At 46.9% G+C, this 67,130-nt stretch overlaps 1 protein-coding gene across 1 annotated transcript; it reads right to left on the reverse strand.

The window, feature by feature from the left end:
- Nucleotides 1–25,536: 25,536 nt before the first annotated feature.
- Nucleotides 25,537–51,155, reverse strand: LOC130484770 (albumin-like). The gene is made up of 14 exons (XM_056857855.1): nt 51,071–51,155; nt 50,071–50,131; nt 48,678–48,813; nt 47,571–47,782; nt 45,178–45,310; nt 41,883–41,980; nt 40,711–40,840; nt 36,498–36,712; nt 35,259–35,391; nt 32,584–32,678; nt 32,123–32,261; nt 30,574–30,794; nt 27,229–27,361; nt 25,537–25,578 (listed from the first exon to the last, which is right to left on the reverse strand). Exons 1-14 carry the CDS (start codon nt 51,153–51,155, stop codon nt 25,537–25,539), a joined length of 1,833 nt encoding a protein of 610 aa, XP_056713833.1.
- Nucleotides 51,156–67,130: the final 15,975 nt, after the last annotated feature.

Below are 67,130 nucleotides of genomic sequence, written 5' to 3' on the forward strand. Positions count from 1 at the left end.
CTGAAGTATCGTCTGGATTGTGTCAGAGGAAATTCCCAGAGCAGACAAAAACACTCACAAAATGAGTCATACAGATGTCGTGTGAGTAAAATCCCTCTCTGTGTAATGTGGTTCCTATGTGGGGCAGAGTTCAAATCAAAATCTTCAAAATCATGAATATTAAAGTTTAATAATAAAGGCAGTTTTAAACTTTTGCAGGGGTAGTGTCTAAGGTCTTAAGCTGATCATAAATAATGTGTCGAAAGATTACAACTAGGATTGTCAACCTCTAGGTGAGGCCTGGAGATCTCCTGGAATTAGAACAGTTCCCCAGATTAGAGCAATCAGTTCTGCTGGAGAAATGGCTGCTTTGGAGGCAGGTTACCCCACTGAGGTCATTCTTCATTCAAAAACTCCTCCACCCCCAAATCTCCAGGAATTTCCCAACTCAGAGTTGGCAACCCTCACTGCATATTTGGTGGCTTGTCTGTTTTATTACTAGCATGTTTTCCCTAATGTTTATCCTTCACAAGAACACACATGAAGCTGCCTTAACCTGAATCAGACCATTGGTCCATCAAGGTCTGTATTGTCCACTCAAACTGGCAGTGGCTCTCCACAGTCTCAGGCAGAGGTCTTTCACATCACCTACGGCATGGTCCATTGAACTGGAGATGCCAGGGATAGAACCTGGGACCTCCTGCATGTAAAAGGAGGTTCTATTGTTGGGGAGTCAGTTCCAACCCAGAAAATGGGCAATATCCTGCTCTGGATGGGGTTGCACTCCCCCTAAAGCAGCAGGTCCATCGCTTGGGGATGCTTTTGGACCCGGGCCTCCTGTTGGATAAACCTGTGGCCGCTGTGGCCATGGGTGCCTTTCACCAGCTTCGGCTAGTGAGCCAGATGCAGCCCTTCCTGAGTGGGAAGGATCTTGCCACTGTGGTACATGGCCGAATTATATCTAGATTAAATTACTGCAGTGGGCTGTACCCAGAGCTGCCCTTGAAGACTGTTTGAAAGCTACAATTGGTATAGAATGCTGAAGCCAGAGTGCTGACTGGAGAGGGTCGTAGTGATCACATCACTCCAGTCTTGTTCCATTTATACTGGCTCCCAGTTTGCTTCTGCATTGGCCATTAAAGCCTCATATGGTTTGGGAGCAACCTAATTTAAGAATTGCCTTCTCCCAAATGAACCTACCCATCCACTCCGATCACCATTGGAGGCTTTGCTTTGGGCTCCCCTGCCATCTGAAGGTGGCAACCCAAGAAAGGCCATCTTGATTGTGGTGCCAAAACTGTGGAACTCCCTCCACAGGGAGATTCATCTGTCTGTCTCTCCCTCTATTAGTGTCTTTGACCAGTGGGTGAAGACTTTTTTGTTTCATTTGGCACATCCCCAATAACGCCCTGTTTTTGGTGTTTTGTATTTATATGTTTTTATTGATATATATGTGTGTGTGTACTGTTTTAATGTTCAAATGTTTTAATGTTATCATGTTTACCTCTTTGAGGACCCTAATTGGGTGAAAAAGCAGCATTAAAAAGTTTTAAATAAATAAAAATAAATAAACAGATGCTCTAGCAGCCCTGGCCCGTCCCCAAAGCCCCCCCCCCTGCTCAGCTGGCAGTGCCCCCCCGATGCAAGAGGGGGCAGCCTCCTAAGGGTCAGGACAGCCCTTTGTGCTGGAGGAAGGCCCCACTGTTAGCTGAGCAGAACCACAAGCTACTAGTTTTAATTTTCTGAAGCTCTGGTGCAAGGTTAGGCAACCTTTTTGGGCCAAGTGCCCAACATTGCAATGTCTTCCTGGGGGGTGGGGGTACTATCATCTAGGCAATAATATATAGAGCATCTTTTTGAAGTCGAAGAGGATATTGACATAATAGAATATATATATTAATAACTTAAAATTAGAACTAAACCCCGACAAACTATTTCCTTCTTAATCAAGATTGACCAGATGTAAAAAGACAGAGAAGCTATGGGAATGGAAACTGGGCTGGTCACACCTTCTCAGCCTAAACTACCTCACAGGGTTGTTGTCACTATAAAATGGAGGAGAGGAAATGATGCAAGCCATTTTGAATCCCTGTAGTGGAGAACGGTGGGGTATAAACGAAATAAGTAATTAAATAAAAATAGGCAAAGCTTGAACGATCAGTTATAAAGTGGCTATAAAGTATGTCAGGATATTATTGCACTGTTCGAAAATACACACACCCGAGATTTGATACTGACAGTAGTTTATGAATGGAAGGGGAAGTTATTCCACTCTGAAAACTGAAGTTGAAATTCCGGTATAACCAGATTTATCCCCTTCAAATAAGGAGAAAAATTCCTGATTGGTAGACTTCCTAATAAACAAGCTATGTAACATGTGGTGCGTGCCAGTTAAACTGATCTCTACATACGACCGTGGGAGAGGGGGCATTAAGGAGAATCGGGCAATAAAACATTCCAGGTACTTTCGATGCTATGAAATTCTTCTCCCTTAACGTAAATTGAATACTTTTTTTAAATAATTTTTTTTATTGTTTTCTCATTTCATACATCATAAATCACTGTTTCATTTTAAAGATTAACAAATGTAAAATAAAGTCTAATAAGTTTCTAATTCAAAAAAATAAAAAAGAGAAAGTGACTTCCCCTACACTCTCTTCTGTCCAAAATTAAATTGTATATACTTTTGCTAACAGTATAATCCCCCTTTATTTAATTACTTTATACTTATCTTATTTAATCTAGTTAGTATTCATATAATAATATAACCATTATACCAAGTAAATGCAAGGGATTAAATCAAAGAGTATCCTTTAAATTGACCTATTAAAAAATAGTTTTCACAATAAATTCTCCACACCTCCCATTCCCCCAGAAATTGTGCATTATCAGTCTGATTAATATAAGCAGTAAGTTTAGCCATCTCCATCAGTTCCATCATCTTATTTATCCAGTCCTTTTTCCCCGGTATCTCACCAGTCTTCCATTTTGCTGCATATATCAACCGTGCAGCTGGTGACATATATCAAAAACGTTCTATGAGTCAGAATGGTGTCCGGTATCATACTTAATAGCATCATTTCAGGTGTTTAAAGTATATTTTGTTGTAAAATCAACCTTATTTCCTCGTATATCATTTCCCAAGATTTCTTGGCTTTTTCACAAGTCCACCAAATATGATGAAAGGAACCAATTTCTTTATTACATTTCCAGCAATTTGGTGAAATTGAGGGAAATGACTTTGCCAGTTTCTTTGGTGTTAAATACCATTTATACATCATTTTATATACATTTTCTCTTAATAATTGCGAGGATATTAACTTCAAGTCTTTTGTCCACAGTCTTTCCCATTTCTGCAACATTATATCATGTCCCAACATTTGTGCCCAACTAGTCATGGTTGGTTTTATTCGGTCTTGTTCACAATAAAATTCTAATAAGAGTTTGTACATCTTAGATATTAAATGGTCACTAGTATCCAGCAAAAGCTTCTGAAAAGTTGATTTAGTTTTTGAAAATCCTGTTTTTAAATCTTGCAAATAAACCGAGTTAATTTGATGATACTGGAACCAAGTTAATAACTCTTTAACTTCTTCATATTCTTTAAGTGAACATTTTGTACCTTCCCATTTCAAAAGGTCTTGGTAGGTTAGAAATTGAGCAGGTCTAAGTGGGCGCAGGGTTAACATTTCTTGTGATGAGATCCACAGTGGAGTCTTTGGTTCTAACAAATGTTTGTATCTAATCCATATTCTATAAAGAGAAGATTTAACCATATGTTGCTGAAATGATGCATGAGTTTTATTATACCACAAATAACCGTGCCATCCACTTCTATTATCATAGCCCTCCAAATCCAATAATCGAATATTTTTTAAATCCATCCAGTCTCTTAGCCATACTAAAGCAGCTGCTTCAGCATATAGTTTAAAATTTGGAAGTGCAAGTCCATCTCTTTCTTTAAGATCTGTCAAATATTTATATGCAATCCTCAGTTTTTTACCTTGCCAAATAAAGTTCAATAAGTCTTTTCTCCAGGTATCAAAATATTTTACTTGAGATATAATAGGCAACTTTTGAAACAGGAATAGTAATCTTGGAAGTACATTCATTTGTATTGTTGAAATGCGACCTAAAAGGGATAAATTCTTATTTGTCCAGATCATCATATCATATAGAGTCCACCCTCCAAAACAGCCATTTTTTTCCAGGGCAACTGATCTCCGTCGTCTGGAGATGAGCTGTAATTCCTGGAGATCTCCAGGCCCCACCTGGAAGCTGGCAACCCTAAGCTTTAGATTTTGCCTGTCTAATAGCACCCATGTTGCGTGAATTGATTATGCTTTGGTGGAATAAATTTTGTGAGTCTCTAAGGTGCCACTGGACTCTTGTTTATTTAGCTGCTACAAACTGTTCATAACATACAATACAATTAAATGACTCGGAAATGGGGATTTGTATGGATTGAATCGGTCCTGGTTTATATTAGATTATTCATGAATTTAAAATACAAGCTATAGAGTTCTGTCCGTTTGTTGCATATGTGACACAGTAAGGAGCCCTGTCCATGGAAGGCAATAAATACACCCCTCCCCGTTGTACCTGACATAGTGAGCTTTGACTCATGAGTTTATACCCGGGGGGGGGGGCATTTTGTTGCTGGGCTCGAGTATCGCTCTGCTGCTCCTGACTAAAAGGGCTCCTGCCCTGAAACTGTTGGGCCCTGCGGCCCTTCTTTGTGCTGCTTTGCCCTGTGCTAAATCATCCAGTTTCTCTCCTGCAGAGAGACCCTCCTTTCCCCGTTGGCATCATTAAGGCATCGGAAACCTCTGTGATCTCCAACCGAGACAAGATAAGGGGAAAGAGCAGCCCCACCCTGCACCCGGGCGAGGCGTGTCCCGAAAAGCAGGCTTGGAGCCAGACAGGCCTATCTTTGGAACGTGGGTGTGCCCTTTGATGCCATCATCTTGCCCAGCAGCTGTTTCCAGGCATCGGCCAAAAAGAGAGGAAACCCATCCTAATCCTGCAATCTCATGTCGGTGTGTGGTCCCTTTGTGTCCAAACAAAGAAACGGGGCAGTAATCACAGCAAACATCAGGTCCACAAAATTACCTTTATGGATGCTTAAAATGATTACACCTCGTGAGGTGCAAACCATCTCCCAATAGAAGAGCTTCCATCTTGAAAGCTTAAACCATGGTCCAAAAAACCCAAACCTTTCCTAATGACACCATCTACGTAGCCAGTCATTTATTTGCAGCATTCTTCTTTCCCTTCCTAAGCCACAGCCTTCAACAAGAAGAACTGAGGAGAACACAACCTGTGCTCCCAGGTCCTTCAACTTTTAACCTGGAGCTGCATAGACTGTTTTAATATGTTCTGAGCTGTTCCGGGCAATATCATTTGTTCCCATATGGATTTGTACCCTACAACCCACTCCAGTCAACATCCTGGCTGCTGCATTCTGTACCAGTTGAAGTTTCTGAACACTTTTCAAGGGCAGCCCCACATAGAGCGCATTGCAGTAATCTAATCTAGATGTAACCAGGGCATGTACCACAATGGCCAGGTCTTTTCTGCCCAGGAAAGGCCACCGCTGGCTAACTTGTCGAAGTTGGTCAGAGGTGCTCTTGGCCACAGCTGTTGCCTGCTTATCCAGCAGTGGGACTGTGCTGAGCAGCACCCCTGGGCTATGGACCTGTTCCTTCCATCGGAGTGCGACCCCATCCAGGGTGGGTGATGTCAGGCCTTGCTCTCAGTCTGTAGTAAGGCTCTTGACCTGAGTTAGGCCAGCGTTTGGCTGGATGTCAAGACCTTGGTTCTCATGCCTGTTAACTCTGTGTACAAGCCTAATGTCAGGATCAGGCGTCTGTCCCTAGTATCTCATAAGCAAACTCATTCAGGCAGGTAGCTCTGAAGCAGTAATACTTTATTAGGAGCAACAGGATAGATTAAAGAACTGACTGTCTACAAACAAGTAAGGCTTGTAATGAGGAATCCTTGGCAGGTTACATGTTTAAAAGCAAAAGGGTCTGGAAGTAAACATGGTGAAGCAGCTCCGAGATAAGGAGTTCCCAGGAGGAAAGACTAAACAGCAGCTTGGCTTCTGCACTGCCAGCGAAAACGGGACAGGCGAAACTGTAGACAGAGTTAACAGGCATGACAACCAAGGTCTTGACATCCAGCCAAATGCTGGCCTAACTCAGGTCAAGAGCCTTACTACAGACTGAGAGAGCAAGGCCTGACAGGTGATGCCTTAAATTCTAGCTCAGAGCTTCCACTCGCCACTAGCACTTCTGTCTTGTTTGGATTAAGCTTCAGTTTCTTGATGTAAGTGTCAGGGCATATGGTGGGTAGTGGAGTGTTCTGAATGAAGCAAGCAGTCCTTCCCCCATCAGAGGTGTCAGGACTAGCTACATTAAAAAGAGTAAAGGAGTGAAAAGGAGCCATTTGTGATGGTTTGCCACAGCTTTTAAAAGAAAAGCAGCAGAAAGCAGAGTGGCGAGAAGAAGAGAGAGCAGAGGAGACAGCCACACTCTCCAAGTCCCTACTGAACACGCTTCTCCATGGGGCACCGGTCCCAGGCGGCATGCCATACCTGGAAGGTCCTGGGGGTGGGGGCCCAGCAGACAGCAATGACATGCAGAACACAACCAGAGCCCAGCACAGAAGCTCTCTTGGTTGGCGCTCTAAGAGGAGAGGGGAAGGGGAGCCATTTCCCACCTGACTGCAGCACAGCCTTTGGGGAGAAGAGAACCTCTTCCTCTGCCTCACTTGGCTCTGTGTGCTAACACTCAAACCGATGTAAAGTTTTCGGGCCGGGTGAAATGGCACCTGCAAGACAATGAAGGCTGTAAAATGGTACCGATTGAGCAGGGAGGTTTGAAAATCCAAACATACCCATCCATGTGGCGAGCAAACATGCTTAGACTGCAGTCTTTCAGGAAAGGAAGCAGGTTTGAGAAAGAATAGGTGGAACATGGAGAGCCTGCAGAAAGTAGATGATTGAAGGTCAACACCATCTAGATCCTCCAGAAAAAACCTGCTCCAGCTCAAAAGCCAAGATGGAACAAAATGGCTCTGTGGAAACAGCCAATAACTCTCCAGTGAGGGTTGCCAGTTGGGAGAATCCCCTGTGGCAATGCTGCCGAGTTTTGTCTCTTCTTAGGGTTGCCTTGAAACATTTGCCATTCCAGGCAGCTGCTCCACACAAGCTAGGAGGTGAGAGTGCATCACTGTGCCTGCTCGGTGGTGATGGTGGTGGTGGTGGCTAAACTCCTCCACCCCAGTTGTGCCCAGGCAGTTTCATCCTGCAGAGATTTCCTGGCTTGTGGTGAGGCTTCTGTCTCAGGCCCCTCACACCTAGACCATGTGCTGGCTCACGGTGACGGTGCAATGTATTTTCTGTATAAAATCACATCTGCTGGCACTGAGATGGTAGGACTGGTTCAGTTGACCCTCAGGATCACTGGAGCACAGTCTGGTCCTAGTTGTATGCACATTATTAATCGAGTTATTGCATGTATACACCACCCTTTCCCCCCAAGGGGGATCTAAAATGGCTTACAGTTGGTGAGGAGGCCTGATGCTGTGGTCAAGTGGCGTTCTTTCATTTGAACTGAACCAAGTGGCCATTTTACAGCCAAAGCCGAGAAAGGTCCAGATAAACACCCCCCCACCCCAACCAATTTGTTTCTGGCTCTCTTAATGCAGGGGTCATAAGAACATACAACCACTTGCATGGTCATTTGTGACCATTTCATCGGCAGTCTTGCATCCGCAAACCAAAATAAATACATAAATAAATAAGGCTTTCATGCCTATAAGAGGACACGAATAAGGGGAGGGCGGCAAATCAGCCTGGCTCTGTCCCATCCAGCCAATAAGTGAAGGGAAGTAAAAAAAAAAACCTCAACCAACCTGATGTTCTTGGCCAAACTGAGAGAGGGAGGAGGTGGGAATGTCACGCCCAGCCCCTGGCTGAGGCACATGGGAGCCCATGTTACCACTGCCTTGGGGGAGAATGGGCAGTGGGAGAGAGACTCCAGTAGCAGCCGTAACTCCTCCCTGCGGGGCGGGCAACTGAGGGGAGTTGAGCTGCATACAGCTGGTCCTGGAGGAAGAAAGGAGGCAGTGGCTAGCTGCTGAAGCACTTCCCTTTGTCTGTCCCGGCTGGAGTAATGGGCTAGAAACTTAGGAGCAAGGCTTTTGTCACAGAGAATGGAGGAAGGGGTTGAGAAGGAAGTGTTCCCTCTTTCAACCACCTCTCAGCACAAAATTGGGCAAAGGGGGTTACAGCTGCCACCTTCATTTGTTGCTGGGGATGTCTGACGGGAGCCAGAGGCGAGCCTGTTCCTCCTGGCATAGCAGTTTCTCCCGACTTTTTAATAGGAGCTCATCCAAGGAGCAAGAGGACTGAAACTGACCCACACTCACTGTGAAACTGACCAAATACGCAGCCTCATGGTATTCCAACATTATTCTCTCCCCTGCACTCCCAAATGGCATCGAGGGGAGGGGTTGGATGAGGGGACAGAAAAGTGGGAGGGAGAAGCAAGAATGGGTGTGGGAAGAAAAACCCGAAGTGTCAAGTATGCACAGGCTTTTGATTTGGGATCGAGGCAGACTTTAAACTTGGGGTAAAACAGCATCCTGAAAACGTGGGGGAAATGTAAGGGGAGAGGGAGGTGACTTCTGAAGGTTGGAAAATACATGCATAATTAAAACAAAGCCCAAAAGTAAACAGGGGTGACTGTGATGGGAACAACGTGTGCATAAATGCCCCAGCTTCAAATCCCCACTCATGCCATGGAAGCTTGCTAGATGACCTTGGCCCAGTCACACTTTCACAACCTAACCTACCACAGAGGATTCTTGTTGTGATGATGAAATGGAGGAGAGGAAAATGTTGTAAGTTGCTTTAGGTCCTCACTGGGGAGAAAGGCAGGGTACAAAGGAAGTTAATAAATAAATACATACAGTCATGGGATGTGTGTGGTAATTATCATATCCTCCAGTCCTTTAACCTTTTACTTTGTCAAATTAATGCCACACCTAATTTTTGGAAGAAACGTGACCGCATGTTCATGCACTGATATGAGTGATACCCCACAAATGATCTGCTCACAGAACAAGTTCAGGACTGTTGTGCAAAAATGGAATTCTTGCATTTTTTTTTTAAATGTCATACCGCAGGAATCGTAGTGAATGAAAAGGAAGAGCATGAACAGACTGGCCAGGGCCCCAGCAAGACAATGAGCAGGGAAACCTTCACTCCCTCATTTCCTCCAAGGATTTTTAGATCACTGAACTGACTAAAGATTAGAGTGGGAATTCTAGACTGTCTTAACTAATGAATCACTAAATGGGAAAGAGGAGTTGGCTTGGTTTCAGTAGCCGCAACATTCTCCACAAGAATGTGTTTATTCATCTTGTTAGTGAATGACACTACTTTGAAAAGAATCCCACTTAAAAATCCACTGTTGGAAGAAAAGGACTGTACAATGTCTCCCGTGCCAAGCCCACCAGGACTGCAGAGGGGTCAGTAGAGCTAGAAGGGTGGACCAGTCAGATCCCTCTGTATTCCTCTCGTCTGTTCTGCTGCTGTCTCTTTGTTCACCCAGATTGCTACTCTTCCGTCCTTATGGTTGTCTTTCTCTGGCAATGTCTGGTTTGATCATTTCAGTGAAGTTTTTGGTTCTTCTCTATCCTCATCCTTGGTGAAATGTAAATGTTTATTGATAAGGTACCAGCCAGACAACCACCTTTGGTGAATTCTTCAGTGTCAAGTAGCCCACCCCCAAAAACCTCAGGTTTACCTGTCTGGCCTCCGGTGACTGTGGTAGAGGCCAAAGGCTTAATTAATTCGTTAGCCCCTGGGAAATCCCCTGGGGATTTGTTTAATGCCTTCTCAAACTGGTGGGCCCCTGTGTTAGCAAGAGCCTTTACACAGATAAATGAAACGGGCAGTACTCCTTCATGGTTGGAAGCTAAGTATTGTCATTCCCATTCATAAGAAATAAGAAATACCTATGAAACCAGAAATAATCTTGTTAAACTGTTTACTGACTATGAATAAGAAGCATCTTGATGTGTTCCTCCATATGTTAACATTTGCTAGGATAAATTTTGCCAGATATTGGAAAGGAACAAACTCTTCAAACTTAAATAGTTGGTTTGACAAAGTAAGGGAGATTTATGTTTTGATTACATTGACTTACTATCAAAATAACAAAAACATAGAAAAATTAGATGGAACTTGGAATCCCACAATATCCAGAATGAAGAACAACCTTTAAAGTTTAGATTCTGTTGGTGGTGGTTTATAAAGAGATTGATTGTTGTACAGGTTTTATAAGTTTTATAAATATTGATCTATGTTTGTTTCGATAGAATTTTGTTTTTAATGCTGTATTATTGTAAGTCTTAATAAATATATTTTTTTTAAAAAGCAGGGGGACAAAATGGACCTACATAATAGACCTATAAGTCTGCTGGAGATATCTGCCAAATTATATAGTAAATATCTGCTGATTAAGCTAGAGGACTGGGTAAATGAAAATAAACCATACACCCTAATCAGGCAGGATTCCAAAAGGGACTCGGCACTATAGACCACTGCCGAACACTTTACCAGTTGGCCTTTTCCGGCATAAATGGCCCCACAAAAGTGCTGTATGTGGTGTTGGTTGATTTAGGTGTGGCTTTTGACTCTACAGATAGGAACTGCCTTTGGACAAAACTAGGGGACATGAATATTGATAGGCTCCACACAGACAATTGTGCTCAAATAACAGTAGGGTCATCAGACTCCTTAACAAATAAAATCCTGATAAGTAAGGGTTAAACAGGGTTGTGTTTTGGCCCCTTTATTATTTAACCTATATATTAACACTATAGTTGAGAGGCTTACTGGTTCACCTTTTCCCCACCATCTATTGAGCAGTAAAAAAATCTCAGTCTTGCTATATGTGGATGACATGGCCCTAGTTTCGCTTACTAAAATAGGACTCAGAAGGTGATTATGCCAACTGGGAGGTTACTGTAAGGAAGAAGCCTTACAAATCAACTTTGAGAAAACAAAGGTACTGGTATTTAGGAAAAGGCTAAAAAAAATCTTCCTGGAGCATTCATGGCAATTTAATCAAACACTGTGGCTCCTTTAAGTATCTGGGTGTTACTTTTAAAGAGACATTAAATTGGGACGTTCACTTAGCTGTCATCAAGTCATCTGCACTACGAATTGTGGGTTCCATCTTGGGGTTCTATTTTTCAAGGGGAGGTTTTCTCATTGATCCGGTCTTAACACTATTCAAAAGCAAATTCGTGCTACACGTATTATACGGTGTGGAGGTGGAAGGATGCCATCGTCTCTAGAAATTACTTTCTCAGACGCATCCTAGTTTTTCCTAAGGGGACACCAGCGGCCCAGATGAGAGCTAAAACCGGCCTCCCGTCTTTCAGGGCTCTCGCTCATCTCGCAATTATAAAATATTGCAAAAAAATAGAACTTCCAGAACAAACTGGTTCAGTGGTAAATCTCTTGAATATTTAATGTCAAAAGACCAGGCACAACAGAGATTTCTTAATAATATCTGTGTCCGTTATTTTATCCCTGAAGACCTTTTAGACGCTTCTTCGGATAATTCTCTCCTTGGAGAATGGGTGTTCAGGATGGATGCATTAATCAACAGTTTGGGTGGAAAACCATGAATGTACAGACCTAAGAAAAGGGGGGATTCTTCCATTGAAATCAGTGGGAAATCATAACAAAATAGAATTATGAAAATGAAGCAACAATAAGAAAAGAAACAGTAACGAAACAAAGCCATACAAGCCAACCCAATAACAAGACAGTCCCTTTTGGAATTACTTACAAAAATGAAAGAAATTAAACAAACTCCCTTGCACAAGTCTAACAGTTTCTATAAAGCAGTGGGGGCCAAGCTTTATTGCCAAACGTGACGGTGTCCGGAGGGGGTGGCATCCTGGGAGTGCTCTCTGCAGTCCGTATGTAGTTCACAGGACCTAAAAGGAGAGCACAGATGAAAAACTCGTGCGGCAGCTGTAAGGGCCCTCCCAAGGGTCACTCTGAAAGTTCCCTTTTCTCTGCAGGGTACAGAAAGAAGCATTTCTGCAGTTTCAGAAGAAGCCAGCTGTGGACATCCCCAAATAGATGATATAGCAAATGAGTACCAATATAGGTCTCTACATTTGCTCAGGTTCCTAAGTCATGAGAATTTGCCGGTGTGCACCTTAAAGGAGAGAGAAAGTTCTAAGAAGCTCTGGAGTGTATATGCTGCAATCCCAGCTTTTAGGGATTGTAGTAAACGAACTGTCAGTTTTCTTCTTCTTGTGCCGGTTATCTGCACATACACTGGAGAAAAGAACCTTCTTTTACAAAAATTGGGCCACTGATTAAAAGTCTACGGATTGGGATTCAAACTGATGAGCAGTCTGAAGACAGAAAGATCCTGATCTGGTTGCAAAATTCATTCTAACCAGAAGTTGCAATCATCCTTATTACATTTAGATGAGGAGATTGATTGACTGATTGATTGATTGACTACATTTATACCCAACCTTTCTCCCTGATGGGGACACAAAACAACATACAGCGTTCTCCTTGCCTCCATTTTATCCTCACACCAACCCTGTGAGATAGGTTAGGTTGAGAGTGTGTGATTCGGCCAAGGTCACCCAGCAAGCTCCCACGGCAGAGCAGGGATTTGAACCTGGGTCTTTCAGACTGAAGACCATGACACCACACCAGGTCCTCTCCTGTATCGCAGTCTGTTGTGTGTAGGTGTGTTTGGGGAGAGGCACGCAGGACAACTAGCCTTGGGCTTATTTTGTGGCTCCCCAAAGCAACATGTTAAAGAAGAGAAGTCCTGCTTCTTCCTGAAGCTGCCAGGTTTGGGGTGGGGGGAGAAGAAAAGGATACCTTTGCCTTCACCCCCACCCCCACCCTGTCTCCTCCAGTTCTTGCAACCAACACATTTGCCCACTCCTGTGATCAGGCTAGTTGTACCCAAGAGCTGAAATAACCCCAACGGAGTGTCTTCCAAAGTAGGGCCTTCCCTGAGGGACGCTGGGCCGGCCTTCACCCCTCTTGCGCTGCTCTTATTTGGCCCAGAGTTCACGTGCATCCCTACAACAGGGTGTGCATCTGTCTAGTTTATGGGATGTTTCTGAAAAGAGAAGCAATGAAAATGGGGCTTTCAGGAGGATCCTGACATTCTCTTAGTGACGCTTGTCAAAATTACACGAACAGCCAGAATGAAATGCAGGAAAAGTGTGTAACTCCAGTCCCCCAGGAAATGATGACCCCAGAAGGAAATTGTTGCACAAAAAACCCCACAGTCCGTATACTTAAGGCTTGCACTAAATGACGGATGTGGTAGAGAAACAAAGTCACGCTCCAAGACTGGTCAGCCGGAAGCCGACGCAGAAACAGGAAAACAAACACGGAGGAAAGCCTTTGGTTTCCTGCCAGGGCAACCAAAAAGATCTTGCTTCAGATGGTTTTGTGGGTTTCCCAATAGTTCTTTGGGACAATCATCCTCACCTTAATCACCATTTGTTCACTCGAGGAGTCATCCCTCCCAAACTGTTGCATTTTGGGGTTTTCCCTGTTTTCTTTCAAGGGTGACTTATGATGACTTTGTTCGCAGAGTTAACCTTTCAGGTGTGAACTGACAGGGCTATTACCACACCTGGTCTGGAGGAGAGGCAGGTGAGCGGGCTTTCCTTCCTGCCCACTTCTACGCGATTGCTTTGACGTACTCTCCCGCTAAACTACAAACACTGAGCAACTGAGGAAGAAACAGGGCTGCCAGACGACGGGAGGGAAAGGGCCCTGTTCCCTTGTGGCAGGTGTTTGCCAGTTGATTTGGCCGTGCGTGTGGAAAGCTTCACCTGCTCACGTCCACACTTTAAGCCTCTCTTAAACACACACCCCAGGTTGCTGGCAACTCTAGCTTTACTAGTCTCATCAACGTCTTTTTTCTTTTGAAAATAAATTAAAGTATTGATTTCCACAGAAGCAATGATGTGCACAGCACTGTCCGGAAGGCAGACCGCTTTCTTGGACAGCAGCAGTGACTGTGGAAGCATCGGGGAGGGATTTCTCCAAGCCCCACCACTAGGGTTGCCAGGTCCCTCTTCGCCACCAGCGGGAGATTTTTGGGGCGGAGCCTGAGGAGGGCAGGGTTTGGGGAGGGGAGGGACTTCAATGCCATAGAGACCAATGGCCAAAGCGGCCATTTTCTCCAGGGGAACTGATCTCTAGTGGCTGGAGATCAGTTGTAATAGCAGGAGATCTCCAGCTAGTACCTGGAGGTTGGCAACCCTACTCACCGCTCTTTTGGGGAGGGGCAGGACAGGACTGGGGAGTCTTCAAAGGGGTCACGTGTGAGGAGGCCGCGGCTTCCCTTCCCTGTTGATTTCTTGGGCTTTGCTTCACACCAGTGGCGGTTTAACTCATCAGGCATGATCCGCTGCTCTGCCATCCTCAGGAATACTCCCTCATGCACACCTGGTTTTACCACAGGTAATGTCCTGGATGGCCCAGGCTAGCCTGATCTCGTCAGATCTCAGAAGCTAAGCAGGGTCAGCCCTGTTTAGTATTTGGATGGGAGACCACCAAGGAATACCAGGGTTGCTGTGTAGAGGAAGGCAATGGCAAACCACCTCTGAACATCTTTTGCCATGAAAACCCCAAAAGGGGTCGCCATAAGTCGGCTACAACTTGACGGCACTTTACACACACAATGTGGAATTTACCCAACTGTCCCAGGTCTCCAGCTGCTAAGCCTAAGTGAGGAGTGCCACTGGCTAGTTCTGTTCCACCTCCCAGCACAATGAGGATTACGCTTTGCTGCCACCAGCAGGCCAACAGGTAGAGAGGTGCCTCCCTCTGATGACCTGCTGCAGCCGGTCTCTTAAGAGACTTCTCTCTGTGCCACCAATCCACTCTGGAAGCAGGGATGTCTTGGGGTTCTCACTCATTAGGGACATTTCAAGCCCTGCTGTGCCATCTTGAAGGGAACAGTCTACCGGCCGTGGAAGTGGAGGCCTGGTTACAGGTGCATATAGGGTTGCCAAACTCCTGGTGGTGGCTGGAGATCTCATGCTATTATGTCTGATCTCTATGGCATTGAAGTCCCTCCCAGCCCTTCCCAGGCTCCATCCCCAAAATCTCCAGGTGTTTCCCAACATGGGTTTGGAAATTCTAGGCACACAGCACAGGTTTCCATTGTGCCCTACAGGCCTGTGTTCTCCGAGGCCCAAACGTAGGTGCAAATGGCTTATTGAAATTTTTGTTTATTAAAACATTTATATCCCGCCTTTCCTCTTGGTTCAGGTTTTTACCCACAAAGCCAAGGCACCCTTGACAAGGCTCAGTAAGTCTCTTCTACACTTAATCTTTGCTTGCAGACAAAGTTAGCACAGAGTTAGCGGAACCCAGAAAATGAATAATAGAAAGATAAATTGCCTGAACGAGGGGTGTGGATGGAGAACAAATTGTGGAGTAGCAGTTTGAGTGCGGGATTCATTTAAACCGTGAGCCAGTGAGCGGCAATAGTTGAATTTTCACCTAGCCAAAACCGGCCCGTGTCCAGTGTGTTCTCAGGTGCGCTCAAATCATCTATGAAGCCTCGGTTTGGGCCGACTGTTCCATTTACACCACCTGTTGAACCCTGCATGATACAATTTCTAACAAGGTCTGCAGGGCCTGATTCAATTTGGGACCTCAGCATTGAGGGGGAGGCAGGAGCCCCCCCACCCCGCAACATGGACCCGGGTTGAACTGGGCTCCACAGACTTTTAAAGCACCGCTTCCCACAGCTGCAAAGCACCCAGGCCCAGCTTGTTTGAAACAATACAGTGTATTGTCGAAGGCTTTCATGGTCAGAGTTCATTGGTTCTTGTGGGTTATCCGGGCTGTGTGACCGTGGTCTCGGTATTTTCTTTCCTGACGTTTCGCCAGCAGCTGTGGCAGGCATCTTCAGAGGAGGAACACTGAAGGACAGGGTCTCTGAGTCTCAGAGACACTGAGAGTGTCTCAGAGACCCTGTCCTTCAGTGTTCCTCCTCTGAAGATGCCTGCCATAGCTGCTGGCGAAACGTCAGGAAAGAAAAAACCAAGACCACGGTCACACAGCCCGGATAACCTACAAGAACCAACATACAGTGTAGTTTGGCCCTGAGACCAGCCCTTCTCACAGGGCGTGTGATTTCACAGGGCCCAGAGCTTACTTGGTGTGCAGACAAGTATGAACCACTGCCATTCCTTCTCGGGCAGTGCACTGTTTACAAAGGAACTGGGAAGCAGGAATCAACTGCCTTTCCTGCCAGGACCAAGGGCCTAGCTCAGTGACACCTGTGTTGTGAGCCAGGTGTGTGTGTGTGTGGGGGGGGGGGTTCCCTTGACCCAGCTCCCAATCAAATGCACCATTGCGGGACTCACCTGCTGTAGTGCCTGTTATCTGTAAGGGAGAAGGGCCTTCAGGCTCCCCGCCCCCGCCCCCTGTCAGGCTGTCTCTGAACTCTGAGCTCAAGGCCGTTCACCAGTGCAGCTGCCAGCTGCTTTGCTTTGCTTTGCTTCTCAGGGTCTGAGACTCGTGGGAGCTTGGCATTTTCAAACTGCCTGTTTTATCATGATACGACTGTGTCTGTAGTTCTCCTTATAACCAACTGCACTCCCGTCCCCCTTCGTTCCTGCTTTTTGATCGATAAGCTCTGCATACCTGTTTTCAATAAACCAACTCTTTTGGACCTTTGTCTCTTGATGTGCCTATTGGATTTTCAGGGGACACAAGTGCTTACATTAAGGCAGGAACCACTCTCTTCTTTTACCTGCCTGGCTGGAGCCCTGGAGGGTTCGCCTGTATCTCAGCTCCAAGTTCCCTGTGTGGAATCCTGGAGGACTTGGACCACTGGGCCCTGCTGCTGGGAACGTCAACCTGCCCTGACGACCCTACTCTGCTTCGGGATGTGCTCCTCGAAGCTGTACGGACTGATGCAGAAATTAACCGCCTAGTGGAACTTATTCGGGTTCAGTGGCATTCTCTTGCCGACGCGCAACCTTGGATGTCCGAGGACTTGGATCGGGACGCCTATCACGAACTCTTGATCCTGGACGGGCTATTGGATGAAGTGCGTGCCGCACAGGAGGACTTGGTAACCTTGACTCGCTTGTTGGCGAGGTTAACTTTGCAAGAGGCTCAACAGACCTTGGCAGCGGCCCCTATCCACCCCGACGTGTCCCGAGCCATGGCGGGAACACCGGCGGAGGGACCCCCGCTGTCACTAGTGCCCGACCCTGCTGCGTGCCAAGCGGAAGCACAACAGGTCGCTATCCAAACGGCGTTATTGTTTGAGGGACTGCCGGCCACAACCACGGTGGCCGATCGAACACAACAGTTAACCCCGACATTTGGGGTTGGTGCAGCCGCACTGGCTGTCCAAGTGCAACCTCTGCTTGGTGGAGAATCTGCCCCACTCCTCTCTCTTCTGGAGCAGGAGGCCCTGCTGATCATCACCACGACAGCCGCCTTGAAGCTCGAAGCTGCCCAGACGCTCGCTGACCAAAAGAAGGCTGAGGAGCAGTTGCGAGCAGCTGATGCAGTGGCGGCCAAGGCTCAGGCCGAAAGGGAGAAGGAGCAACGGTTGGCTGCTGATCGCGCGTGAGCGGCCGCAAATGTACATTCCAAAGACTCTGTAGTGTGAGGGTTCCCAACCTCCCTGTGCAAACTCCATAAAATCACTTGCTCAGACGGTCATGCAGAACCAAGGAACTTTATTGGAAGCTTCAGGTTAGTATAGGCCTTACAATGGTAAAGTTGCAAGTGTTAGCAATTTCACAAAGACAGAATTATAACCCCTACAGGGAAGCAGACGCCAAAAGCATGTTATGAGAATCTACGAGATAATTGTGCATGGTACAGGAACATCAAAGACCTCAGGAAGCTCGTTATTGCTATCTGCACACCAAGGCCACAGCTGGTGAGAGGGAGTCGGAGAGAGCAAGGGAGGTGGACGGTGGGAAGAGACATTCCAACCTGGGGCCTGCTAGACGCAGCGCCTGAACCAAGGAAAGGCAAAAGGCCTGGACTGCTTTTACGAGCCCGGGGGGGGGGGGACACACAAAGCAAAAGCTTACAGACCCTTACATGTAGGAGTCGGACTCTCGTTAGGGTCCACATTTTCCTGGGTCTTTGCCCCGTCTCGCACCACACAACGCGCACGGCGCCTTGCAGAACGTCTACCAGACTCAGACTACTCCGACGAGGAAGACCTGTATGGGGAAGGATCTCACTGGGCCACTGATCTTCGAGTTAGCCAAGCACGGCGTATGGGGGGACCTGGAGATGAGGTGCACCTCTTGCGGAGCCAAAACCGGGACTTGAATGACCGTGTGACCCGCCTACAGGACCAAATGGAACGTTTGTTTCGGGAGAACAACCGCTTACAACAAGCACTGGCTACTCCGGCCCAACCAATACCAGCTCAACCAGTTCTACCTGGTCCTGGGGCCCCAGTTGTGCCAGCTCAGCCAGTTCTACCTGGCCCTGGGCCCCCAGTTGTGTCAGCCCCCAGGGCCCCGGTTGTATCAGCTCCTGGAGCGCCGCTGCAGCCACCCTCAGGGCAACCGCCAGCTCCCGGAGCACCGGTGTGCCAGCTCCTGGAGCACCGTTACAGCCACCCCCAGGAAAGCCTCTGCCCATACAATGGAAGCAACCTAGCTTGAAAACGACCTACGACGGCTCAATCGAAACTCTACCCTGTTTCCTACATCATGTGGACAGTTACATGAGGGAACAAGGACAGCACTTTCCCACTGAGGACAGCCGGGTTCGTTTCGTTGCCTCTTTATTGACGGGGAAAGCTTCCGACTGGATGGTCCTCCAATTTGACACTCGGGCCCGATCCATCCGCTCTCTTAACAACTTCATGTTCGCTCTGCGAAGACGGTTCGAGGATCCCTTTATGGGGGAACGAGCCAAAGCAGAACTTTTGCAACTCAGGCAAGGCTCCTCTCCGGTTCGGGAATTCGCGGACGAATTCCAAAGACTTGCTAGTAAAAAAGCGGACTGGCCTGAAGCTACCCTTATCCACTATTTCCGAGAAGCCTTGCATCCGGACATTTTGAACTGGTCATACATGTGAGGTTACCCCGATACCCTGGAGGATTGGATTTTACTGGCGGAGGAGGTAGAGAGCCGCCAACGATTCATTTCCCTGGTCCGGCATCGGACCAAAGAAAAGAGCAGCCTGAAACCTCCCCCCAAGGCTTCGATTCCCAGCCCGTGGAGACCCATGCGGCCCCCTCAGGATCGCGAACCCCGATTCCAGAGGGGAGCCTGTCTCGTTTGCGGTGCTATGGGTCCCTTCGCAGCGACTTGCCCTCAGCGTCCGGATCTTCCTCGACCGGATGCACCGCCTCGGGCTCGAGGACAATCCCAACGCAGAGGCACCGCGGCCGCCCGCAGTGCAGGGACTACCCACACCCTCTGCACTTCATGTCGGGGAACCGTCCAGTCTCCCTATGCCTATCGACCCCTCAGGGTCTCGGATTACAAGTGCCCCATTGGGGGACAGCTCTCCTTCCTCGGACGAGGATCGTCACTGGGATTCCCCAGCTCTGAACCTGGAATCTCCTCTCGACCTGTCAAAAAACGGACACGGTCTGCGGTGAGTGGAGCGTCCCCGCAGACCCCTGCAGCCTCCTCTGCAAAACCCAAGCTCCTGTTATGGTGAGTGAAGTCGAAAATACTGTGTATGTGGACGTGGTGTTACAACATTATAAAAAAGGCCCCCAGTTACGCGTCAAAGCACTTATAGATTCCGGCTGCGGGCGCTCTTTAATCAATGAGTCCACTTTCGCAGCTCTCCAAGTCAAGTCCGAGAATCTACCGGCTCCCGTCCAATTCACCCAAATGGACAGCAGCCACTAAGGGGGGTCTGGTGTAGGGCTGTTGAATTAAAAAAAAATTCGGTATAGTTCGGATTCAGCTGAATTCGGCCCGCTTACAACAATGCTGTACATCAGTCTACTGGTTTCAGTCCTTTCTATGCTGTGTATGGTCAGGATTTCAGTCCCATTGGCCAGGTTGATGTTTCTGGGGAGGAGGGGGTGCAGATGTGGAGTCTTGGGTCCAAGCTATCCACACCACTTGGCCCTGGCTGGTCAAAAATTTGGAAAAAGCCAAACGGAAATACAAGACTCAAGCGGATAAGCGCCGCTCCCCCAGCCAGAACTTTAATGTTGGGGATTTGGTTTACCTCTCCACCAAGAATCTACGGTCTACCCTCCTGTGCAATAAACTCAGTGCCAAGTATGTGGGTCCGTATCCCATTGCTCGAATAATTAACCCAGTAACCGTGGAACTGACCCTCCCTAAGACTTTGAGGCATGTTCACCCTGTATTCCATGTCAGTCTCCTCAAGCCTCATGTCGCCGCCCCGGACTGGTATCCCGACCCACCTCCTGAGCAGCCGGTGATGGTGGGGGGGGGGGAGCATTTTGAAATCGCCAAAATCCTGGACTCCCGCTTGCATCATGGTTCTCTCCAATACCTCGTTCGCTGGAAACACTTCCCCCCTGCCTATGATGAGTGGGTGCGCTCCCACGATGTGTCCGCCCCCCGTTTGGTGCGCGCATTCCATCTTGCCTACCCTGACAAACCGGCCCCTCGAAGTGGGAGGGGGCCTTGAGGGGAGCAGAATGTCAGGCTGTCTCTGAACTCTGAGCTCAAGGCAGTTCACCGGTGCAGCTGCCAGCTGCTTTGCTTTGCTTCTCAGGGTCTGAGACTCATGGGAGCTTGGCATTTTCAAACTGCCTTTTTTATCATGATATGACTGTGTCTGTAGTTCTCCTTATAACCAAGTGCACTCCCGTCCCCCTTTGTTCCTGCCTTTTGATCTATAAGCTCTGCATACCTGTTTTCAATAAACCAACTCTTTTGGACCTTTGTCTCTTGATGTGGCTATTGGATTTTCAGGGGACACAAGTGCTTACACCCCCCTGGGAAAACACACAAAGCTGCCTTATCCAGGAATCAGCCCCTTGGCCCATGAAGGTCAGTATTGTCTACTCAGACTGGCAGCAGCTCTCCAGGGTCTCAGGCAAAGCTCTTTCACATAGTGTTGCCAACCTCCAGATGGTCAGCACAGGTGGCTGCTTTGGAAGGCGGACTCTATGGTATTGCACCCCACTGAAGTACCTCCCCTCCTCAAACTCCTCAGGCTCCTCCCCAAATTCTCCAGGTATTTCCCAGCCTGCAGCTGGCAACCTTACTTTCACATCACCTGCTGCCCTGATCCTTTGAACCAGAGATGCCAGGGATTGCACCCTGGCATCTCCAGGGTTCTGCATACAAAGCAGAGGCTAAAGCCCTGAGCCATGGCCCCTCCCAAACTGTTTTCTCACACAGAAATGGTTGTATGTGTGTGTGTGAGGGGGGGGCTCTTTGGTTCTTGTAGGTTATCCGGGCTGTGTAACCGTGGTCTTGGAATTTTCTTTCCTGATGTTTCGCCAGCAACTGTGGCAGGCATCTTCAGAGTAGTAACACTGAAGGACAGTGTCTCTCAGGGGGCTCTGTTTGCCACTTTCTCTGGCTCCATGTATTCTAGGATCCTGTTGCTCAGGACAAATGGAGCCCAAGAAAGGGGAGCCTCCTGATGGCATGTGCAGAGCGCCCACTCACGTACTAGGGTTGCCAGGCCCCTCTTTGCCACCGGCGGGAGGTTTTCGGGGCAGAGCCTGATGAGGGTGGGGTTTGGGGAGGGGAGGGACTTCAATGCTATAGAGTCCAATTGCTAAAGCGGCCATTTTCTCCAGGTGAACTGATCTCTATCGGCTGGAGATCACTTGTAATAGAAGGAGATCTCCAGCCACTACCTGGAGGTTGGCAACCCTATCTATCAGCTGGAGATCAGTTGTAATAGCCCACAATACATAGTCTAGCTCCAGTCAAAGAGTTTCAACAAGGGGGCATTTAGCTTAAAAGCTTTATTCATTATCACGAGAAATGGTTACAGCAATAATGATTTCATTCCCTTTGAATCAGGAAATTGATACGTAACAGGAAAGCGACCATGCAATGGTGCCGTGGCGTGCTGGACTTTGTTCCCACCTGTCAACTGTTGCAGAACTAGAAGGAGGGGGAAAAGCAAAGAATTACTTATGCATGAAACATGAACGTGATTCTAAGGTAACGTGCAAAACACTTTGGAAAAGAGAACTCTCTCCAGGATCCGAAAAACATGCCTATTATATTAGGTGCTGTGGAACAAAGGCAGGAGGAGGATGCTGCAGTCATCTTGTTTGGGGGCTTCCTAGAAGCACCTGGTTGTCCACTGTGTGAACAGACTGCTAGACTTGATGGGCCTGGGTCTGATCCAGCAGGGCCTTTCTTATGACCCTGGAAATGAACTTCTAAGGGCCAATTTGTTAGAATCTGTTTAGGGCACAGTGTGAGACATCGGTGGGGGAGGCGAGGCTGGAGGGGACCTGGGGCAGCTGGCGACTCATGTGATGCTCCAGCAGGCTGCAAGTTACTGTCCTGTACAACAGGAACGTTACAGTGCTGTGTGATCAAGGACAGTGCCCATGCAAATTATTCTGAAAGCCATTCCATTTTAAATTAAATTTAAATTTTAGATGCTACATGAATGACAATACAAATAAAATATCTATTGGGAAGGTACATTTCAACCTCTGCAGCATAACTTCAGATGTATTAACTGAGAATAATTATTGCATGCTGCCTTTAGCTGTAAACTATTATTAATTGTTGCACCCACAGATCAGGGGCCTGGAGACCAAGCACTGTGAGGAAAGGCTGAGTGATTTGGTAATGTTTAGTCTGGAGAGGAGGAGGTTGAGGGGGGCATGATTGCTCTCTTTAAGTATTTGAAGGGCTGTCACTTAGAGGAGGGCAGGGAGCTGTTCCTCTTGGCAGCAGAGGATAGGACTCACAATAATGGGTTTAAATTGCAGGCGGAAAGGTACAAGCTGGATATTAGGGGATATTTTTTTTTTACAGGGAAAGTTCAGCAGTGGAATGGGCTGCCTAGGGAGGTGGTGAGCTGCTCCCCCTCTCGGGCAGTCTTCAAACAGTCTTCAAACACTCTTCAAAAGTGGCTGGACGAACACTTGTCAGAGATTCTCTAGGCTCATCCTGCATTGAGCAGGGGGTTGGACTAGATGGCCTGTATGGCTTATCCCAACTATGATTCTGTGATTCTATAATTAATGAGTTGGTTTACCTGATTAACCAGATTATTATGAACTAGATGCTTAGGCTGAATCCGCACATTTAGGAGTCTCCCTTTTGCATTCATTGCTGCTGCGCATTAAGAGACCTGTGCATTGGCAAAGGGGTGTCCCCACGCAGGTTTTTGCCATCAGCTGCCATTTTTGTCTGCCAAGTCGCCAGAGGTTTTTTTTAAAAAAAACAACAATTGCTATACCAATTTTTTTTGTAATTAGCCATGAGGGGCTGACTTAAGGGAAATGGTGTCTATATGGGTAGGACCTTTAAAAATGCAAAGTGTCTCAGCAGATGTGTGATAATGCAATTGGACTACATTCCTTCCAAAAAGATGACAGTAAAGCAGGCTTGAGAAAGAGAGTGCTGAGGATGGGGGGAAATGGAAAGTAAAGGAGGGCCCGTGTCATTCAGATGCTCCAATGATCAGCACTCCAGTTCAGGAGCAAAGTTGTTTCCATAGAAGCAGCCAGTTAGGTTAATGTGACAAAAACTTTGTCATCCTGTTTGCTTGGACACGTTAACCTCACACACAAACCCCCATCCCTAATTCGGGGGTGGGGGCGTGTTTAGAAGCTGAAAAACTGGGAAGGAAAAATACATCTCACTGTGGTATGACATAAAACCCAAACTCTCCTCTTTCTTTGCAAAGAGCTACAGCAGTGGGACCCCTCACAGCCCCCACCCCCTTGTATTCACAGCATATGGGGCTGCCCAGGAAGTGGTTGGGGCAGCTGTACACGTCGATGAGCAGGTCAGGAAGTGGGGGAATCTATGGCCTGTGTAGGCGAGCAAGCTCAACCCTTCTCCCTCACTGATCTCCACTGTCTGAGATATGGTTGTTCCCAGCCCTCCGCTGCTACTAGAAGTGAGCCAGAAGATAGGAAAGACACTTCAAACAACGGAGCACAAAGGGACCTTTTCTACCAAAAGAAACCGTGACACACACACCCTTTAAGCGTGAATACACTTGAGTGTCCTCGTCACATTTAGTTTGGCTCTCCGTTTGTAAAATATGGAAACAACAGAATGTTTACAAAATTAATGCAATAATGTTAATTGCAGCCCCATGGATATCTCACCAGCAATACAGGCAACCATCTGGGATGATAAGAACAGACCACCGGCCGCTCAAAATAACACTTTTCAGACTAAAGCACCCTATAAAAATGGTGTTAAATGATCAACCGCTTAATTAACAACCTGGGTGAACAGAAATGTTTTGGCCTGATGCCAAAAGAAAGCCACTCGGGTGCCACACGAACCTCCAGGGGAAGGGCATTCCACAAGCGAGGTGCCACCACTTGATGAGCTCTGCCTCTGGTCGCCACCCCCCTCACCCCTGAAGGTGAGAAAGCAGGGCTTGTAAGGCCAAGCTTAACTGATGGGGGCTGGACAGTATGGGATTGCTGTGATGGACTCACTCTTCTGAAGTCCCAACTTTCTTTCTTTTTTTATAGGGAAAAGTATCTGGTTAGTATATTGTCGAAGGCTTTCACGGTCAGAGTTCATTGGTTCTTGTAGGTTATCCGGGTTGTGTAACCGTGGTCTTGGAATTTTCTTTCCTGACGTTTCGCCAGCAACTGTGGCAGGCATCTTCAGAGTAGTAACACTGAAGGACAGTGTCTCTCAGTGTCAAGGGTGTAGGAAGAGTAATATATAGTCAGAAAGGGTTGGGTTTGAGCTGAGTATTGTCCTGCAAAAGTATTGTCCTGTAAGTATCAAGATAATGTGCTAATGAGGGTATGGTATGTTAATATGGAACCATTGTATCCTGAAGTGATCTGTTAATGTGTGTAATCCAAAGCTAATCTGTATGGCTATTGTTGAATGTTGTCTTTGTCTGGAGGTTTTTCAGGGCAGGAAGCCAAGCCTTATCTGGTTAGTATTTGGATGGGAGACCACCAAGGAACACCAGGGTTGCTGTGCAGAGGAAGGCACTGGCAAACCACCTCTGTTAGTCTCCTGCCAGGAAAACCCCAAAAGGGGTCGCCATAAGTCGTCTGCGACTTGAAGGCACTTTACACACACACACACACACAGCCCTTATAGCTCTGAAATGAAAAAGGCTTCCTTTTTTTTGAATGAACACTGGTAATTCAAAAAAGCACAGAGAGCATGGCCGTAGATTGGTCCAGGGCAGTAATGTTATAACCATCTAGCAATTTCCAGGTTTCTTTTTTTAAAAAAAACCTCCAGTGATGCGAGGCGGGAGGGCAGGGAAGGGAAGGGGGAGCATGTGCCGTGCATCACCGTGTCTGATTTTTCAGCTTACCTTTTCAGCTCAAAGCAGCTCGAGACCGTTCAACCAGTTTTGGACCCTGAAAGTAAAGATCCAAACTCAGAAACATTACTAGGTAAAAGGTTAGCCAGACACATCTCTCTAGTAGATAATGTAATCATGACCATTCTAGTAGCTTTTATTATTTTCAGCTCCATGCATCCAAGCACAGATAACTTTTCTGAGACATGCCCTGTCCCCACTGCTGTGCACACCACACGGTCCTCAAGTGGCTCTGTTGCAGACAAAGGGCTGGAAACCCTCAGAAAAGCTCGTGGAAAGAAGCAGCAGAGTAGACCTTTCCCTGCCTCCCCCTCCTCTCCCAGCAGCTTGTCTCAAAAATCCTCTCTGAGGGTCAGGGGACCTTCATGAACAAAATGCACCGCGGCACAAGGGTCTGCACGGGGGGGGGGAAGAATCGAGGGGGAGGAGGCAAGTTCACCTTCTTCCCTCCCCTCACTGCAGCCCCTCCTCAGAGGGGATTTGGGGACACGCTCTAGGATGCTAGGAGAAGGGGAAGGCAGGGGGAGGTGGGCACACAGCCCCCCTCATGGGGGAGCTTTCCTGCAGAATCCAACCCAACGGTAAAGGTGCTTCCTGCTACCCAAGAGATACCCAATGGCATGAAAAGGTAGATGTCACCTATCATTCAGAGGGAGGCTGGCCCAGGTGGAGCAGCAGCCAACAAGGAGGGGGAACTACACACACACACACACACACACACACACACCACACTCTTTCAAATTGAGAAAAAGTTGCAGAGGGGAAGAAAAGAGCCTCCCCCCCCGCCCCCATGACACAATTACCTGCCCAATCAGGTTCCTCTTTATTTTTAAACAGACAATCACCACAACTGTTGTGTGGCTGTGGAAAGACAGAGTCAAGTTCAGTTTCTCAGACTTGACTCTTTAAAAAAATGTAATGTCTAGTTAGGCCCTTAAAACAGGTTGATTTCCCACCCACAGAGGGCTTTTTCTGTTTATGTTTTAAATCAGCCATTGCTATTTCACTAACGGGCACTGGTATTCTAACAAAGTATTGCCGCAATGTGAATCTGAATTAAAATGGTATTGTGCAATAGCAATTGCCAGTTATTTAAAAAGTGCAAACAAATCCCTCCAATGAGGTGAGGAGGTACATAGACAGGTAAATGTTTAAAATCATATAAATCAGTCGTAAATTTTCAAAATTCGAACTGTTTGGTGGTCATCTAACAGGTAGCCCTTAGAGATGTCAACAGCTACTAGTTGGATTGGCCGTGTTTTGGTGCCTGTGCAGTTTGGGGAAAATGATGCAAACCTGCTCAGCAGGCATTCAAGTCACTTGGTGCCCAACTGAACAGAGCAGGGGGATCGGCTCACTTCTGGTTGTCACAGAATAAGGTTAGCTCAGCTGTTGAACTCGCATCCCTAGTTCTGTGTGCTCATTAGCCAGTGAAAGGTAAGAGCAGGCCTATGGCTTGCTTAATGCGCAAGTGCCCAGGACACAAGTTTCCCCTCGTTTTTGCAAAAGCAGAAGGACTAGAGACTAAAAAAAATAGAAGTTGAAAATTCAGTGAAGGAGTATAGGAACGCCCTGGGGGTGGGGCGGGCCCCCATGTCTCCATTCCAATCCCACCGCTACATCTTTGGCCCAGACTGCCTCTTAAGGAGAAGTAAACTGGATATGTTTTCCTTTTCTAAAAGCATACCTCTTCTTGAAAACATTGCTCGTGGTTTTCAGCTTGGCAGCATTTGGCCACTACTCCATGAAAATTCCTGATAATATCCTTCAGTTGTTCCTCTGTAATGGTCGGCTTGCATTTAATCAACTTGACAAGCAACCTGAAGTGAGATCAAAAGACAGTTGGAGGTTCCATCATAAAGCCCTGATGCCCTTTCAAACCACTGTCCGCCTCCTTACGGGATTAGAGAAGGTGAACAGTCTCAGAAATACTCTAAGTGATTTTATAATATTTGGTTATATGCTGATTCTCAATACTGAAGTCAGTAAAAACCGTTAAAGAAGGAGAGGCTAAAAAGATGCAACAACCTCAAGTAAGTCAAGGGTTTGCCAAGTACGCAAGGGGACGGGTTCTTCTGCCTCACAGAAGGGGAAAATGTACTGGGGTGTCATTCCCACCCACCCCCAGATAGCCTGTTGAACTGTTCCTTTCAGTGCATGCAATTAGCAGGTGAGCCTGGAACCTTCAAAGCCCAAGAAAAATCCTGGATATTCTGAGGTGCGGCAGGAGCTGAAAAGGACGGGAAGAGGGCTTTGCCTGCTGGGGCTGGAAGATGCACAGTGAACCAGACTGAACACAGTGCTGAACATCTTTGAAGGCCTACTCAGAGGTGGAATTCCCAATAAAGAAAAGCTTGGTGGTGGACAGTGCCGTCAAGTCCCAGCTGGCTTATGGCGACCCCGTAGGGTTTTCAAGGCAAGAGACGTTCAGAGGTGGTGGTTTGCCCTCGCCTGCCTCTGTGTGGACTGAGAGAGTTCAGAGAGAACTGTGACTAGCCCAAGGACACACAGCAGGCTTCATGTGGAAGAGTGGGGAATTGAACCTGGTGCTCCAAATTAGAATCCACCACTCTTAACCACTACACCACACTGGCTCAGAACTAAGAATACCTCTCCACCAACAACGCCTCTGCATGGTGCCATGCATCGAATATTTCTGAGTCACTAACTACACAAACCTCTGCTTGGCATGCAGAAGGTCCCAGGTTCAATCCCCGGCATCTCCAGTTAAAGGGACTAGGCAAGTAGGTGATGTGAAGGACCTCCACCTGAGACCCTGGAGAGCCGTAGCTGGTCTGAGTAGACAATACTGACTTTGATGGACCCAGGGTCTGATTCAGTATGAGGCCGCTTCATATGTTAATATGTTCATCCTATACTGTTGACTAGAAAGTAAATCCCACTGTGGTGTTGAGCTTATTTTCAGTAAAATATAGATAGAGAGATATTATAGCCTCCAGTTGTCAAACAGTTAGAATTGGGATTTACTTAAGAAGCATATTACAGGGGGGGGGGGGAATCTATTGAATTCAAACTCGAATACAGCATTAATTTAAAGTTCTCCATTGGAATGCCATTGGACTCTGTCACCCACAATTGCTGCAGTTAGTTTCAACTGATTTCACATGAAGACTTCTAGAAGATCCATGGGGAGGTTTGCCATAATATACCCTCTTTTTACGGTTGCCAGGCACTGAGGGTTATGGGCCTTGCAGTGTCCTGGGAGAAAAATTAAAAAGAAATAGAAGGCCTTGTCTATTTTCAGGAGGTTCTGGCCATTAAATTCTTGGTGATTCCTAGAGCTATCGGGAAGTGATAAAGTTCGCTCTAGGAATTTCCAGGAACACTATGGTCAGAACTTGTAAGTAGGCAAGGCCTTATTTTTAATTTCTCTTTAGGATGATCATGCTCCTCCCTTTGGCCCCATTTTCTGCCCCCCAACCTGGTGAGCATCAGTGGGGAAGGGCTGCATTTACCTGGAGGTCTCCCACCATAAGCAGGCGAAGAGGAACTTCAGATTATTGCCAGATGTCAACTTATTTAGTTCTGTGTATATCTCTTGCCAGAAGGATGCTTCAAAAAAGGTAGGGCCACCCAGAGGGACTATGGGGCTGGGTGTGAAACTGGGGGCCGCTACAAGAACATGCAGATATTTACCAGCTCATAGCACTGGTAGTCCTTAACCAGTGATAACCGTCACAGAAAATGCCTGGAGATCTTATCTGAGAAGGCATCGCTCAACACAAGAACACTTTGCTGTGGTCTGGAGTTCTTCTCGTGACCACAGCTTGTCTGCTGTTTCACAGAAGCCCTCTTTGTAGCCTTCCGAGTTCCTTCTCTCTCGACAACCCACTGTGCCGCCAGCCAGGGTACCTTGGCCTTGACTAGTCAAAAGACAGCCTGTCCAAACTTATCTCTGTTGCTGGTAGGGTTGCCAGCTCTAAGTTGGGAAATGCCTGGAGATTTGGGGGGTAGAGCCTGGGGAAAGTGGGGTTTGGGGAGGGGAGGGACCTCAGCAGGGTACAATGCCAGAGAGTTCGCCTTCCAAAAGGGGAACGAACTAGGGTTGCCAGCTCTGGGCTGGGAAATACCTGGAGATTTGGGGGTGGAGCTTGAGGAGGGCGGGGTTTGGGGAGGGGAGAGACTTCAGTGGAGTATAATGCCATAGAGCCCACCTTTCAAAGCGGTTATTTTCTCCAGGTGAATGGATCTCTGTCCCCTGGAGATCCATTATAATAGCAGATCTCCAGGCCCCACCTGGAGCTGCTCCCCCCCACACCTAGTAGCTGCTCACTCCTAAAGAGTTTGCCTTAGTGTGATTGCCTTCAGTGCCCTTCCAGTTGGGGGGCAGGCCCCTCCTTTCCTGCCTCCCAAGCACACAGTTTGCAGCCAGCTTGACCAAAGGAGCAGAACTTATCCTGTTAACCTATTGCGGACTGTGTGCAAATCGCGGCATGAAACAGTCACGTATGGCTCAAATTAGCAGTTATTCTGTTTCCCTCTCAACTATATATGAGATTTACTTCATCATGGTTGAGAACAGGTCTCATTATGCCACCAATTTAGTGTCATAATATACTCTCTTTAATATACCTCTTTAAAAAGAAAACTTTAAACAAAATGCTAAGAATTCTGGTGACCGACATGGCACAACTTTGCCACACATCCCAGATGAGAAAAAGCATCATTAGATCCTCCTGATGTCAGCCAATCCCAAACCAGCCTTTTGGGGCCAAAGTATTCGAGAGCCATTGCAGGTAAACTCTAGTTACTCCTTGATAAAGTGAATGGGGGTTGATTCTATTGGGGCTCAGAGTCATATACCCAGCATTGCTGAGTGTGGGAAAGATGGGCTCAAAGAAGCAACCACTCAGGAGGGTAAGGCAGGACATGAAGAGAACGGGCCAAGGAAAACGTAGAAGCTCCGGGAGGGGGGCCTCTGCTGTGGGTCGGGGTGGCAAATGAGGATCGGCCATGCACACCCAGGCCATTTCTCAACATCACCCATACAATCCCTGGCTGCTGCCCTTACTTGCGTTTCCTGTTTTCCACATCAGCGTTGGCTGTGCACAACTCCTCATGGAAAGAGAATAATTCCGAAGGGCATTCGGCAGGAACATAGCCATCATCAACTTCTATGGCACTGAAGCACTCCCGCCGGAAAGCATAATTGCTGCTGCAGCACTGGCAGATTTTGGGGTTGATGGCATGTTCTTGATGATGCAGGCATATGCTCCCTAACACAAGGTCCGCCTTTACCAAAAGAAAGAGGAGATGTTGACATTTTAATTGCAAAACCAGAATAGAGAGGAACGAGCATTTCATATGCAAATAGTATAACCTGGCAACAGTTCTTAATCTTATTACATGCAATATTGGTAACATGTATCGCAAAATACTGTGCAGTAGCAATGAAGCTACATCGCCTTAATGTACTTCCTTAGTCTGTGGAAATGTAAAATTGGGTGATTCCTAATTTGGTTGTAAACATCTACTCTGTTTTACCTGTTTTATCTGGCATACTAGCAGCAAATAAAATTTATTTATTTATTTATTTATTATTGGTAACATGTCTTCTATTAACTTTAGTTTTATAAAATTACAACAACAACAACAAAAAGCATAGCAATACAGAGCAAATAAAAAGAAACTCCTCTGGGGCCCCTCCAAGCGGTGGGGGCCACAAACCCCTAGCAGGAGGGGCCGGGAGGCTCCTGTGGGGGCAAGGCGGGGCTGAGTGCTTCCTGTGTTCATCCAAAATGAGACTCGCATGGCGAGGCTGCAGGCAGCTGCATCACAGAGTGGGGCTCACCTGCCCACCAATCAGAACAGAGTGCGATTCACCAGTTCCTTAAGAACTGAGCCAGGGCTCAAGGGGGGATTCCCTCCACTTGGCTTTCACCTGCTCCACATTGCTGGTAGAATGGGGTTGATACTTAAGCTTGGTTAGGCTCTTGCTGGGGATGGCAGGGATCATGTGGGCTTCCGGCAAAGACACGGGTCTCAGTGGGCAGCACGAGGGCCTTATGACGACGTCAGGAGGCATGTGTTTTCATTGCCTCATAAAGGAAGGACAAACTTCTAGAATTTCTCATCTTGCAATACCATTTTCCTGCAAAAAAATATTGTTCAAAACACCCTAGCCTATCTGCTCTTTCCAAGAAAAACAACAACAACACATTTCTCCTTTGGGGTGGAAGCGCTCCAAGAAGGATTAGTATTCAGTGCTTGAACTGGCATCCATCTCAAAGCTGAACGCCTTGCTGCCATCCACGGTGCCTCCTTACGGGCGTTCTGTGCCCCAACTGGAGCTCTCCTGATGAGCTGGGCCTCGCTCGTGAATGCTGCTGTTCTGGCTGGGCAGGCCGTGGAGACGGCAGCACCACCACCACTCGGGGTTCTGCCTCGTCTGCTGCCCGCCTCCTTCCTCTTTCCCCCACAGCATAATGTGCCAACGTTGCTGGTTCATCACACAGGGGGGCTTTCAATGCAAGTGTCCCCCAAAGAAGACCCGGCTCCCCTGCACCTCCTTCAATGGGCAACATTCAGGAGACAGACAAAGAGGGAAAGGTGCTACTCACATGTCCTTCAGCACAGACCAGCTTTTTATCATCACCCAGAGGGCAGCATTTGGCAGCGACGGCCTGCAGTTGTTCTGTGTACTGATCCAGCTCCTCAAAGGACAGCTGCGGGGCTTTCTTGGTGTAGCGGACAAGAAGGCTGCAAAGTGACAGCTTGATGAGTTCCCAGCAGAACGGATTTGACAGGAGCTTGTGTGTGGTGTGAGCTCAAGGCCCGAGTGGGACGTCAGCTGGGTCACAAGGGGGGCTCTTGGGGGGGTCATATTGGGGAAGCTTATGATGTCCCTGCCATGCAGCAGCTCCTCCCATCCTCCCCAGAGCAAGATACCTGCCCACCATTCCCCTGAACCCGGGACCCTTGCTGTGGAACTTGACCTGCTGCTCGCCGTTCTACAAAGCTCTCAGTTGATAAGAGCCACCAGCCCAGTTCCCCAAGTTAGAAGCAGACAGGAATAACATACCCACGTTTGAAATCTTCTATCTTGTGTTCAAAAAGTTCACAGTTGGTTTTAATCACTTCCAGGGTGTTAACAATGTGTTTTCGGAGCTGAACTTCCTGAAAGAAAGTTGAATTGTTGCTGAATGGGGTAGAATGAGCTCAGCCCCAGGAAGACCCAAAAGCCGTCCTTCTTTTAGAGGAAGCATTAGAGAATCCCCAAGGGCAGAATCCCTTTCCTGTAATAAAGCAACATTAACTGAAGCCTGAGACAGCCAATCCTTTCTTTTTTTTAAAGCTGAACATGGGATGACAGAGAACTCACTTCTGTTCAAGTACACACCAATTTCTTTCGTAGGATTGCCACCCGTTCACTGGCAACCAGCAGGAGGTTGGCAGGGGGGGGCAGAGACTGACAAAACAGGGTCACGCAATACTGCAACATCATTACCAGGCGAGCAAGTGACAGACATAATGTCACCACATCATGCTACACCATCCCCACCACCTTTTGCTGGGCTGGAGGCTGTCCATCAAAGCAGGCCATGTGGCAACCCTTTTCTTCTGACATCTCTGGATAATGTGGGGTTTTTAAGATTAGGGAACCATTGTCGAAGGCTTTCACGGTCAGAGTTCATTGGTTCTTGTAGGTTATCTGGGCTGTGTGACCGTGGTCTTGGTATTTTCTTTCCTGACGTTTCGCCAGCAGCTGTGGCAGGCATCTTCAGAGGAGTAACACTGAAGGACAGTGTCTCTCAGTGTCAAGTGTGTAGGAAGAGTAATATATAGTCAGAAAGGGGTTGGGTTTGAGCTGAATCATTGTCCTGCAAAAAGTATCAAAGGTAATGTGCTAATCATTGTCCTGTAAGTATCAAGATAATGTGCTAATGAGGGTGTGGTATGTTAATACATACCACACCCTCAGCTCAAACCCAACCCCTTTCCGACTATATATTACTCTTCCTACACACTTGACACTGAGAGACACTGTCCTTCAGTGTTACTTCTCTGAAGATGCCTGCCACAGCTGCTGGCGAAACATCAGGAAAGAAAATACCAAGACCACGGTCACACAGCCCGGATAACCTACAAGAACCAATTAGGGAACCATGTTGGTCAAAAGAACAATCTAAAACCAAAGACCAAGCAAAATAACACAACACATGATGCTAGCTTTTGAGTTCTCCAGAACTTTAAGAACAAAAAAAGCAGGAGAGGGGGTTGCTGTGGATCTTTCTGCCCTTTATTTATTTATTTTCAAGGCCTCTTTTGGTGCCATCTTAGGCAGAGCTATGTCCTTATAAGCCTCTCCAAGTGAATGGGTTTAGAAGGCTGCAACTCTGCTTGGGATGGTACTGATAACCTGCCGCCTGTGCTAGATAGGCTTCCATATTTCTAAAGTGCTATAAAAACCCATGAAATTGTTGATCTGGAAACAACACAAGAATATGTTTATATATCACAAGGCAACAATTTTGCCTTGCAGTAGCAAGGTCTGGACCTAGAAGGGCCCATCTAGAAGGACATGGAAAGTTAGTCACAGCCACAGGCATCATGCGACTTCTCCTTCCAGCTTTCACATTCAGAGGCTGTACCTACATTACAGGTGTATGGTTTAACGGGCATTCATTTCTCAAAAAATCCTCTTTGTTTGCTATCGTGGGAACTTTCAGTCAGCCGACTTCCACAGGAATGCATCTATGTAGCGGAAGCAGGCTGTTCCCACAATAGCAAACAAAGGGGATTTATTGCAAAGCTCCTGGGGTACATTTTTGGGGGTAGAGGTCCCAACCTTTCAGGGTAGCTTTCAGGGACTCTCCTTGTACAAACCCCAAAGTTTGGTTAAGATTGGGTCAGGGGGTCCGGTGTTATGGGCTTTAGAGAGGTCGCCCCTCCCTCCTCCATAGACAAGCATTAGCCAATTAGCGAACGAACTGAGAATCTGACTCTTACCTTCCTGCTTGTGTATGGAGGCGGGAGGGGCGACCTCTTCCAGACCCCATAACATCAGACCCACAACTTGGGGGTTCTTGCAAGGAGAGTCCCTGCAAGCTACCCTGCAGGTTTGGGGGCTCTACCTCAAAAAATGCCCCCCTAGGAGCTTCGCAAAGCCTGGAGAGAATCCGAAAAAGCCGGAAAATTACCCGGGTTTTTTGGGAATAGCCAATTTGGTTTTGGCTTTCCCCCCCAGGTTTTGGAATTCAGTAAACCCGAACCTGAAATGTACCGAAATGGCTTTTTTCCGGCTTATTTTCGGTTCGGGTTTATTGATATGCACAGCCTTAGACTGGCCTCTTAATTTTCTTCCCTGGAAACATTACTCACCTCCACAGAGGACCTCCAGAGGCTGGCCTTCTCCTGGTTTCCCTGAATGTTACTGAGCAGATGGGCCCACCTTCTCCTCATGACATTCTTCTCCCCCCCCCACCCCTGCCCAGTAATGGGAAGCTCATCTTACGATGTGTCCTGTTGACATCACAACACTGAACATTTCTCTTCCTCCACTGCAGCACCTCTGGTTGCCACTTGTGAGGGTGTGGAAATGCTCACAGTGTGGCAGCAGGATCTGACACAGGGCTGGATTTTGGACAGTGACCCCGTAATTTTTATAGCATCTAGTTCTATCCTTAGAGAAATCATTCAGCATCTGCTTTGTGATTATTAGACACCCCCCACCCCCATTCATTGCACAAGACCCACCCCTTCGCCGAGGCACTCTACAGGACTCTCGAGTTTGCAGCACTTCTCCAGCAAATCGTGATACCCTTTCTCAGTTCTTAGGAGCAACTGTGGCGACAATTCTGGGTGTCTCCGTGCATACTCGTACAAAAACCTATAAATATTAGGGAATAACAACAACAATAAATATTTCAAGTGTTCACAGTGCTCCTCTTGCCTTGAAAACCCCACCAGGGGTCGCCAGAAGTCAGCTGTGACTTGATGGCACTTTACACACAAAAAAGAAATCCCAAGATGGCTTTCAAATATACTATTGCTGCTTGCTCCCCACCCCCCCAATGGGAGCACTTTAACCTCTGCTATCATCCTCCTCCTCTAGCCGTCATGGGGCTGGGGCTGGGGCTGTGCCAGTCCCTAAAGCAGCCCAATGGAAGAGACATGGTTCTGCACACTTTGAGAAAACAGAAAAATACAGGAAAAAAGCCTTTCCCCCCACACCGCTCCCCACTTTTAAGTCGGGGCGTCCTGTTTAATTTTGTCTTTGATCAGTTTGGGGAAGACAGTTTGTCGCTGTTCCAGCGAGAGCCGCCACGGTGCTTCTGCCTGCTGTGTGAGAGCTCTTCTCCCCTCCATGGGGGGATTGGGCAGAGCTGGGGGGGCTTATCTGTGCTTGGGGATGAAACGCTGGAGGGTCCCGAGTGGAGGGGGGAGGGGCAGCATTCGGGTGGTTCAAACGATGGCCTTTTACGCTCAGGATATCCCATTGCACTGGGGCTTTGTTTTCATGATGCCTGCACTTCCCAACCTTTAGAAGTGGCCCTCGCTGTCCCCTCGCATTTCCCCATATTTTGTGGGTGCTGTTTTACCCAAAATGGAAAGCTGGTCCTGTGCATGCCTGTCACTTCAGAGTTTTCTCCTCATGCCCAATCTCACTTTCCCCTCCCATTTGTCTTTCCCCCTCATCCAACCCCTCCCCGCGAAGCTGCTTATGGGGTCAGTTCCACAGCGAGTGGGCGTCAGTTTCAGACCCCTGGGCAGAGGGATTTGAGAATCCGACAGCAAATACTGTGCATCGAGAGAGCAGCATATCCAACAGAAACAACCCGTGCATAAAAGACCTCTGTGCTGTGGGGTGCTACGGCTGTATCTGCTTGCCCCCTTGTCCTGCCCTCCTGCTCTTTTGCCTCCTGACTGCGTGGAGCCTCTTCAGCTCCAGCTTTGGGCAGGGCGGCAAATCAGACAGAAATGCACATGCCGTACCGTTCCAGATGACCGTCATGGTTCTCCGCAAAGTGCTGGCACACTTCTTGGTTATCCACAAACTCCCGGACTGTTGGGGACAAATCTGCAGGTGGGTCATCGTGGTCCATGGTCACCAGGCAGAACGGTCGCTCCAACAGGGGCTTCGTACAGCACCCACTCACGTTAGGAGATATCACGTCTTGGTGTTCACAGATGAACTTTGTCAGTGTTATCTGTATGAGCAGAGGTTCACAAGAGGGATTGCATTCAGTAGTGTTTCCAAAGCTGTATTGGGGGTGGGGGGTGTCCTGGGACACAGGGATGGGTTCCTGAATAAGCAAAGGGGTATTGGTAGCCAAGCTGCCCCACAAGACTGTGCAGGGCTGCCTTTTCAAAAAGGTGGGAGGGAGGAAAGAGTGGCTCCGAAAATTTATACAATCTGAAGGGGAACCAGAGTATAATATACAACATACAGATGTTTTCCTATCTGCTGTTTTCAAGCAAAGCACGCACAGCTTTAGCGTCTGAGGAGGAATGTGCAGAAATCCACTTGCTTGCTCCAAACTTGTTTAAGAAGAGCCCTGCTGGATCAGACCAGTGAGGGTCCATCTAGGCCAGCATCTTGTCTCACACAGTGGCCAGCCTTCACAAGGAGGCCCCCTGTTTATTATTATATATTATTTTTGCCCACTACCTGCTTTCTCACATTTCACAATGTTTCCTTGAGCCCACTCGGCAAATGTAAAATTTAAATGCCCATAAAACGTGGACACTTTCTCCTGTCTATCCTAAATTTGAGAGGATCTCTTGAGTGAAGCATTCTAAAGAACTCTGTTTGTTTAAATATTTCACAGATACCTTCATTGAAATGCTGCTTTAATTTTTGATGTTCACAGCCATGGGGACCTTATTTGGGTGGAAAGATGACACAGAAATGTTTGAGATAAAATATACACGCATGAAATAGACACCCTGCTGTTTGAATTGCAGTTTGATTGCAAATTGGATGAGGGCCAAATAAACTGAAGCTCAGTCCAGACAAGACACTGGTGCTGTTGGGCCCTGGCAAAGCTGCTCAAAGACTGAGGAGTCAGCTTGTCCTGAAATTGGGATGCCAACTTCCAGGTGGAACCTGGAGATCCCCCAGAGTTACAGCTCATCTCCAGACTACAGAGATCAGTTCCCCTGGAGGAAATGGATGCTTCAGAGGTTAGACTCTATGGCATTCTATCCCACTAAGGTCCCTGCCCTCCCCAGGCTCCAGCCCCAAATGTCCAGGAGTTTCCCCAGCTGGACCTGACTACCCTACCCCCCATCCCCCAACCAGTGGCCAGGGGGGACCTGGCAACCCTATCCTGGAAGGGGACGTAGTCACTTTGAAGGAGTAGGTTCCTCGCTTGAAGGTGCAGCCAGATCCTGGCCTCACTTGGAACCTATGCTACTCTTGGGTTGCCAGGCCATGGGAAGTGGCATAGGGTAGCTCTAGGAATTGTCAAAAACCCGATGGTATTACCATAGAGTTTCCAGCAATTCCTAGAGCTACCCTATACCACTTCCCAGGAGGCCTGGCAGCACTAGTGCCAGGCCAAAATGTTTACCTAGACTTTTAATTAAGGGTTGATATTTTAACAGTGTCTTTATAGTATGATTGTAGCTTGAAAACTGTTGTTCATTTTAAACTGCTTAAGGATTCCTGTTTTATGCTCTGGCTAAGTTTTTAATTCTGGGTTTCAATTAACAAGTTTTAATGTTTTATGGCTCCTTTTCTAAGCTGCCTGGTACGTGTTCCAGGGTGCTAAGAGTCCAGAGTGTTACCAGCCCAGGTTTGGCTTATGACTCTAGCTAAGCTGGCCGGGTAAGCCGCTGGGAAGGACTGTGGGAGAAAGTCCGGGGTTCCTTTCTTGGTTGTTCAGAGTACAATTATACTTTGTTTACTCAGCAGAACCCCCAGCATATTCCTGAGTGGCTGCAGCATCCCACACCATCCTCGAACTCTTTGCCATCTGTCCAATCAGAATTTTTAAAAAAATTAACAGAAGAAAACGCCTCTTTCATATGCCTGTGTGTGTGTGGGGGGGGGTCGAGTCTCTCCAGCATTGCAGCTTTGCCCATGTTGAGTTCCAAACCCAAGTCAATTTAGTGTTCTAACCTGGACCACAAACACTTTGCTTGTCCTGGCACTGTCACACAGGATCTGTGGTTAGGGTTGCCACTTGCCAACCTCCAGGTGGCATCTGGCAATCTCCCACTATTACAATTGATCTCCAGGCTACCAAGATCAGCTCCCCTGGAGAAAATGGTTGGTTTGGAGGGTGGACTCCATGGCATTATACCCTTCTGAGGTCCCTCCCCTCCCCAAACCATGCCCTCCCCAGGCTCCATCCCCAAAATCTCCAGGTAGTTCCCAACCCAGAGCTGGCAACCCTAGCCTGGACCAATAGGATGAATGTGGCTAGCTGCTTCTTACTGTGGGCACAAAAGCCACAGGGCCATCCAACATGGTTTTCAATAGTGCCCAGGAGGTAGGGTTGCCAGGTCCCTCTTCGCCACTGGCATGAGGTTTTGGGGGCAGAGCCTGAGGAGGGAAGGGTTTGGAGGGGAGGGACTTCAATGCCATAGAGTCCAATGGCCAAAGCAGCCATTTTCTCCAGGTGAACTGATCTTTATTGACTGGAGATCAGCTGTAATAGGAGATCTCCAGCTAGTACCTGGAAGTTGGCAACCCTACCAGGGGGACCTGGCATATGTAAGACCAATGAGACCAAGAACAGAGGGCAGGAGCCAGCAGCAGCTCCCTGGCCAGCTGCATGCCGAATGCCTCCATTGCAGAGAAATAAGACGACTTGAATGTTGCTTCTTGTAAACTGCACAGAAGTGCTTGACTCAAGAGGAAGCCGGGCCTGTGAACAAGGCACCTTGGATTTGCCAACAAACAAACCCTCCCTAGCCCAGGGAGAGTCCACCACTGATTCAGCCCCATTTGATAAAAAGGTGTTACAGCCACAGTTGTCTTTCTGCTGAAATCAATGGGCATGTTCCTGTGCAGCCAAGAGAGCTTGCCACCTGGGTTCATCGCATGAACTCATGAATGCATGAAGCTGCCTTATACTGAATCAGACCATCAAGGTCCATCAAAGTCAGTATTGTCTACTCAGACTGGCAGCAGCTCTCCAGGGTCTCAGGCGGAGGTCTTTCACATCACCTACTTGCCTACTTCCCTTTAACTGGAGATGCCACTGGGGATTGAACCTGGGACCTGGGACCTTCTGCATGCCAAGCAGATGCTCTACAAACTGAGCCACAGCCCCTCTAAAAACCACAGCCCCTCTGCAGGCAATACTATGTCTTGTGTAAAGGGTAAGTTCCCCCCTCCCCCCCCCCACATACACACTGAAGGTTTCAGGTATGAATCATTATAAACTTTCTAATGGAAGTTGTAGAAGCTATTTCCAAACCCTGATATAACATGCCTCTTTTCCCAATGTACTGGAATATTGGGGAAACAATGCATTCTTAATGTATTAATGCAGTTTTCTAAACATTAGTCTGAACTTATTTTTTCAAAATTATAAATTATCCCGAGTGAGGGCGTCTTTATTTAATCACCTAAGATTAGAACCAACAAAAAAAGCAAGCAAAAACAAACTCAGCCAAGCAATATATAAAGTGCAAACACTCAAAAGGAATTTTTTCACACTAGTACTTTGAAAGAGAACCACAGAGTGTGCGGGAGCAGTCCTTCTTTTCTGTGGCTGGATTATCAGACAAGAATGCCCAGGTGGGTGGTGCATCACGTCACACAAAGTTTCATCCCCCGTAAAAATAGTGCAAATATTAAAAATGCCATGGGATAAAGAGCTCACATCCAATCATCACACATTTATTCAGGTGGATACCTGAGGTAGCATGCCAGCAAGTCAACATGCCAAATGCCTATGGTACACTTCACAAATAAACCAAAATGTCACATGAAAAAAGAAAAAACCCTATAGTAGGTGTAACTTTAGACTAGACCTGAGTTGAACAACTGAATAGCTTTAATTTAACAAAACTCAGCTGATAAAAAAAAATTATCTTTTTCTGTCTCTGTCTCATAGATTAGAGAGGTAAGGAGATAAGCCAAAGCAGCAAAACAAAGTAATTCTCAAAGAAATTCACATCTCAAAAAGGGTCATAAATTTCAGGCATATTGGTGGTTTGATGTGCTTTACTTTAAATGAATTGGTCGTACCTGATCAAGGTGACTCTCCAGAGTGTCCCCTTGGCAGCGCTCCTCATGAATGTGAACAATGTCTTTGGTAATATTGTGCAAGATAGAACGGTCAGCTTTGGGGAATTTCTGGGCTGCCATAGCAAATTTCCTGTCAAGAAAATAAAAAAAGTGTCTTCAAACACTGGTTCTTTATATTATCTAGACTTTATTCTCATTAAGACATTCTACTCACAGACCTAGCAGAAAGATAGATCTATCACTGAAATGTTGCCTCAGGTGAAATTCTGAGTGGGTTTGGTTGTTTTTCCTCAGGGAGGTGGAATTTCAAGGCAAATTTGAAGGGACTAGCAAAAGGTCTTCTCCGGTCATCTTCTTTTGGCCCCTAGCCAAAGTGATCAAGGGAGTGATAAAGCCATGCAGAAGTCCTCAGGCTCCATCCCAGTCAAAGAGAACTCAGGTCCTGTGGTCAGGAAAGTCCTCCCCGTGCCTCAGGTTTCCCCCGCACCTGCCAGTCAGAACCAGCCATATCGAGCTGGACCAGACAAGAAGGAAGGAGATTCATACCCAATTGTACTTAAACCAGAATTCAACGTGGAGAATGAAATGCTTGGCACTTCACATGTGCAGAAGTCGTCATCTAGCCCGATCTACAGGCCCCTCCTATGGGGCACCTGCCCCTAACTTTCAACTTTCCCCCGTAGGAGGGAGGAGAGATTTGGATTTTGTTATTTTATTTTTGGTTTTAAACTGAAAATGTTTTCAGCTATTGTTGTAAGATAACTATTATTTAACTATTATTATTATTAATTATTATTTTAACTGCCAACTTTTATTGTAAGCCTTCTTGAACCACAAGGAAAGGCAGGATATTAATGGTTTAATAAATAAACAAAAAGACGAACAAATGCTATGTGTTCTAAATTGCAAAAGCTGATTTTGCGAACGGACTTGTTGTTCACTTATTTCATTTCTCAGACTATGGTTCAATCTAATTGTGGCTTCAGAGAACTTGCTGGATTAGAGAAATGGTGGACAAAAGTCACATCTCAAAATCTCTCCCACTCCTGCAATGGTCGTCTTTGTACCTCCTTTGCTGGTTTTGTAAGTGATGCCCAAAGTTCTCTTTCATTCCCAAAAACAAAGGCTTGGCAATGTATGCAACTAATAACTTTAAAAGCAACCAGGCTTACAATTTTTCCATGGTTTTTCGTTCACGGTTCTTCAGGAGGAGACAGTTCTGCTTCTCCATCAAAGCGTGTAGTTTCATTTCTTTTTTGACAAGAGGTGCCTGTTATAAACAAAATCGGTCAGAAAGAGGGCATGTTTTTGATGAGCTACAATCTCCGGGGCAAAGATTAGACTGAAATTTTAAAAAGCAAAATAAACTTCTTCTGACAACACCTCAGAAATGGAACATGATCCAGACAAAATTAAATTACTTTAAGTACAGTTGATTCCAAATAGAGAGACGCTTAACACCGTCCCACTGGGGGATCCGGGGCAATTAAATGATTCACTTTGATTGGAGTGTGGCTGTCTGCTATAGTTGTGCAGCACAGTGAATACAGGAAAGCTGTGCACAAACATGCCACAGCAGAGAGATGGAAAGGTTTTCCCCCTGAATAGAGGACATCTCTGTTCTCAAGGTAGTCAGTCCCCTGGCACAAGCAACCTAAACTGTCATTTGAGAACAGGAACACACACACACACACACACACACACACACACATGTACACAATGCTGCCTTATACAGAATCAGACCATCGGTCCATCAAGGTCAATATTGTCTGCTCAGACTGGCAGCAGCTCTTCAGGGTCTCAGGCAGGGGTCTTTCACTTCACCTACCTGCCCGGTCCCTTTAACAGGAGATGCTGCCGGGGATTGAACCTGGGACCTTCTGCAGGCCAAGCAGATGCTCTTCTCACCGAGCCCCACCTGCCCCACACACTGAACATTTTCAGTGAAGCGGCAGAGTGCAATCCCAGGGGTGTACCTACCCATGGGATCCCTTGCAATGTCAAACTGTGTCTAGCCTGAGAGTGGCAGGCCATGCTTTGCCATCATGCCGGGGAGGCTGGGGTACACTCGTCAGATCTGAAGGGCATCTGCTGATGGCAGCCAAACATCTCTGGCCAAGACTTTACAGTCTAGTGAGATTTTTTCACTTGTATATACAGCCACTCTGTTTAAGCAGGACAACTGCTTCACTGAAACAAGTGCACTATTTTGCCATGAACAGGATATACATTTATTACATTTCACAAAAAGATTTCATGTGCTGTTATAATCAGCTCAGAGGCTAAAGGCCAGACTAGATATGGTTGAGAAATTTAGGAATGGATCTCCCACTGGGGTTTTCAGAGAAAGCGGTCGCCTCCCCCCTCCACCCTGAGGGGGCTCTGATTCAGTTTGGCGCGGCAGCACAGGAAGGGAGTTCACCTCTTCTCCTGGTGCCATTCTCTCCACCTCAGTGGGTCTACTCACGGGGCAAACAGCAACTCTTGGGAAGGAACAGAGACTAGGGAAATAGCAGAGAGAAAGGGTTTACCCGTCTGTCCCTTTGCTGCAGCACCGTGGGATCGGGCGCCTCCATGGTTGCTGTTTACTTGTCTAAAAACTACAGGAAATCCATTCATAAATCTCCTAATGTCACATCTAGTTTGGTAGTCCGGAAAGACCGAACTGTGAAACAAAGACCTACCCCACTTGTGTGGGTTTTGTCAATTTTGGCCCTGAACTACTTCAACTTTTTTTTCTGCACGTGTTTTGCCCCTTTGCTGGATATTCCTGTTTATTTGGCCATGTGCGGAAGAAATAGTTGGCAAATACGGAGGCCGCTGGCAACAGAGGGGAGTTTTCTGCACTCCTTCCTCTGTCAGTCACCAGAAGGGGGAGGGCCTTTTAAAAAACAATAATTGCTATTGTGCTATAGCATTGCAATGTTATAACAATCTATTGCCATAATCTTCTCGTTCCTCTGAATAGGCAGCTGTCACTTTTTTAAAAAGCAAGTCTCTAGCCCTTTTCATGCTGAAGATATGGTAATGGTATATATACATGCAATGGAAAGGGCTAGAGGCTTGGTGGTGGAAAGTGCTGCCATCAAGTCACAACCAGCTTACGGTGACCCCCTCAAGGGGTTTTCAAGGCAAAAGGCGTTCAGAGGTGGCTTGCCACTGCCTGCCTCTGCGTAGGGACCCTTGGTGGTTTCTCCTCCAAGGACTAACCTGGGCCCATCCTGCTTAGCTTCTGAGACCTGCCGAGACTGGAATCGCCTGGGCCATCCAGGTCAGGGCTAGGGACTTGCTTTCCATTATAACACTATAGCAACCTCGCAATTACAGCTTTGAAAAATCTGGAAAAGCCAGGGGGGGTGGTGAGGCAAGGAGAATGACACCGACATGAGCAGAACCTTCAAAAATGCACCCCTTCCTTTTTACATGGTGTGCAAATGTACTTTGACTGTGATCTTTCCAAAAAGACTGTGTCAAATTGAGTTTACAGAGCAAAGCAGGGGGAAACCCAGAAATTGGATGATTAAGGGACAATACTGTGTAGATACTTGAAAAAACAAAAACAACCCCTCAAAACAAACACCCTAGTCCAGAAAGAGTCCGAACAATCCCTCTGCCTGGAAACAACCTCTGCTATGACTTCTTCAGGTCATACTTACAAATGGCTGCAGGCTCTACAAGCTTCCTGCGGCAACTGAAGACTTTCCCCCAGAGTGTAAATAGGGGAAAGTGTACTCTGGAAAAGTGTTGGTTCTTTTTTTTCCTTTCTTTTTTTAGGGCTGTCAATGCACCAGAAATTCCTAATGCATTGACATTATTATATACCACTTTTCTAACAAGCACTCAAAGCAGCGTTAGCACGTGAGGCTAGTACAGATTTCCACTGGATACGATCAGCTGTCTCTACCCTAGCCCACTCACACCTCATCTGCAATGTACAGACCATAGTACTTGTGGGAAGGATTTCTGAAACGAGGCATAGAGAGCCATATGAAGACTCCCAGGTCCAAGCCAGTGCCTCTGCAAATAGCTCTCCAGAGGTATTCTGGGGGCCTAAACGACAGCTGCTAGGGAGAGGAGATTGGGGGGCTCTTGTGCTGTTCCCTCTTGGCGTCTCTTCTCCAACCCCGAAAGAGAATAAAGACAAGTATCACCCTCCCTTTACCCGGGGCTACAGCTCCAATCCAGAACATCTTTGTGTGCCCACAGTGGATACTTTTTAGTGTCTGGAATTCAGCAACCTGTATACTTTGCACCTGAAGAGCTCGATAAATGCTCTGCGTTTTCAATTCACCTTTGAAAACTGGAGCAAAACAGCAATGGCCTAAGTGCTCCGCACTGCCTTGGAAACAGCACTGGCTTTGGCTCGCTGGTGATTTCATTGACATTGCCAAATGGCAGCCTTCTCCTCAGCATTCTGGGTGAAAAGGGCTCAGGCTCTCAAGGTAGGATTGGGGTCGAGTGAGGTACCTTTTCTTTGAAACAGGCAGCCTTGTCCTCCGCCTGGCAGCAGGACACCAGAACTTCCTCAAACTTGGCAGCTGCGGTAAAGAGAATGAGGATACTTGTGTCGCTGTTCCTCCTGGAAACATCATACAGGAAACTGCAAGAAAAACGCCTCGTATAAATATGTGATGCAAACTCTCACCACAAAGGATGCAGTGGTAATAATCCTCAGTTGCTGCAGTTCTGTTAAAACCGTAGCGCAGCAGCAGCAATCAACAATTAACAGAATCTACCAGGTGCCAAAAAAACAAATCTGTGGGTTATAGATCAAATCAAGCCTGAACTGACCCTAGAAGCTAAAATGACTAAACTGAGGCTGTCATATTTTGGTCACGTCATGAGACGACAAGAGTCACTGGAAAAGACAGTCATGCTAGGAAAAGTTGAGGGCAGCAGGAAAAGAGGAAGACCCAACAAGAGATGGATGGACTCAATAAGGGAAGCCAGGGCCTTCAATTTGCAGGATCTGAGCAGGGCTGTCAAAGATAGGACATTTTGGAGGACTTTCATTCATAGGGTCGCCATGAGTCGGAAGCGACTTGACGGCACTTAACACACACACACCAGGTATCAGGCAACAGGTGACCTGCTGAGATGCAGCTGACATGACAAGTTAGTATCTGCCAGTTATTTGTTTTATTTATTTATTATTTACAGCTTTTGCCAGAACATAGTATACAACTACAATCTTAAAAAGGATTTTAAAAGGATAGGTATCAAATCAAAAGTATCTCCATAGCTTAACATAAATTCATTAAAATGCTAAAAGTTGCAATAAATATGTTATACTAAAATTTACCTAAAAGTTAGTTGTGACCAATATTGACATTACCATTAGTGGTCTCTCTCAAACAGACCTTAATAGCCACTGAGCAAAATTTAGCAACTTGGGAAAGACTAAAGGTGTCATAAGAACATAAGAAAGGCCCTGCTGGTTCAGACCAAGACCCATCAAGTCCAGCAGTCTGGACACACAGTGGCCAACCAGGTGGCTCTAGGAAGCCACAAACAAGACGACTGCAGCAGCACCATCCTGCCTCTGTTCCACCGCACCCAATATAATTGGCATGCTCCTCTGATACTAGAGAGAATACGTATGCAGCATGACTAGTATCCATTCTAACTAATAGCCATGAATACCCCTTTCCTCCATGAATAAGTCAACTCCCCTCTTAAAACCCTCCAAGCTGGCAGCCATCACCACATCCTGGGGCAGGGAGTTCCACAGTTTAACTATGCGTTGTGTGAAAAAATACTTCCTTTTATCTGTTTTGAATCTCTCACCCTCCAGCTTCAGCAGATGACCCCGCGTTCTAGTATTATGGGAGAGGGAGAAAAACCTCCCTGTCCACTCTCTCCAAACCTTGCATAATTTTATAGACCTCTATCATGTTTCCTTAGCCACCTTCTTTCCAAGCTAAACAGCCCTAAGCGTCCTAACCGCTCCCCATAGGACAGTTGCTCTAGTCCCCTAATCATTTTGGTTGCTCTTTTCTGCACTTTCTCGAGCTCTGTAATATCCTTTTTTAGGTGTGGTGACCAGAACTGTACACAGTATTCCAGGTGTGGTCTCACCATAGATTTGTACAAGGGCAGTATGATATCAGCAGTTTTATTCTCTATTCCTCGTCTAATTATGGCCAGCATGGAATTTGCGTTTTTTACAGCAGCCGCACACTGGGTTGACATCTTCATTGAGCTATCCACTACCACCCCAAGATCCCTTTCTTGGTCTGTCGCTGCCAGCACAGATCCCATCAGTGTATATGTGAAGTTGGGATTTTTTGCCCCAATATGCATCACTTTACACTTACACTTTACACTTACTCACTTACTCATTTGCCATTTTAATGCCCATTCTTCCAATATGTAGGGATCCTTCTGGAGCTCTTCACAGTCCGATTTTGTTTTAACCACCCTAAATAATTTGGTATCATCTGCAAACTTGGCTACTTCACTGTTTAACCCCAACTCCAGGTCATTGATGAACAGGTTGAAAAGCACTGGTCCCAACACAGATCCCTGAGGCACCCCACTGCTCACATCCCGCCATTGGGAGAACTGACCATTGAGTCCTACTCTCTGCTTCCTATTTTTCAGCCAGCTCTCAATCCAGAGTCTTCAATTTCTCTGACCCTACAAGGACATTCCCACTGAACTCTTGGGAGTTTTCTAAATTTTCCCTCCAGAGGTGCTGAGGGAAGTACAGAACCTCTAGCGAGGGTTAGAGCTTGCCTTTGCTTGTATCTGCCAGTTATTTGATTTGCAACAGAAAGTGGTATATTTTATACTAATGGTATTGAACTCTAAGAGGTGAACTGATTCTTACAGGAACAGCAATAAGTCAATAAACTTACTGGCCCAGGACTTCGAGTCTGTCGTCCTGAAATGTTTTGCAGGTGACTTCAGGGTCTGGGCGTTCATATGGGGGGAAGGATGCTGGAGTTGCATTTTTATGGGCCAACAAACATTCATTTATTTCATGACCAACTTTACCGCAACACTCGGAAAATCCATAATGTTCAGCAACACTTTGTTCATGACAAAGTTCTTCCAGGATAAGAATATCCTAATGGACAGAAGCAAAATATTAGTTTATTTTGTTAGCTGTAAACTGGAATGTTGTGGAATTGCACCAAACCCTGGTTTTGTTGGGTTTTGAAGATGGGTTGCAGCCATAGGAGGGCCCATAAATTCTGGGCCCCCATTTGAAATTACTGGATGTCTGACATATAGCCATAAAGACCTGAAAAGATTCCTAAATAATTTTCTGGGGCAGTGACAGTGCACACTTTCCGGATCCCATTACTGAGTTGTGACCAAAAGAAGCCTTGCTTAATGTTGGGCAGAAGGAGGGATACTACTAAGATGTGGAATGCAGCAGCCATACCAGAAAATGTCTACCGGTGCCCAGGCTGCTCCGTCCTGGTGTGGAGGATCCCGAGGGACACATTTGTACCCCCCTTTCTCCAAGGAGTCCAGAGTGGCATACATGAGTCTCTCCTTCTCGACCTTAACCACACAACTACCTCATGATGGAAGTTAAGCAGCAAATGAGTGAAGGGCCTAAGGTTAGCCAGCACGCTTCATGGGTGGGTAGTGGTACAGATTTGACACTCTAGTGGCTACATGTGCTAGGACTCAAGATAAATTCCCTTGATTGATTTATGGATTGGTTGGGGAAAACTTCACCCATAGGAGTTTATATTTCATCTCGTGATGTTATTCAAGAAACCAAAATCAATACCATACCCAGAGGGAAAGCCCAATAACAGAATTAAGCTATCAGTAAACCATTAATTTACTGAAGTATTACATCTTGCAAACCTACAATTTATCTGTTCTTTTTTCATTTACTTTGCCTAGCTAAAGGCCAAGTGATGCCATGGTGGGCCAGGATAACAAACTATACATTACTTGAATATTTCCACTATATTCCAAAAATCTAGTGCCCAACAACTTACAACAGTCTTTGCACATTCTGGGTCTGCGTGTTCATCAGCTGCACATTTCTTTCCAAGCTTTGTGATGTCTTCTACCAGTTTTTCCACGTCTGTGTACGTGATATTTGGCACGAAGTGAATAAATGAGATCAGGGCACTGAAAAGGAGCACATGCAGTTAAGAAAACATTTACCTGCTTACGATGGATGCTCCGGGCAGGAGCGATTTTGTAGTAAAAGCAGAGAGCTACCAGCATAGGAAATGAGCCAGATGGAGATGGAGAATATGAGAGCTTGATCTAAAAACAGTCAGAGTGGCCTTACTTAAGCAAGCCTCCCCTCGGCTGGAGAACGCATTCTCCATATGAGTTGCACGCCAGTCTGCAGTCTGCATGCCAAAAGATGCAGGTCCAATAGCCTTTAGGAGGACGCAGCCAAAGGCACTAAAAACGGTCACTGGAGGTTTCCTCTTAGGGCGAAAACGCACGGTTGCTTGAGCCTCCTTTCTTCCCTGTTCCAGCCAGGATTCAGCCAGGTGCGTTCGATCCTGGCTGAATCCTGGCTGGAACAGGGAAGAAAGGAGGCTCAAGCGACCGTGCGTTTTCGCCCTTAGAATGGCTTTGAGGACTGAAGACAATTCAAAATTTAAATGTTTGCTAGGGCTGACACTCAATTAAAGGGCTAATCATATATGTTTTATCAACCCATCTGCATCAATATGCATGTGAACAAAAATATAGCTCAGAAGGGGGAGGGTGTTTTCTTTGCTTTTTGATTATGGAAATTCATTTTGCAGCACACACCTTTAGAGGAGGCAACCTCTCATGTTTGTTATGGGTATGGCTGCTAGGTCCCCCCCGGCCACTGGTGGGGGATGGGGAGATAAGCTTGACAGATCCAGTCTGGGAAATTCCTGGAGATTTGGGGATTGAGCCTGGGGAGGACAGGGACCTCAGGGGGATAGAATGCCATACAGCCCACCCTCCAAAGCAGCCATTTTCTCCAGGGGAACGGATCTCTGTAGTCTAGAGATGAGCTATAATTCTGGGGGATCCCCAGGTCCCACCTGGAGGCTGGCATCCCTAGTCATGGGGAAGATGGCAGGCATGATGCCATCTTGTTTTAAAATCATTTATAAAAACAGGTTGCCTGTGAGAGGCACTTTAGCTGAGCTACAGGGTTTAATTGCTCCATGGGTTTTTTTTAATTTGCTAAGAATCCATTAGCTAAATATTGCGGCCTGTTGCATCTGACTTCATTTGATGACTACTTTTTATTTCTAATCTGTATCAACTATGATACTGCTAACAGGTCCTACTCAGTTGTTCTTTTGATTTTGAGATCAAGTCACCCCCAGCCTGTTTTTTTGGCCAGGTCAAATGAATCAAATCAAGCAAGTGATGACTAAAACTTACACGCCTTTGAAATCCTCCTCTGGTATTTCACTGTAACAGTGCCCAATGGTGTGCCTTGGCCCTGTAAAGCAGATAGTTAGTTAATATGCAGTCCATGCTTTTAATGACAATTTTCATGACAATATTTTGCTTTGTACTTTAAAAAGGGAAGATGATGGAGTAGTTGGTATCTTCATGTACACATGGTCTATCATGTAGCTGGGGCTGACATCAGTGGCTACCGGCCAAAATTCCTAGAACCACAGGGATCACTCTGCAGTTACATGGCTTCATTCACCCTGGTCCAAAAAGGAAGGTCCCTGTTCAGAAAGAGGCTTCCACACAGCCAACATGGGTGAAGATACACATCTGTGTCTGCATCCTGGTGCTGTTCTGCCCCTTGCTTTGAAGCATATATTGCTTTGAAGCATTAAACTGAGGCCACTAATAGGAAAAGTTAGCTGGGCTCTTTAAGCGAAATGTTACGGATGAGAGTTGCACATTGAAATGGCCAGGAGGTCTTACTAGCACAAAAAAGGAAACGGGACAGGACTTAACTTAATAGATCCAGCGCAGATTAAAAAGAAGAGAAAGGATGGAAGCTCCCCAAATATAATAGACAAGTTGCACAATTTATCGTATGACAACAACATGCTATTTTTTTTAAGATTATCCATCTAGTGGGAGAAGGAAAAGTCACAATACAGAGTTCCTTTTCTCTTAACCTTTTGCAGCGTCTAGGGCCGGTTGCCTGCGTCTGACAGCACAAGGCTGGGCCTTTCTCTGCCCCTTCCGCTTGCTTGGAAACACATGATGACATTGTGATAGTAGGAGCTGGGTGAGTTGCATTATATATATGGCTGCTGTTTGCAACAGTGGCTTCTTGACTAGTACCAGCCCAAGTCCCAGAGTCTTCCTGGACCTCTTTCTCTGTCAACTGAGCCCTGCATTTTCAAATCGCAATGCAAACCCAACTCAAGTCTGATGAATTCACAGCAAATGGGTTTGAAGCCCTTCTTACCTACATCCCGGGATCTTCTGGGCAGATGCTTTGATTCAGTAGAGCTTACCAAGAAAATAAAGGAAATGATTGTTACCCACTTCATGGTTCCGAATTGTTTGGGGCTGGAATGTGCAAGGCAGAAAGAGCAAAGAAGCAGAGGGAGCTTTTATACTCTGCTGAGATGCATGTCGGGTTAATCACAACCCATCGTTCTGTCGTAGTTCTTGAGAGAGACTCCTGCTAATAATTAAATGGATAAATATTTGCTCATTATGTTTGTTCAGTGGACATCTTGTCACAGAAAGACCTTGCAAACTCATTATTCTTTCAGAATTTGGACAAATAGACACTGGCATGTTCCTTTATCATACTGCAAATAATCGAGTTCAGCAAATGTCTTTCTTCATGCCTATAACCTGTATTTCAACCTTCCCGCCAAAATATACTTGTACAAAGGTGAAGGGAGCTCATGTGAGTGGGTAGGGTACCCTGGCCAGTGAAAAACCTAAAGTTCAGGGAGGAAGCCAAGGCTGCTGGTGAGTAAACAGTTGACCCTTTGCCATGGAAGCTGATCATTCCGACTAGTTTTTATCCATACCCATCAAATACCCAGCCAACCTCACTAAAACAAATCATGTTCTCATTTAACAAGATTTGGGCAGTGAGTTATTGCAGAGCAGCAATTTACTCATAGAGCAAACCCCAAAATTTCTAATAATCCCAATGAAATGAAAAGCAAAACTCATTTTACCACCAATGGAGACATCACAGCGCTTTGCAATGCATTGTGGGCAATATGGTCCCATGATCTTTTTCCATCCTAGGCTTTGTTCCCCAGCAAATTTAAGACCTTTATGAGGCACCAACAGATCTTCAAGAGGACAAGAGAACGGTGTTCCAGCCTTCTAAGACATAGTTTGCAGAAACATTTTTTAATCATAAATAGAGAAACATGTATGAAATGACAACATTTAGCATCTCCAGCATCTCCAGCTAAGAGGACCAGGTACCAGATGATGTGAAAGACATCTCCCTAAAGACCCTGGAGTGCTGCTGCCAGTTTGACTTTGATGGTCCAAGGGTCCTAGGTAGGGTTGCCAGGTACCTCTTTGCTACCGGTGGGAGGTTTTTGGGGTGGAGCATGAGGGGGGCGGGGTTGGGGAGGGACTTCAATGCCATAGAGTCCAATGGGCAAAGCGGCCATTTTCTCCAGGGGAACTGATCTCTATCGGCTGGAGATCAGTTGTAATAGCAGGAGATCTCCAGCTAGTACCTGGAGGTTGGCAACCGTAGTCCTTGGGCTGCAACTAGTGGAAGCTTGTGGGACACACACATGAACACATGAAGCTGCCTTCTACTGAATCAGACCCTTGGTCCATCCAAGTCAGTATTGTCTACTCAGACCGTGTCTTGTGTCCTATGAAGTGACTTCCAGGAAAGCAGAAGGCTTTTTATACCCCGGTTTTAGCCCCTATTATAATGCCCCTGTACATCTCTATGGTGTATCCCCATTTGGAATGCTGTGTGCCGTTCTGGTCACCATATCTCAAAGAGGACATCGCAGAGCTGGAAAAAGTACAGAAGGGTCACTTATGCATGGTCGGTTTAGCCTCCTTGGGGGGGGGGGGTTGGAGCTCCTTACCTGGGAGGAAAGGCTGAAGCGTCAGGGACTTTTCATTTTAGAAAAGAGACAACAAAGGGGAGACATGATAGAGGTTTATCGAATTATGCATGGGGTGGAGAGAGTTGACAAAGATAATTTTTTCTCCCTCTCACCAAGTATTAGAACTTGAGGGCATCCAGTGAAGCTGATGGGCAGTAGATTCAGGACAGACAAAAGGAAATTCTTCTTTACACAATGAGTGATTAAAATGTGGAGTTTGCAGCCAGTGGATGTAGTGATGGTCACAGGAATAGATGGCTTTAAAGGGGGATTAGATTGATTCTTGGAAGAGAGTTCTGTCAGTGGCTACTAGCCACAGTGACTCAGGGGCAGTAAACCTCTGAATCCCTGTGCCAGAGGAGAGCCAGCGTAGTGTGGTGGTTAAAAGCGGTGGACTCTAATCTGGAGAACCAGGTTTGTTTCCCCACTCCTCCACATGAAGCCTGCTGGGTGACCGTGGGCTAGTCACAGTTCTCTTAGAGCTCTCAGCCCCACCTACCTCACAAGGCGTTTGTTGTTGGGAGGGGAAGGAAAGGTGATTGTAAGCCGGTTTGAGTCTCCTTAAAAAGGTAGAGAAAATCGGGATATAAAAAACAACTCTTCTTCGCCCTGTTGTTGGATCTCCAGAGAAACTGTTTGGCCACAGTGTGAGACAGGATGCAGGACTAGATGGACCCCTGGTCTGACCCAGAGGGGCTCTTCTTATGTTTTCATGATTCTCACTTGCTTTGAAAGCCTCTTGTTCGGGTCACCATAGGGCGGCTACAACTTTATGGCACCTCACAAACATGGAGATTGGTAAATAATATAGATAAGCATAGGACAGTTGGAGTCTGGCGTCTGGAGGGGTCTGGGGACTAAGTCCTATGAGGAAAGGTTGAATGAGGTTGAAAGGAGCTGGGTATGTTTAGCCTGGAGAGGAGACGACTCAGAGGTGATATGATTACTTGAAGGGCTGTCATATAGAGGATGGTGCGGAGTTGTTTTCCGTTGCCCCAGAAGGTCAGACCAGAACCAACAGGCTGAAATTAAATTTAAAGAGTTTTTGGCTAAACATTAGGAAGAACTTTCCAACAGTTAGAGCAGTTCCTCAGTGGAACAGGCTTCCTCGAGAGGTAGTGGGCTCTCCTTCTTTGGAGGTTTTTAAGCAGAGGCTAGATGGCCATCTGACAGCAAGGCTCATTCTGTGACCTTCAGCCGATCATGACAGGGGTAGGAAAAATCATAAACCTGATTATAGGATGGGGGAGACTTGTCTTGGCAGTAGTATGTGCGAAAAGAATCTAGGGCTCTTAGTAGACCAAACACTGAACATGAGTCAGCAGTGTGATGCGGTAGCTAAAAAGGCAAATGCGATTTTGCGCTGTATAAACAGAAGTATAGTGTCCAGCTCAAGCGGTGATGGTATCACTTTACTCTGCTCTAGTTAGACCTCACCTAGAGTATTGTGTTTAGTTTTGGGCACCACAATTCAAGAAGGATGTAGGCAAGCTGGAACGTGTCCAGAGGAGGGCAACAAAGATGGTGAGGGGTCTGGAGACCAAGTCCTATGAGGAAAGGTTGAAGGAGCTGGAGAGCAGACAACTGAGAGGTGATATGATAACCATCTTCAAGTACTTGAAGAGCTGTCATATAGAGGATGGTGCTGAGTTGTTTTCTGTTGCCCCAGAACTGATGGGTTGAAATGAGATCAAAAGTGTTTCTGGCTAAACATTAGGAAGAACTTTCTGACAGAGCGGTTCCTCAGTGGAGCAGGCTTCCTCGGGAGGTGGTGGGCTCTCCTTCTTTGGAGGGTTTTAAGCAGAGGCTAAATGGCCAATTCACAGCAATGCTGATTCTGTGAACTTAGGCAGATCATGAGAGGGAGGGCCGGAAGAGCTGCATCAGTGCTTGGGGTCAGAAAGCGATTTTCCTCCAGGCCAGATTGGCCAGGGATCTTGGAGGGATTTTTTGTGTTCTGTTTTTTGGCCATATTCTGGGCATGGAGTAGGGGTCATTGGGGATGTGGGAGGAAGGTAGTTGTGAATTTCCTGCATTGTGCAGGGGGTTGGACTAGATGACCCTGGTGGTCCCTTCCAAATCTATGATTCTATGATACAGGCTTATTGAGTGAAAATGAGCAGGTGGAGCTTTTCATCCCATTAAGCCTCTATTAAAGGGAGAAGGACATTTTTCATCACTCCAGGTCAGTGAGCAGAGTGATATCTACTGAAAGAAAATAATTCCTAGATGTTGGAATAAAATTCATTTTTTCAAGCAACTATTCCTTTCACCTGGTGACCTGCTTAGCCACAAAAGAAAGCAATCTTTATTTTGATTTGGAAATCCTGTTTGGAATCTTTTGCCAACAAAGATGAAGAGGAATGTATTGGGTCTTGGCCCCTGTCCAGTTACAGGTTTCCTTCTTTCCTTGCAACGAGCAAGTCCTCCTTGCAAGGACGTCCAGGGCAGCATTTCTGCCTCCCTTCCCCTTCTTTCCAACCAGGGCATTTTCTACTGAGGTTGAAATCTCCTTCCGCTTCATTGCACAGCGTTAGCTTTTTCCCATTAAATAAACAGGACTATCAGCAAATGCAGAGTTCATGTTTATTCCCAGATGTAATCTAGGGGTGAGAGGAATTGGCCTAAACTTTGCACTAACATTTCTCATTACTGTTGAAAGAGGACTTTGGGCTTTACTAGTCATAACTCCTTAAAAGCTATGGAGAATTCTGTTGAAGTTCATATTCACATAAAAACCAAACCTCTGTGTACAACTTGCAAAAAATAAGGTGAACTAAAGAAGTGATCTACACCAGTAGGACAGAAAGCTGAAACACTGCAGGGAATTATGGTGATGCATTCAGCATTAGTCATATATATGTTTCAAATGTGTATGGGTTTTACACCAGTTTAACTGTCGAGGGCATCTGCTGCCACTCCTGAGGATTCTGTTGGTCCTAGCATGGGCCAAACTACATGTTCCAGGTTGTCACAAGTCCAGTCTGGGTTCTCTGTGCCTTCCCCTCCACACCATTTTCCTGAGCTGAAACAGTCCCAAGGTGGCATTGTTGGCCCCATTCTTTGGGTTGCCAGGTCCCTCTTCACCACTGGCGGGAGGTTTTTGGGGCAGAGCCTGAGGAGGGCGGGGTTTGGGGAGGGTAGGTACTTCAGTGCCATAGAGTCCAATGGCCAAAGCAGCCATTTTCTCCAGGTGAACTGATCTCTATTGGCTAGAGATTGGTTGTAATAGCAAGAGATCTACAGCTACTACCTGGAGGTTGGCAACCCTACCCATTCTGGACCTGTACATGCAGTATAGCACATGCTACTCCAAATGGGGCAGATTGCCTTGTACTTGGACAGAAAAGGTTGCCTGCCCCTGCCCTGGACTCTTCATAGAGCTGCAATTTTCAGGATTCCCTGCAAGACAAGAATGGTAGCTTAATAAATGTAGATGTCTTTCATGGTCCATTTAGGCATGGGAAGTTTTGCCTTGGATTTGCCACTCTCTATATACACATTTTTACCATCCAAATTGTCAAAACTCTTATATGGGGGTTTATTTTTGAGTTTTGAGAATTCAGATGGGGAAAATGTGCATCTAGAAAGTGGCAAATCCAAGGCAAAACCTCTCTTGCATAAATGGCCATAGTGGCTTCACTGAAAATGAAGTGTCGTTGCTCTGGTTTCAGCATTTTGGCCACAACCCACCTACCATTTCAGGTTCAAAAATATGGGGGCAGAGGAAGAGCCTTCTGTTTGTTTTTTAAGTGATTGTCTGTGCTTGCCCCAGGCTGCAAATAATCTTTAAAATCATGCTCTCTTTTTAGGCAGGTTCTAAACTATGGGATTTGGAGAGAGGGAGATGTTACCTAGTTGGTGTTTGCTCCTCTTTTTCTACCATCCCCCCCCTCAAAGGGCTCACACGCTCTTTGTGGCCATGTTAAAAGTATTCAGAAACCAGAGAAAGAACATCCCAGTCTCCCTTCACGCTCTCTTTCTGACCTGAATGTCACATTTGTTTAGCAATTGCCTCCCTTGCAGACTCCTACATGAAACTGCTAGACTTGGGAGCCAAATGACACTTTACAGGTGGGTACGGGCACCAACGTCATCTGGGAGGAGAATTTAGCAGTATAACAAATGCCTCAATTCCTGATCCTGATTGGGCCTGTGGCACTGTCTCACTGTGCCATCTTCCACCCCACCCCTTTTCAAGTTCCAAAACACCTCCCCATGACTATTTTGACACTTGAAAAGGTACGGGGACTGTGACAAGATCGCAGGGGGCTACTGTGCCAAAATTTCATCAAAAAAGAAATTTCATCAAAAATGGTGCTGGTTGCTACTGGATGTCCTGTACCCACCAGGAACGCAGAGTTTGGATCCTGGATACACTGGCTTTTATTTACTTGCATACTTCATTTATAATCCTCCTTTCCCATTGAGACTCAAGGTAGATTACACCCTATGAATACAATGCAATAAAATCAGTATAATACCTTTTAAACAATGCAATAAAGGCAGTGTAATAAGACTACAACAATGAAAAACCCTGGTTTACCAATTTAGTTGACACGACAAGACCTAAATAAGCCATGCATATTTTTTTAAAACTGCCTAAATTTTTCAGACATAAAAGTTAGAATCATGTTATAAAAATGTCCTCCAGAAAAATTCCATTTTACAAACTGGATTAGATTTAGATGAGAAGCAGAAATTGGTGGAAGTAACATTTGAGATATGCAGATGACACCATATTACTGGCAGAAAACAGCAAAAACATGACGCTTAGGTGGAGGGAACTCCGGTGTCCAAAACATGGTGACATAATTTCCGGTGTGAACTGGCAGTGATGTCATCACATCACCAACAACCACAGAGATGCTCTGGTATTTGGGCAAAACTCGGTGGTAGAAACCACAGAGCTTTGCCCAAATACCAGAGTGCCTCCACGGTAATCAGCGACGCAATGACATCACTTCTGGTGCATGTCGGAAACAACGTCACCACATTTTGGACACCCGAGGCCTAAAAGTAAGTTTCCTGCCCTAAGTTCCCCCACTGGCTGGCTGGGGTAGGGTTGCCAGGTCCCTCTTCACCACCGGTGGAAGGTTTTTGGGGTGGAGCCTGAGGAGGGCGGGGTTTGGGGAGGGACTTCACTGCCATAGAGTCCAAAGCCTTACAGGGTTGTTGCATTGAATGTTCCTCACCAACCAAAGCTTCCTCCTGGTGTGATCTGGATCATTGTTTTTATTTGAATGCCATATTAATTGTTCTTCTTTCTTTTTACAATATTTATTTGAAAAGTGCACTTACCTGTTTGTCTCCCTGTGCAGTGGTCTTTGGATCCTGGTATGACCATGTAAAAGGCTGGTGGGAGAAGAAAAAGAGCCACCCTATTCTGTATCTCTTCTATGAAGACATGAAAGAGGTGTGAGAAAAGAAACCTTCCATGCCCCTTGACCTTCTGACAGAAAGGCAGTTGTCATACTGACAGACAGTACGGTGTAGTGGTTAGACTGTCTGACTGTGGCTGGGGTACCCAGGTTCAAATCAAATCCCTGCTTAGCAATGAAACGTTGACCAGCCTTTGCCTCAGCTTCCCCTTCCTCACAGGAATGTTGTGAGGGTTTAATGGAGGAGGGAAGGATGTGCCATCTTGAGCTCACTGGAGGAAGGGTGGGATAAAAAATTAATATTCAGAGGGATGTCAATTCACAGGAGCACATAGAGAGTGCAGGTCCCCCCTTGGGATGACTTGTGACTCCTGCAAGGTTTCCAGCTTCCAGTCTGATCTCCAGATCAGATTCCACCGCTCCAAACCACTGCTCTTAATCACTACACCATGCTGGAGTATTGTGTTCAGTTTTGGGCACCACAATTTAAGAAGGATGTAGACAAGCTGGAACATGTCCAGGGGAGGGCAACAAAGATGGTGAGGGGTCTGGAGACCAAGTCCTAGGAGGAAAGGTTGAAGGAGCTGGGAATATTTAGCCTGAAGAGGAGAAGACTGAGAGGGGATATGATAACCATCTTCAAGTACTTGAAGGGCTGTCATATAGAGGATGGTGCTGAGTTGTTTTCTGTTGCCCCAGAAGGTCGGACCAGAGCCAACGGGTTGAAATTAAATCAAAAGAGTTTCCGTCAAGACATTAGGAAGAATTTTCTAACAGAGCGGTTCCTCGGTGGAACAGGCTTCCTCGGGAGGTGGTGGGCCCTCCTTCCCTGGAGGTTTTTAAGAAGAGGCTAGATGGCCCTCTGTCAGCAATACTGATTCTATGACCTTAAGCAGTTCACGAGAGGGAGGGCATCTTGGCCATCTTCTGGGCATGGAGTAGGGATCACTTGGGGTGTGTGGGGGAGGTAGTTGTTAATTTCCTGCATTGTGCAGGGGGTTGCACTAGATGACCCTGGTGGTCCCTTCTAAAGCTGACAGGAAGAGTTTTACAGATACTGGGGACCGCCAAAAAGACAAATAAGTTGGTTGTACATCAAATCATGAGAGCCAGCGTGGTGTAGTGGTTACAGTGTTGTACTAGGATTTGGGAAACCCAGGTTTGAATCCCCACTCTGCCAAGGAAGCTTGCTGGGTGACCTTGGGCCAGTCACACACTCTGTCTCGACCTTGGTAAGTATTTGGATGGGAGACCTCCAAGGAATACCAGGGGCATGACACAGAGGCAGGCAATGGCAAACCACCTTGAACACCCTATGTGGTAGCCCTAAGTCAACTGTGACTTGATGGCAAAAAAAAACCAAAAACAAAAAAAAAACAAATCAAGTTTGAATTTTCCCTAGAAGCTAAAATGACTAAACTGAGGCTATCATACTTTGGTCACATCAAGAGTAGACAAGACTCACTGGAAAAGACAATCGTGCTAAGAACAGTTGAAGGCAGCAGGAAAAGAGGACGACCCAACATGAGATGGATTGACTCTATAACTTCACGATGATCATGTTCACCAGGTGAATATCCCATGTCCAAGTCCAACAGCCACAGTCTCTCATAAACTGAGCCTCGGATGTCCTCACCTGACCATCATCCAAGTCAAACTGCTACCAATTTGCTCCATAACTGAGAAGTAGCTTTGCAGATGGCGTTTTGTTTCCTCATGGTAATAAGAGTTTTGTTATCTTGCTTTGTTGGTGCTTTTGCATCTCTGTAATATAGGTGAAATCAGTCCTCCCCCGGCGTTATGGACAGTTGTGTATTTAGAAGAGAAGAATACTTGGTTTTTATACCCTTCTTTTTCTCTGCCTTTAAGGAGTCTCAAACCGGCTTACAATCACCTTTCCTTCCTCTCCGCACAACAGACACCTTGTGAGGTAAGTGGGGCTGAGAGAGTTCAGAGAGAACTGTGACTGGCCCAAGGTCACCCAGCAGGAGAGGGGAATCAAACCCGGTTCTCCACATTAGAGTCCACCGCTCTTAACCACTATACCACACTGGCATTTAAATGAGTTGGTGGGTATAAGGTTGTGCATGTGTGATATAATCTTGATAATATGGACTTCAACTAACACCAATAGCAGGACTTTAAAAACAGTTTTTATTTATAATCACCAACTGAAGGATTTGTTCAGTATTTGTTTATATGGTCAGCTGCCACGCAGCACACAGTGACAACAAGTCAAACTAGTGTTCTTTATGGAGCTGTGTCAGAAAGTACACGTGTGAAACACTTTCGGTGGCATCGTATTGTACTGTTTGAATACGCAAAAAGTAAAGCAACAAAGAGGCTTGAGCTGCTCACACGCAGTGGACCTGATCGAAGGAAAACTGGCTCCCTGCTCCCAGCCACAAACAGAACATGAGCTGAACTGGCAGGTGTTCAAGCGTTCCTAAGGAAGAGGTTTTTTAAGAGGCCTTGGCTTTGGGAGGTTGAAGAGGACTTGTTAACAGCACTTTTTCTGTTGCTGAATAAACTGTGCTTAGCTGAGAACTTGCTTCTGTGAATCTCTGGGTAAAAGGATAGTGGGAATTTCCTAACAGTGCATGACCTTGCTGCTCTCTGAAAGGGGTCTGATCCTCCTCTCTCTGACAGAGGTGCTGTGTGACTTGACCTCCAAAAGAATTCCCTTTGGATATCGTGTCAGTTGGGGGGTCCACCTGCTGCAGGCCGTCCCTGCGAGGTAGGACAGCTCCAAGGAACACTCAAACCCAAATTTATATCTAACACTTAGCTTCCAAGATCTGATGAGATTGGGATAGCATGGGCTATCTAGGCATATTTGATAACAAACATGTATTTCTTGAATTCACATTCAATTCGCATTCATCTAAAATGTTTTAAGTGTATTGCTTAAATATAATGTGTGAAGTGGCTGGTATTATTCATCACTACACTGTTTCTCTCACACTGTCGTGTTTGTCTTTGGTTCTAATAAAGACTGAATGTCTGATGACCGATGCTGATACAGTACCCTCTAGTGTCTGAATTTGGATCTGAATAACGAATTTAGATCTGAATTTGGATCTGAATAACATCGTTTTAAACCTCTTATGGATCAGGACAGTCAGCCTATAACAATGTTGCTTTAGGTTTACCCAGGCAGCACGTTGCCTCTGTTATCCTTTTCCGTTTCAAAATCTATTATTTTATGTTTTAAATATCCAGACAAAGATGGAGAGGTTAAATAAAAATTACGTTAAAAGAACACTGGTATTTTACAAACTTGGCAGTGAAATTTGATTATTGTCATACAAGTAAAAACACAGAAATAAAGTAACAGCTAAAATGAGAAGACAATGTTCAGAAGAATCAAATCTATGCTACTGAGAAAAAGCTGGAAACCAAACAAAGAACTGCAATGAATGAAAGTACGTTTCTGAAAGAAACAGATGGTCAAAGCGAGCTAAATGGAAGGATTCTATGGAAAGGCTCTGTGAACCTGTATATGTATAGTAGATGAACCTTCCTGTTATCTAAAATGGGGGTGTCAACCACCACTGGAACAAGTTGTCCTTTACCAAAAGGGTCTTTTAATAATGGAGATCATCAGCCTTGTTAAACTAGCAGCCATTTTTGACATTTCAGCTTGGGGTGAGGCCAATCACACAATATTGGGTGATCCCACAAGCATCTCCTGAACCAAACTTGGCAATGGGATAAAGCTAGGACTGTCTCTCTGCTTTGGGAAAGAGACAAAGGGGGTCTACTCAATGAGGATGGCAGCCAGTGTGTTGTTCCATTTCCATCAAGGGGGAGGGTTTGTTCCCTCCACACTCAGGGGGAAGTTCCTAAGCCCTGGGGCAAGGGGAACGCTGTGTCTGGGGCTATGCAGAGGGCACAGGGTTGTGGCATGCCTACCAAGGACAAGCTCAGTATTCAGAGGCCAGTCAGCTGACAAGGAGAAACCTGGTGCTCCTATTCCCCCCCCCCCTTGTTTCATTCAAGACCTTTGGGGTTTATCTGCAAGAAACAAGAAGCAAGTGGGTGTCAGGAAACACACAGGAGAGGATCAGCTGGGCCACCAGGTCCCACGCAGGAGATGGCTGTTGAGGAGCCACAATTTTAAGTGTTTGGGCACCACAATTTAAGAAGGATGCAGACAAGCTGGAACGGGTCCAAAGGAGCTCAACAAAGATGGGGAGGGGTCTGGACACCAAGTCCTATGAGGAAAGGTTGAAGGAGCTGGGTATGTTTAGCCTGAAGAGAAGACTGAGAGGGGATATGATAACCATCTTCAAGTACTTGAAGGGCTGTCATATATAGAGGATGGTACTGAGTTGTTTTCTGTTGCCCCAGAAGGTCGGACCAGAACCAACGGGTTGAAATTAAACCAAAAGAGTTTCCATCTAGACATTAGGAAGAATTTTCTAACAGCTAGAGCGGTTCCTCAGTGGAACAGGCTTCCTCGGAGGTGGTAGGCCCTCCTTCCCTGGAGGTTTTTAAGAAGAGGCTAGATGGCCATCTGCCAGCAATGCTGATTCTATGAACTATGGATGGGGATTAAACTAGGGTGCCAGGTCCCTCTTTGCCACCGGTGGGAGGTTTTTGGGGTGGAGCCTGAGGAGGACGGGGTTTGGGGAGGGGAGGGACTTCAATGCCATAGAGTCCAATTGCCAAAGCAGCCATTTTCTCCAGGTGAACTGATCGCTATCAGCTGGAGATCAGTTGTAATAGCAGGAGATCTCCAGCTGGTACCTTGAGGTTGGCAACCCTACATTAAACTAAGCATAGTGAGTCCCACCTGCGTGCTTCAGTGAGCATTTTGTTTGATGGGGAAGAGGGCGCAAGAAGCTGAGATCTCACAGCAGGTTCTGTCAAGTCTTACTGAGCAGGAGCGGAGGGCCCCGGCAGCGATTCAGGTGGTCGGCAGCAACTCTGACGGGTGCTGTCACAGGGGGTGAGCGTGTGTGCCTCTGTATCTGGAAGAGGGATATCTTTGCTGCAGATTTACCTTAAAAACTCTACACACATTGTATCTTAAAAGAAACTTTCTGCAGTGAAGCTCAAAATCCTTTCTCAGCAGTTATAAGAAATGCTGGCACAAAGTATAGGACAAAAAACAAATGCTATCTGGAAACAAACATGAACTCTGTATTTACAAATGAACGTATTTACCTAAGGGGAAAAACCATGTTCTTGCTAACCCTGCACAATGCAGCAAGGAAAATTCCCTTCCCATTGGAATAATATTCCTTGACTTACAAAGTTGTGTGTTTGATACTTTTGCAAGTAACAAAAATTAATATTTTACTAAACACATAAGAAGAGCATTGCTGGACCAGACAGGTGGTCCGTCTGTGTCCCCAGGTCCAGGACCAGGGCTTTCAGGCAGTGCCTGGCAACTGATGGGAGGGTTGTGCATGGGAATATGGGGCCTTCTACAATGCCAGCTGCGGTGCCACATTGCTTACCATAAACAACCAGAAGTGACATAGAAAAACCAATTTCCTAGAGCTACCTTATGTTACTCCTGTTTTTTGTTTTTACTGGAAGTGATGTGGTTCTGCATGCAACACTCCAGGTTTTTAAAGAGGGACTTGTGGCACAGGATCTCCTGCCCCCACTGGTGGGGGGGGGATCCCTAGTTCAGACTAATAAATCTCCAGGTCCAGATGGCATATACTTTTGGGTTGTTATGGAATGAAAACATGGAATTGTTGACCTACTAACTAGTTTGCATAACTTATTTCTAAAATCGGCCTCACTGCCAGAGGAGTGGAAAATACCAGATGGCTCACCTGTTTTTGTAAAGGGGTCCAGAGGGGATCCATTTAGCCTGACATCTGTTCTAGTTAAATTAGTAGAAATGCTTACTAAAGAGAGAATTATTAAGCGCACAGAGGAAAAAACCTGCTGAGGGAAAAATCTGCATGGCTTCTGTAAAGAGAAGTCCTGCATCACTAAACCTTTGAAGTACTTAAAGGAAGTGAATATGCATGTAGATAATGGTGACATTATATACTTGGGCTTTTGACAACATACTTGACCAAAGTAAGTTTAGCAGTCATGGGATAAGAAGACAGGTCTTCTTATGGATTACAAATTGGTTGAATGACAAGAAGCAGAGAGTAGGAATAAATTTACAGTTCTCATGTTTACTTATTTACTTAAGTTTTTGCCCTCCCATAGAAGGAGTTGAGCTGGAATTGTGAAACTTGCAGGTTAGCTTAGTACTTTTCCACAAAGTCACCCTGTAGAGTTACACATTTCTCCAACTTAAATTTCAAGTTTCATAGCCCATCTGTAGAATATCTCACCCTGACTTGCAAACCACTGTTCCACAGCTGATGTGATCTCCTCATCAGAACAAAAACGCCGACCCCTCAATGACTACTTCAGTCTTGGAAAGAGGAAGAAGTCAGAAGGTGCCAGGTCGGGTGAATAAGGGATGGTGGTGCAGCAAGAGCTAGTAACCACACTATTTCATCTATGTGAGTGTCTCCTCAGCTTTGCAAGTGGGGGCATTGTCCACCAACAGCCGAACACCTTTGGTCAGTTTGCTGTGGCATTTCTCCTTCAGAAGAAGAGTTGGTTTTTATATGCCGACTTTCTCTACCACTTAAGGGAGACTCAAACCGGCTTACAGTCCCCTTCCCTCCCCCTCCCCACAACAGACACCCTGTGAGGTAGGTGGAGCTGAGAGTGTGTGACTGGCCCAAGGTCACCCAGCTGGCTTCATATGTAGGAGCGGGCAAACAAATCCAGTTCACCAAATTAGCCTCCGCCATGGGGGAAAGCAACCCTAGTGGCCAATGGGCACGTACAGACTTAGGAGCCTCGGAGAACCCCAAGCTCCGCGGGTTTCCCCTGCTTACTGGCAGCATACTTATATACATACACAATACCCCTCCCCCCTAAATTCAAGCAATCCTTCTACCACACAAAGTATTTCAGATGGCCCGGCCTTGACCGTGCCCGCTGGGAGTGGTGTGGTGCTGGGACGGGGGATGCCGGCCGCTCTATAGTTGCTGGGCTGGTTGCGGCGGTGGTTTCTCCTGCTGCTTGGTTTTCGTAGGGGTCCGCCGCGCAAGTCGGGGGCTGATCCCCGGGTTGCTCTGCCCCCACCGTCGCAGCGTGTTCCCGTTCCGCGGCGATGGGAAGGGTAGGTATCTCCGGGGTGGCAACTGATTCGGGCAAGTCTGCGGGGCGGCAGCAGAGTTGGTCGATGTGTCGCTGCAAGACCAGCCCTTCCGGAGTGGTGACCCTGTAGGACACCGGGCCTGTCGCTTCCCGGACCGTGGCCGGGATCCAGGCTGGGCCATCGCTGTAGTTGCGGGTGTAGACCGGATCCTCCTGCTCCACGATCCTGGGGGTGGCAGTGGATTCCCTAGCTGCGGGCCGCTCTGACGCTAGGTTGGGGTGCAGTCGGTCAAGCAGAGTCTTTGGCCGGCAGGACTCCTCTCGTCGCTGTGCAGGGCGTGGTGTGCTGGGACAGGAGGAAATCTGCCAGCTGCACGTCCCAGTCCCCGTAGACAAGACGCCCCAGTACATCTTTGGTTGTATGCACCATGCGCTCCACCTGACCGTTGGTGGCGGGGTGGAACGGCGCTGAGGTTATGTGGCAAATTAAGTTGTTCGCCATGAAGTCCCAGAATTCGGCGGACGTGAATTGAGCCCCGTTGTCTGAGACCACCGTGTCTGGCAGGCCGTGTGTCGCGAAGATCTGGTGTAGTACTCGGATGACCACTCGCGAGGTCATGGAGGAGACGGCCACCACTTTCAGCCACTTCGAGTAGGAGTCCACAACTATAAGGAAAGATGATGCCTATAAGGAAAGAAGATGCCTGCCACAGTTGCTGGCGAAACGTCAGGAAAGAAAATTCCAAGACCACGGTTACACAGCCCGGATAACCTACAAGAACCAATGAACTCTGACCCTGAAAGCCTTCGACAATATTTATAAGGAAAGTCTTACCCTGGAATGCCCCCACAAAGTTGATGTGACAGACCGGCACCTGACACCGCTGGTAGTCGGTGATGAGGATGCCCGTCGGCTGAAGTCTGAGAAGCTTGGCATGCACCCAGGGCGCGGAAGGTATCCGCCGAGACGATAGAGAGTGTGGACCTGGAATCGACCTCCATCACGCACAGGGCGCCCTCGATTTGGACGGTGATGGAGACTTTCTCCACGCTGTGGACCTTGTGCAGCTCCACGCTCCAGACATTGTGGCGGCAATGGCAGGGCAAAGCGGGGTCCTCGTCAGACAACTCGTGGACAGACTGGGAGGTGCCATCTTTCTTCCCAGGGCCCTGCGGCCGGGACCCCTTCTTTGCGGAGCAGAAGCCTTAGCAATGTGGCCCACCCGGCCGCAAGCCCTGCATTCGGCATTGCGGAACTGGCACGTGTGGCGGTCGTGCAGCTCTCCGCAGCTCACGCACGGCCTGCCTGCTGGGCCCCACGACCTGGGCACCCTGGCGGACATCTTGTGTGCCTCATCCTCGACGTCCCCGTTGCTGGCGTCCTCGTAATGGATGGGGGTCGCTGCACAAGCCGGCAGTGCAGAGCCCCAGTCCCCGATGCGGTCAGCCCTAGCCGAAGATTCAGCCGCCGAGGCCTCTTCGATGGCCGCAGCCAGTGAGATGTCCTTTTTAGCCACGAGGCGGTGGCGCACCTTCTCGTTGCTCAGGCCGAAGACAAGCCGGTCCCGCAGCGTGCCGCCGGGGTCTGGAAAGGAGCAGAACCTCGCGATTTGGTGGAGCGCCGTGAGGTACGCGGCGACGGACTCTCCGGGTTCCTGGTCCCACAAGTGGAAGTCCAGTCGGCGGGCAAGCTGTTGTCTGGGGGGCGAAGTGGTTCCCCAGTGCCGCCATGATAGCGTTGAATGGGATCTCGCTCATCTTTGCGGGGGCCAGCAGGGTTTGCGCCAGCTGGAAAGTCTGAGGGCTACAAATGCTGAAGAACAGGGAGTGTTTCTTGCCGGCGTCGGTGACGTCGTTCGCATCAAGGAAGAACGTGAGGCGGTCGGCGTAGCTTTCC

The sequence above is a fragment of the Euleptes europaea genome, chromosome 11 (genome assembly GCF_029931775.1).
Source record: "Euleptes europaea isolate rEulEur1 chromosome 11, rEulEur1.hap1, whole genome shotgun sequence".
Classification (NCBI taxonomy): Eukaryota; Metazoa; Chordata; class Lepidosauria; order Squamata; family Sphaerodactylidae; genus Euleptes; species Euleptes europaea.

Bases quoted from the DNA above. Each gene is read 5' to 3' on its own strand.
- LOC130484770 (XM_056857855.1), bottom strand. From the start codon at position 51,155: ATGAAGTGGGTAACAATCATTTCCTTTATTTTCTTGGTAAGCTCTACT. The intron at 41,981-45,177 runs GTACCTCACTCG...TGTTTATAACAG, and splicing joins CTGCCTGTTTCAAAGAAAAG to GCACCTCTTGTCAAAAAAGA. The intron at 27,362-30,573 runs GTAAGGGCAGCA...ATCTCACTTCAG, and splicing joins GTGGAAAACAGGAAACGCAA to GTTGCTTGTCAAGTTGATTA.